Raw genomic sequence first — 72,089 nt, 5'->3', positions numbered from 1 at the left:
TGGGGGGGGCAGATCTGACTACAGAGCGAGTTGCACTCACACGGAAACCGTGGAGACAGCAGTAAACGGCGCTGCAAGGCCCCAAAAACCTCCTCTATGTTATCCTATGTAGTGTTTTTCCACAATTTAGCTGGATATGGGTGGAAAGCCACTAATAGGAAATTTTTGAAAAAATGTGCAGCAGGCTGCACTATTAGCAAAAAAGGACAATGTATTTTATGGTATGAGGCAGTAACGCACCCTGAGCTGAATACAACCGGCAGTGGCTGCACACAGACTACAGGGCGAGCTGCACTCACACGAAGACCGTGCAGACAGCCGTAAACGGTGCTGCAAGGCCCAAAAAACCTCCTCTATGTTATCATATGTAGTGTTTTTCCACAATTTAGCTCGATACGGGTGGAAAGCCACTAATAGGAAATATTTGAAAAAAACGTGCAGCAGGCTGCACTAATAGCAAAAAAGGACAATGGATAGAACAGAATGAGGCAGTGTGAACCACCCTGAGCTGAATACAACTGGCTGTGGCTGCACACAGACTACAGAGTGAGCTGCACTCACACATACACACACAGAGACCTGCAAGGCAAAAGCAAGGTTCTCATGCAGCGGTTGCTAAATTAGCCTGGGAAAAGCACAATGATGCAAATCGCTATCTCAACTGGCCCTCAGTCAGAACATAGCGTCCTGTCCCTAACTGAATTCACAGCAGAGTGAGCCCAAAATGGCGACAGCATTTTTTATAGTGCATCATGACATCATTTCAGCAGCCAATCACAGCCTTGCCAGTAGTTACATGCCCACCATGCTGAACAGGATGTGCCCACACTTGTAATCATTCTTCATTGGCTGAATTCATGCAGTTTGAATTCTGGGAACTTCCGATTCCGGTATCCAATAGGCGGTAAATATCGGAACTCGGTATCGGAATTCTGATACCGCAAATTTCAGCTGATACCCGATACTTGCGGTATCGGAATGCTCAACACTAACTGTGACATTGCCTCTGTCTCCAGGAGAGATAATGGACAGACTCAACTCCGGGGAGGGTCAGCACCAGGCAATAGGTCAATAGGACAGTCATAGGGGCGGTTAGGCAGAAGGGTCTCAGCAGCTCTTTAGGAAAACATGTCCACATAGGGCCAATATTGCTTGGGGAGAGAGGCTATATCTGCGGGTACCTCAGTAGTAGCAACCTGAACACATTCCCTTTGACATCTACCACCACAAGATTCACCCCATCCCAAAATTCTGCCTGTGGACCACTCAATATGAGGAGAGTTGTACCGTAGCCAAGGTATCCCTAACAGGACCTCATCAATTCCCTAACCAAGGGATGGTCTGGTGTGTTGTCTGTGAGGGCAGTGTCGACCCATTTACCACTCGTACGGTTACTGGTTGAACTAACATTACTAGGGGAATTGCGTGACATTGGGCGAAGGCAGAAGATATAAAATTGCCCTCCACCCAAGAATCCACGCAGAGGTCTACCGAGTTGGTAAATGAGCCTATAGTAATTGTCCCCTTAAAGGACAATGTGGAGGCAAACGTCAACGTGTCTAGTGTACCTCCACCTACTACCACTAAACGCTGATGTTTCCTCTACCGCTCGTGAAAACAGAAATCAATATAAGTGGACACAGCTATTACCTCTTCCAGTGTGGCGGGTATCTCCCTAGTGTCCAGAGCATCCTTCATGTGGTCAGCCAGCCCCCTCCAAAATATCGGAATAAGGACTTTATCCGTCCACTCCAGCTCAGATGCTAGGTTGCGAAAGTGGACGGCAAAATGGGTGACCAAGGACGAGCCCTGAGTCAATGCCAACAGTTGGAGCGCCGTATCATGGGCGACTCGAGGTCCTAAAAATACCTGTTTCAGAGTGCTCAGGAACAATGGAGCACTCTGCACCACATGATTGCCACGCTCCCACAGTGGCGTAGCCCACTCCAGTGCCCTGTCTGACAGGAGAGAAACAATAAATCCCACCTTAGCCCGCTCTGTCAGGAAACGTGTGACAAGAAGCTCGAGATGTATAGAGCACTGGTTCACGAAACCCCTACAAGATTTACTATCACTAGAAAATTTTTCTGGCAGCGGGAGGCGAGATAGAGTTAGAGCAGGGGTGGCAGTGGACAAGGTTGCCGCAGCCACGCTAGCTGCCTGAACAGCAACTGCGGTTACATCCACAGCTGAGGTGGTGGGCTCGAGAGCCGCCGCTAGTGTAATGCTAGCAGAACGCACCAAATAATTAGAAAGATAGACTAAGGTGCGTTCGCAGCCTGGGGTCCAACGTGCAGAGATGGAACCTGCTGCTAAGTAATGATGGACTACATGGGGGTACAATATGGATTCACACATGGGTTAACTTCACCCAGTATGAAGAAAGCGAACCCTGTTGCATCACAGGGCCGTGGTACTGCACAAAGAGCGCAAGCAAGGAGTCACAGAACTCTACCCCTAGACTCGTGTTTAGAGTACAACTAGACCTCTTGCACTCGACACTGCAACTGGGGTGTCAGCACAACCGAAAGAATAATTTAGATGCACGGGAGTGCATGCGGTGCCGCTCTGGCGGACACCACTAACCACCCAGACTTGGGTAAGGAAAGCGCTGTGAAAGCGCACGGCACTGCACTGGCAGTCACAGCAATTTGACACTGTTTTGTGTGTCACGTGCTGATAGCTAAGTCGGGCGCTAGATAGCAAGAATCCACCTTACGTGGGCATTCATACACAAGGGAGGGGATAATTAATGAGTAACTTTCACACATCAACACACACGTTTACAAGTGTACACTAGCGCATGGCCGAGCGGCTATGCAAACCTTTTATAGCGGCATTGCTACAAGACCTTCCGGTTGGACCAATAGGAGCCGCAACAGGATCTGAGCATGTGACCCCCGACCTCCACTGAGAGGTCGTCCCGTAGGCATGCTCAGTAAGGGAAAAGCAGGATTAGTCCCAGAAAGAACTGATAGCTGCTGAATAGGGTTGAGCGAAACGGGTCGGTCATTTTCATAAGTCGCCGACTTTTGGCAAAGTTGGGTTTCATGAAACCCGACCCGATCCCTGTGTGGGGTCAGCCATGCAGTACGCGACTTTCGCGCCAAAGTCACGTTTCAATGACGCGAAAAGCGCCATTTCTTAGCCAATGAAGGTGGACGCAGAGTGTGGGCAGCGTGATGACATAGGTCTCAGTCCCCACCATCTTAGAGAAGGGCATTGCAGTGATTGGCTTGCTTTCTGCGGCGTCACAGGGGCTATAAAGGGGCGTTCCCGCCGACCACCATCTTACTACTGCTGATCTGAGCATAGGTAGAGGTTGCTGCCGCTTCGTCAGAAGCAGGGATAGCGTTAGGCAGGGTCCATTAACCCCCAAACCACTTGTGCTGTAGCGATTTTCACTGTCCAACACCACCTTTTGTTTGCAGGGACAGTGGAGGCTACATTTTTTTTCCTTAGCGCTGTAGCTCATTGGGCTGCCCTAGAAGGCTCCCAGATAGCTGCATTGCTGTTTGTACACTGCTGTGCAAACCAACTGCTTTTTTCAATGCACAAGTCCTGTTGCTCCTTCCTTTCTGCACAGCTTCCTTGTTTGTTTGTCCACACTGTTGACTTTTTTTGTGCAGCAGTCCACTACTTGTTATTGCTGCCTGCCATACATTGCTGAGATTACTGCAGGGAGATAGTAATTGTAGGACAGTCCCTTTTTTTTTTTTGTTTCGTTATATCTCTTCAAGCCACTTTCTGCCACAGAAAATATACTCTAATACAGTGGCCCAGATTTATTCACTAGTCTCCCTGAAGGAGAAAAAAAAAAGGTGCAGATTACAATTGGCAAATCTGTATCAGTGGCAGTCCTGTGTGTGGCATCTGTGTCTCATTTTCTGGCACAGATAACATACAGTCTAACAGTGGGCCTGATTTCTTGCCAATTCTCCCATAAATAAAAAAAAATAGTGGGAGATTAAGATTGGCAATTTTGCCTCAGTGCCAGTGCTGTGTGTGGCATCTATCTCAAATTGTGTCACATTAAACCTATTGTGTAATATTGGGTCAGAATTCTTTTAAATTCTCCCTGAAAAAAAAATAGTGGGAGATTAAGATTGGCATTTCTGCTTCAGTGCCACTCCTGTGTGTGCCACCTGTCTCAAATTGTGTGCCACATTAAACCTAGTGTGTAACACTGGGTCAGATTTCTTTTAAATTCTCCCTGAAAAAAAAATAGTGGGAGATTAAGATTGGCATTTCTGCTTCAGTGCCACTCCTGTGTGTGCCACCTGTCTCAAATTGTGTACCACATTAAACCTAGTGTGTAATACTGGGTCAGATTTCTATTAAATTCTCCCTGAAAAAAAAAATAGTGGGAGATTAAGATTGGCATTTCTGCTTCAGAGCCACTCCTGTGTGTGCCACCTGTCTCAAATTGTGTGCCACATTAAACCTAGTGTGTAATACTCGGCCAGATTTCTTTTAAATTCTCCCTGAAAAAAAAAATAGTGGGAGATTAAGATTGGCATTTCTGCTTCAGTGCCACTCCTGTGTGTGCCACCTGTCTCAAATTTTGTGCCACAGAAAATATACTGTATGACAGTGGGCCACATTTCTTCAATATTCTCCCAGAAAAAATAAAAAGGGGGAGATTTGAATTGTTAGTGTCTGCATCAGCGTCATTCCTGTTAGTGGCATATCTGTCTGCCACTGAAGCTGTGTACTGTTATACATTGGGCCTGATTTTCCGTGTAGTCTGACCCACCTATAAAGGGATATATAAATCCAACAGAAGTTTGAGTTCACCTTGTAACTGGTTTTACAGTAACAAATACCGTTAGTTTGGTTACGTTTTTCAAACAATGAGGAAGTCTGGTGGAAGAGGTCGTGGCCGTGGGCGGTCATTGCTGTTATGAACAGGTAATTCAGAACCACAATGGACCTTGAAGTTCAGAGCACAAAAAGTGACCTGACAATTACCAAAAACATAGGACAAGCTCTGAGACGTGGAAACTCTGCTGACCGCAATCCCTAATCCTATCACACCACACTAGAGGTAGCCGTGGATTGCGCCTAACGCTCCTTATGCAACTCGGCACAGCCTGAGAAACTAACTAGCCCTGAAGATAGAAAAATAAGCCTACCTTGCCTCAGAGAAATTCCCCAAAGGAAAAGGCAGCCCCCCCACATATAATGACTGTGAGTAAAGATGAAAGTACAAACACAGAGATGAAATAGATTTAGCAAAGTGAGGCCCGACTTACTGAATAGACCGAGGATAGGAAAGATAACTTTGCGGTCAACACAAAAACCTACAAACAGCCACGCAGAGGGGCAAAAAGACCCTCCATACCGACTAACGGTACGGAGGTGCTCCCTCTGCGTCTCAGAGCCTCCAGCAAGCAAGAAAAACCAATTAAGCAAGCTGGACAGAAAAATATAGCAAACAAAAGTAACACAAGCAGAACTTAGCTTATGCAGGAAGACAGGCCACAGGAACGATCCGGGAGGAAGCAAGACCAATACTAGAACATTGACTGGAGGCCAGGATCAAAGCACCAGGTGGAGTTAAATAGAGCAGCACCTAACGACTTTACCTCATCACCTGAGGAAGGAAACTCAGAAGCCGCAGTACCACTCTCATCCACCAAAGGAAGCCCACAGACAGAACCAGCCGAAGTACCACTCACGACCACAGGAGGGAGCTTGGCCACAGAATTCACAACACATTGCCAGCTGGTAATGATGGTAGTGATGGTGGAGCATCAGGTGGTCGTGGGAAAAGCAATATAGCACCTAAGTCTCGAGTTGTTGAGCCAGGTTCGTCGTCTGGCTACATAAGGCCTCGAACGCTCCCTTTTCTGGGAGTAGGAAAACCGCTTTTAAAGCAGGAGCAGCAAGAACAAGTTTTGGCTTTCCTTGCGGACTCAGCCTCTAGCTCTTTCGCCTCCTCTTCTGAAACTGCTAAATGTAAAAGCAGTGCGTCGTTAGTGGATGTTCACGGTCAGGGACAAGTCGCTTCCTTGTCTTCTTCACCAAGAACAACAGAGAAGGATGCATCAGGCGACACAACGGGTTACTCCATGGAGCTCTTTACACATACCGTTCCTGGGTTAGAAAGTGAAACAGTTAACAGGCCATGCCCATTACAAGTTGAATCGGACATGGAGTGCACAGATACACAGCCACAGCCAGATTACTATGTAGTTCCTTTGACTCAGACCACAACATTGCCCTCGCAGTGTACTGATCCAGAATCAGACCCTGATGAGACTATGGTGCCCCGTCACGAACGCTATACCACCGGCTTACACGGTGACACAGAAGAAGTTGCACACGAGACAGAAGAGGAGGTCATAGATGACCCAGTTGTTGACCCCGATTGGCAGCCATTGGGGGAACAGGGTGCAGGCGGCAGTAACTCTGAAGCGGAGGAGGAGGAGCCGCAGCAGGCATCAACATCGCAACAGGTTCCTTCTGCCAGGAACGTATCTGGCCAAAAACGCGTGGCAAAACCAGTTGTAGAACAGCATGGACATCCGGTTAAAGAAGCTCAGTCTGCAATGCCCGAAAAGGTATCCGATAGTAGAAAGAGTGCAGTCTGGCATTTTTTTAAACAACATCCAAATGATCAGTGCAAAGTCATCTGTCAAAAATGTTCAACTACCTTAAGCAGAGGTCAGAATCTTAAAAGTCTAAATACAAGTTGCATGCGTAGACATTTAACCACCATGCATTTGCAAGCCTGGACTCACTACCAAACGTCCCTTAAGGTTGTAGCACCCTCGGCCAATGAAGCTAGTCAGCAACGCTACATCCCTTCCCTTACTGTAAGCCCACCATTTCCCGCACCACCTGCAGCAAATGTGCAGATTTCGTCGCCAGGCCAAAGCAGTCAGGGAATCACCAGTTTCGTAGTAGGAAACACTGCATGTAGGGCACCAGCAAGAATACCATCTCCAACCCTCTCTCAGTCTGCCATGTCCACCCGCACCCCCGCTATTTCCACGATCTGCAGCTCTCCAGTCCAGCTCACCCTACATGAGACTCTCGTTAGGAAAAGGAAGTACTCATCCTTGCATCCGTGTACACAAGGTTTGAACGCCCACATTGCTAGACTAATCTCATTAGAGATGATGCCCTACGGTTAGTTGAAAGCGAAGCTTTCAAAGCCCTGATGGACTACGCCGAACCATGCTACGAGCTACCCAGTCGACACTTCTTTTCGAGAAAAGCCATCCCAACCCTCCACCAGCATGTAAAAGACCGCATCGTCCATGCACTCAGGCAATCTGTGAGTTCAAAGATGCACCTGACAACAGATGCATGGACCAGTAGGCATGGCCAGGGACGTTACGTGTCCATCACGGCTCACTGGGTTAATGTGGTGGATGCAGGGTCCACAGGGGACAGCAATATTGGGACAGTTCTGCCTAGCCCACGGTCTAGGAAACAGTTGGCTGTAGGCGTTTGCCCCCCTCCTCCTCGTCCTCCTGCAGAAGCAAGAGCTCGTCCACAGACCGCAGTCGCACGAGCACTCCATCCGCAGCTGCCACTGTTGCACACGAGGTGTCCCATTATGGGACACCTAGTGGCAAGCGTCAGCCGGCTGTATTGGCAATGAAGTGTTTGGGTGACAACAGACACACCGCGGAAGTTCTGTCCAAGTTCTTGCAGAAAGAAACTCAGTCATGGCTGGGCACTGTACATCTTGAGGCAGGCAAGGTAGTGAGTGATAACGGAAGGAATTTTATGGCTGCCATAGCCCTTTCACAACTGAAACACATTCCTTGCCTGGCTCACACCTCAAACCTGGTGGTGCAGTGTTTCCTGAAACGTTATCTGGGGTTACCCGACCTGCTCCTCCAAGTGCGCAGACTTTGCTCGCATATCCGCCGTTCGCCCGTGCACTCCAGCCGTATGCAGAACCATCAGCGGTCTTTGAACCTTCCCCAGCATCACCTAATCATTGACGTTGCAACAAGGTGGAACTCCACACTGCACATGCTTCAGAGACTGTGCGAACAGAGGCGTGCTGTTATGTATTTGTGGGAGGATACACATACACGGGCAGGCAGTTGGATGGCAGACATGGAGTTGTCAGGTGTGCAGTGGTCGAAGGTACAAGACCTGTGTCAAGTCCTTCAGTGTTTTGAGGAATGCACACGGCTGGTTAGTGCAGACAATGCCATAAGAAGCTTGAGCATCCCCCTAATGCGTCTGCTGATGCAAAGTTTGACGCACATAAAGGAGCAGGCGTCTGCAGCCGAGGAAGAGGAAGCCTTGATGACAGTCAGTCATTGTCTGTTCAGGGCAGTCTACAGGACGAGGTAGCGGGCGAAGAGGAGGAGGACGAGGAGGATGATGGGGATGAGTATTTTTTGAATGAGGAAGCTTCGCCGGGGCCAATAGAAACTGGTGGCATTGCAAGGCCGGGTTCAGGTTTTTGAGGGAGACAAGTGACGTAGATTTGCCTGAAACTGCCCCTCAACCCAGCACAACCGCAGATTTGACAACTGGAACTTTGGCCCACATGGCGGATTATGCCTTATGTATACTCAAAACGGACCTACGCATTATTAAAATGATGACCGATGACGATTACTGGTTGGCCTGCCTCCTTGATCCTCGCTATAAAGTCAAATTGCAAAATATCATGCCACATGAGAACCTCAAACAAATATTAGCAACCAAACAAGCAACTCTTGTAGACCGTTTGATTCAGGCATTCCCAGCACACAGCGCCGGTGATGGTTCTCACACGAGCTGCAGGGGGCAACAGGGCAGAGGTGTTAGAGATGCACAAATCAGAAGTGGCGTTGGACAGAGGGGTTTTCTGACCAGGTTGTGGAGTGATATCGCAATGACCGCAGACAGGACAGGTACTGCAGCATCAATTCAAAGTGACAGGAGACAACATTTGTCCAGTATGGTTACTAACTATTTTTCATCCCTTATCGACGTTCTCCCTGAACCGTCATTCCCATTTGATTACTGGGCATCCAAAATAGACACCTGGCCTGAATTGGCAGAACATGCATTGCAGGAGCTTGCTTGCCCAGCAGCTAGTGTGCTATCAGAAAGAGTATTCAGTGCTGCTGGTTCAATATTGACCGAAAAAAGGACTCGTCTGGCTACCCAAAATGTTGATGATCTAACCTTCATTAAAATGAACCACTCATGGATTTCGAATTATTTTGCCCCACCTTTCCCGGCTGACACCTAGCTTTCCTATAAAAAGGTCTTGTTTGTGGACTCGTCTTACAAATTTGCAGCAGCTGTTTGTCTAGCATACAACATGTTTACACTTCCCTAAATGGGCTAACTCCCCTCACGGGGCCGTGGTCGTGCCACTTGGCTCAAGCACCCGTGAGAGTGCCGTTTGTCTGAAGAGGTGGGTGTGCCCGCTTTTGGTCATCGGCACTGCAACTGGGTCCCTCATAGTACAATAAAGTGTCTCTGGCAGTGGTGGTGCGCACCCAACATCAGACACACCATTGTAACATGAGGGGCCCTGGGACTGTACCGCCAGCCACAAGAAAGTCCCCCCCAGCTCAAACAGTGCTCTACCACTTACAAAATTATCTCTCACAGCTCCACCAATGTTTAGTCTATGCGCTGACATCCTTCAATGCCTGGCACTGACAATACCAATTTGTTGACATGTATGATGCTAGTTAAAATAGTCAGGGTCAGTGTCCTATATTGACACCAGTAAATACTTAGCGCCAAATTACTATGTTTGAAACTCAGCAGAGGAGCCCACCCCTGTACCTAAGTATGCCACCCTTTTGTTTTTTGGTTTTGTTGTTTTGCGAGATATTAGCATCTATTTCTTTTTTATGAGTACTGTGTCAGACACTCCTTCCAATCGTCCTCCGCTGACCACACCAATGCTGCCTGTGTACCTCTGCAAGATAATTCAAACTGCTTTGAGCCTAATTTTTTTTAATTTTAGGCCTACTAAGTCTGCCTGCGGTCCCTCCTTCCAATTGTCCTCCGCTGAACACAACAATGCTGCCTGTGTACCCCTGCAAGATAATTGAAACTGCCTTGAGCCTAATTTTTTTTTTATTTTAGGCCTACTAAGTCTGTCTACGGTCCCTCCTTCCAATTGTCCTCCGCTGAACACACCAATGCTGCCTGTGTACCCCTGCAAGATAATTGAAACTGCTTTGAGGCTAATTTTTTTATTTTAGGCCTACTAAGTCTGTCTGCGGTCCCTCCTTCCATGTGTCCTCCGCTGAGCACACCAATGCCGACCATGTACCCATGTAACTTTTTGTCAGCCTGCAGTGAGCCTACTTTGTGGTGTAAGGCCTACTAGCAGTGTCTGTCTGCGCCACTTAATACACCTGTCCTCCTCTTAAAAAAATGGCTGATTTTCAGCTTGTCAGAATTATAAAACTGCATTGGGGCCACAAGTTTCGTTGTGGTCTACATACTGAGTCTTCCGCTCCAAGGTGTTCTCTCTGTTGCCTCTCCTTCGCTTCTATCTTGAAGCTCTTGTTAAGTAGTTGTTGAAACAACACTGCATTAGGCCTACAAGTTGGGTCTGGGTTGTAGAGACGATGTCTGCCGCTCCAAGGTGTTCTCCAGGTTGCCTCTCCATAGCTTCAATCTTCATGCTCTTGTTAAGTAGTTGTTGAAACAACACTGCATTAGGCCTACAAGTTGGGTCTGGGTTGTAGAGACGGTGTCTCCCGCTCTAAGGTGTTCTCCAGGTTGCCTCTCCATAGCTTCAATCTTCATGCTCTTGTTAAGTAGTTGTTGAAACAACACTGCATTAGGCCTACAAGTTGGGTCTGGGTTGTAGAGACGGTGTCTCCCGCTGCAAGGTGTTCTCCAGGTTGCCTCTCCATAGCTTCAATCTTCATGCTCTTGTTAAGTAGTTGTTGAAACAACACTGCATTAGGCCTACAAGTTGGGTCTGGGTTGTAGAGACGGTGTCTCCCGCTCCAAGGTGTTCTCCGGTTGCCTCTCCATAGCTTCAATCTTCATGCTCTTGTTAAGTAGTTGTTGAAACAACACTGCATTAGGCCTACAAGTTGGGTCTGGCTTGTAGAGACGTTGTCTCCCGCTCCAAGGTGTTCTCCTGGTTGCCACATAATCGAAGCTGCATAGAGCCTATTTTGGTATTTTAGGCCTACTATGTCTTTCTGCGGTCCCTCCTTCCAATTGTCCTCCACTGAGCACACGAATGAAGACCGTGTACCCATGTAACCTTTTTTAAACCTGCGTCGAGCCAACTTTGTGGTGTAAGGCCTACTTGCAGTGTCTGGCTGCGCCACTCAATACAGCTGTCCTCTTTAAAAAAAATGACCTGCAATTATCAGGTTTTCAGCCTATCGGAATTTTAAAACTGCAGTGGGGCTACTAGTTTGGTTGGGGCCAACTAACAGTGTCTGCCGCTCCAAGGTGTTCTTCTGGTTTCCTGTCCTGAAATTCCATTTTCAGGCTCTTGTTAAGTAGTTGTTAATGTTAGACTGCATTTGGCCTACTAGTTGGGTTGGGGACTACTATCGGTGTCTGCCACTCCTCGATGTTCTCCTCCACTGAACAAACCAGTGCCGCCTGTTTACTTCGGTTACCAATTTTGAACTGCATTTAGCCTACTTACTGATTTGGGCCTACTCACTGTGTCAGCCTCTCATTACAGTTGTACTCCACTGAACAAAGCAATGCCCCCTGGTTAGTCCTGTTACCAATTTTGAACTGCATTTAGCCCACTTTATTCTTTGGGCCTATATCTGTGTTTCCTCCTCATCCTGCCCATTGCCCAGCCAGTGATAGATGAGTCTGCTGGTACATTGACCCATAACGCAACATTCCCCGTGCACGCTACACAGCAAGATTGTGACCCTGCTGAAAGTCAGGTTCCCCTTCCCGCATACCATACCACCTTACACGGGGACAAAGAGGAAGGTGCAGATGAAAGTGCAGGTTCCTTCATCAGGTGGGGGGAGGAAAACTCGTTGGTGACGTCACTGGCACAGAACCCCTCATAGTACGCAAAAGTGTCGCTGCCGGTGGGAGGCGCCACCGCCGTGCAAACACACAGCCGTACTTTGAGGGGCCCTGTGCCAGTGCCAATGCCAACGAGTGGGCCCCCCTGCTTGCTCAGGATCACAGCACTTGCAAAGTTGAAATACTTACCTCTCCCTGCTCCACTGCCGTGACGTGGTCCAGATTTCCTGGGCCCACTAAATACTTGAACCAGCCCTACCCCCCACAACTTTAGCCAAATGACCCCCAACTTCCAATGCCTTACTATTATTATAAGGTAAATTAAGATTGACAAGCTTCAGTAACAAGAATGTATGTTTTTGCCATTAAAATGGGCACTGTACATGTTTTCCTGGCCTCCACTCACTGCCGACTATGCTCCCCCATTGACTTGCATTGGGTTTCGTGTTTCGGTCGATCCCCGACTTTTTGCGATAATCGGCCGATTCCACTCGACTCGACTTTTGAGATAGTCGGGTTTTGCGAAACCCGACTCGACCATAAAAAACTAAAAGTCGCTCAACCCTACTGCTGAATATTGCTGTGCAGATGCGGAAACTCGACACCTAACAGCGCTGCTCAAAATTTGGTGTGCATCTTATAATCGAGAGAGTCTTATAATCTGAAAAATATGGTGTTTCATTTGTTTATACGATAAGACACTATTTGCGCTTTCTGACGTTCCAGTGTTATTATTTGATTAAGTACAATATGTCATGAAAAACCAATCTCAGAATCAGGTGGATCCACTGAAGCATTCCAAAGTTAACACATAATGTGACACTGGTCAGAATTGTAAAATTTGGCCTCGTCATGAAGATGAAAATAAGCTCAGAGATGGAGGGGTTAACATAGCTGTATGACAATTTTTCTTTTGCAGAATGAGTTGTCATTAGATTACCATTATAATTTTTTTGTGGGGTGCAATATCTAAATGTATGCAGTTTTGCCATGGGGGATTGAGTTTAGTTTTTACAGCTTTCGCTATGTGGTGATAATGACAATTTAGCTATTTTGCAGTTCAGTAACATTAGATCAATTTGCAAAGGTTTTTTTTTGCCTTATTGCTTATAAAAGTAAACTTTAAATAATTAATTTGGGTTTGTGTTCCCTTATTCTGAGACCAGTAACTTTTCTATCTACTAAATTAAGTTATGTGAGCAGCACTCTTTCTCTGTGTGCTAAGCTGTAGGTTTTTTGAACAAATTTTAAGGTCCATAAGACTTTCAGATCACTTTTTATCCCTTTCATGGAAGTCAGTCACAAAATAATTTTTCATGCCATAATTAAAAATGTTGGTAGTTTATGGATATGGCGATAACAAATGTTATTATTTATACTAAAAATGTGTGCTATTATGAGGGCTCAGATTGTTTTGCGCATGTGTGCTCAAGTTCACAGCGCATGTCATGACATCATGACCTTTATCAAGCTTGAGCAAGATTTCAGCACGAGGGATGGGGATCTGAAGATGCGACAAAGACTGGATGGGTGACTAAGAAGAGGAAGGACCAGAGAGGTGAGTGGTGAGGGGAATAGATGATTTATTTACATTTTTTAACACACTGTATTTTGTTTATTATGCTCTAACATCTGAAGAAACCCCAAGTTATAATAAAAAAACATGACATTTACAGATATCTTCTCTGTTAATCCATTTTTTCATAAAAATCCATGAAAACAGGGGATTTTGAATTTTGTCTTATCTGCTCATCCTGGCCATGTCCAGTGTAAGATCCATTGTAATAGCCACACATAAACACAGCCTATACTAATGGAAGCCCAACACTGTAAATGGTAATACACACAACATTCATCCTTAGATGTTTAGTGTCTAGCAAATTACTGTAGCTGACCCAAAATCTGACCCTAAAGCACTCTTAGTTTTCCACATTACCATAGTTGATAATACAGAAAATTGTAAAAAAATCTTTTAACTCAATTTGTCCTTTAGACTGTACACAAGTAACCACTTTTATGAAAACATAGCAAGTCACGATAATGCCAAATGTATTACTAACCATGCATTGTATTAAGGTACATCCTTGAAATTATACGTTGTCCAAAGGAACTATAATTTCTGTCATAATGTGACAATTGTGAAATTATATAAGAGGTATTCAATATGTTTATTTTTTATATGAAGTTGTGTCAGGTTTTCTGTGATTCTGTGGGTTAGAGTTAAAAGAAAACACAGTCAACTTGGAAAACTGCCAGCTGAATATATTACATGCAACCAGGGCCGCCATCAGGGCATTACAGCCGTGACTGGCGTATGGGGCCCGGTGAGCAGAGGGGGCCCGCATCGGGCCCCGTCTCATCTGCTCACCGGGCCCCCCCTGCAGGCGCTGCGGCACGCTATTGACGTGCAGGCCCGTGCCCGCACGTCAATAGTTAACAGCCGCCTGCCAGTCTGAGGCTGGCAGCTGAATAGGGCCGCACTGCGCACTCGCCGGCGTCTGACGTCATTGCCAGCCGCCGGGCCCGGCGAGTGCGTCTGCGTGGAGCCTGGAGGGAGCTTCGCCCGGAGGGAGCTTCACCCGGCGCAGGAGAATGGCCAGGTAAGCACTTGTTTTTTTTTTCTTTAAGAGCGGCGATCCGGGGGGGCAGAATGCTGGACACACTTGGGGCAGAATGCAGGACACACTTGGGGCAGAATGCTGGACACACTTGGGGCAGAAATGCTGGACACACAGGGGCAGAATGCAGGACAATCTTGGGGCAGAATGCTGCACACACAGGGGCAGAATGCAGAACACACTTGGGACAGAATGCAGGACACACTTGGGGCAGAATGCAGGACACACTTGGGGCAGAATCCTGGACACAGTGGGGCAGAAATGCTGGACACACAGGGGCAGAATGCAGGACAATCTTGGGGCAGAATGCTGCACACACAGGGGCAGAATGCAGGACACACTTGGGGCAGAATGCAGAACACACTTGGGGCAGAATGCAGGACACACTTGGGGCAGAATGCAGGACACACTTGGGGCAGAATGCAGGACACAGTGGGCAGAAATGCTGGACACACAGGGGCAGAATGCAGGACACACAGGGGCAGAATGCAGGACACACTTGGGGCAGAATGCTGGACACAGTAGGGCAGAATGCAGAACACACTTGGGACAGAATGCAGGACACACTTGGGGCAGAATGCAGGACACACTTGGGGCAGAATCCTGGACACAGTGGGGCAGAAATGCTGGACACACAGGGGCAGAATGCAGGACAATCTTGGGGCAGAATGCTGCACACACAGGGGCAGGATGCAGGACACACTTGGGGCAGAATGCAGAACACACTTGGGGCAGAATGCAGGACACACTTGGGGCAGAATGCAGGACACACTTAGGGCAGAATGCAGGACACACTTGGGGCAGAATGCAGGACACAGTGGGCAGAAATGCTGGACACACAGGGGCAGAATGCAGGACACACAGGGGCAGAATGCAGGACACACTTGGGGCAGAATGCTGGACACAGTAGGGCAGAAATGCTGGACACACAGGGGCAGAATGCAGGACACACAGGGGCAGAATGCTGGACACACTTGGGGCAGAATGCAGGACACACAGGGGCAGAATGCTGGACACACTTGGGGCAGAAAGCAGGACACACTTGGGGCAGAATGCAGGACACACTTAGGGCAGAATGCTGGTCACAGTGGGGCAGAAATGCTGGACACACAGGGGCAGAATGCAGGACAATCTTGGGGCAGAATGCTGCACACACAGGGGCAGAATGCAGAACACACTTGGGGCAGAATGCAGAACACACTTGGGGCAGAATGCAGGACACACTTGGGGCAGAATGCTGGACACACTTAGGGCAGAATGCTGGACATGGTGGGGCAGAAATGCTGGACACACAGGGGCAGAATGCAGGACACACAGGGGCAGAATGCAGGACACACTTGGGGCAGAAATGCTGGACTCACTTGGGGCAGAAATGCTGGACACACTTGGGCAGAATGCAGGACAATCTTGGGGCAGAATGCTGCACACACAGGGGCAGAATGCAGGACACACTTGGGGCAGAATGCAGAACACACTTGGGGCAGAATGCAGGACACACTTGGGGCAGAATGCAGGACACACTTGGGGCAGAATGCAGGACACAGTGGGCAGAAATGCTGGACACACAGGGGCAGAATGCAGGACACACAGGGGCAGAATGCAGGACACACTTGGGGCAGAATGCTGGACACAGTAGGGCAGAATGCAGAACACACTTGGGACAGAATGCAGGACACACTTGGGGCAGAATGCAGGACACACTTGGGGCAGAATCCTGGACACAGTGGGGCAGAAATGCTGGACACACAGGGGCAGAATGCAGGACAATCTTGGGGCAGAATGCTGCACACACAGGGGCAGAATGCAGGACACACTTGGGGCAGAATGCAGAACACACTTGGGGCAGAATGCAGGACACACTTGGGGCAGAATGCAGGACACACTTGGGGCAGAATGCAGGACACACTTGGGGCAGAATGCAGGACACAGTGGGCAGAAATGCTGGACACACAGGGGCAGAATGCAGGACACACAGGGGCAGAATGCAGGACACACTTGGGGCAGAATGCTGGACACAGTAGGGCAGAAATGCTGGACACACAGGGGCAGAATGCAGGACACACAGGGGCAGAATGCTGGACACACTTGGGGCAGAATGCAGGACACACAGGGGCAGAATGCTGGACACACTTGGGGCAGAAAGCAGGACACACTTGGGGCAGAATGCAGGACACACTTAGGGCAGAATGCTGGTCACAGTGGGGCAGAAATGCTGGACACACAGGGGCAGAATGCAGGACAATCTTGGGGCAGAATGCTGCACACACAGGGGCAGAATGCAGAACACACTTGGGGCAGAATGCAGAACACACTTGGGGCAGAATGCAGGACACACTTGGGGCAGAATGCTGGACACACTTAGGGCAGAATGCTGGACATGGTGGGGCAGAAATGCTGGACACACAGGGGCAGAATGCAGGACACACAGGGGCAGAATGCAGGACACACTTGGGGCAGAAATGCTGGACTCACTTGGGGCAGAAATGCTGGACACACTTGGGCAGAATGCAGGACACACTTGGGGCAGAATGCAGGACACACAGGGGCAGAATGTTGGAGACACTTGGGGCAGAATGCTGGACACACTTGGGGCAGAAATGCTGGACACACTTGGGGCAGAATGCTGGACACACTTGGGGGAATGCAGGACACACTTGGGCAGAAATACTGGACACACTTGGGGCAGAAATACTGGACACACTTGGGGCAGAAATGCTGGACACACTTGGGGCAGAAATGCTGGACACACTTGGGGCAGAAATGCTGGACACACTTGGGGCAGAATGCAGGACACACTTGGGGCAGAATGCAGGACACACTTGGGGCAGAATCCTGGACACAGTGGGGCAGAAATGCTGGACACACAGGGGCAGAATGCAGGACAATCTTGGGGCAGAATGCAGGACACACTTGGGGCAGAATGCAGGACACACTTGGGGCAGAATGCAGGACACACTTGGGGCAGAATGCAGGACACACTTGGGGCAGAATGCAGGACACACTTGGGGCAGAATGCTGGACACAGTGGGCAGAAATGCTGGACACACAGGGGCAGAATGCAGGACACACTTGGGGCAGAATGCAGGACACACTTGGGGCAGAAATGCTGGACTCACTTGGGGCAGAAATGCTGGACACACCTGGGCAGAATGCAGGACACACTTGGGCAGAATGCAGGACACACAGGGGCAGAATGTTGGAGACACTTGGGGCAGAATGCTGGACACACTTGGGGCAGAAATGCTGGACACACTTGGGGCAGAATGCTGGACACACTTGGGGGAATAGGAACATCTTTTACTAGCACTTGCGGATTACTGCAACATTTTTTCAAACTGAGTGTTTTTGGTTTTACTATTCTCTTTTGTGTCTTCAGGTTTCTTGGTGGTGTGTGAACATGATCATACAGACTTGTTCACTGTGCAAGTAGCCCATGTGTTCCTGTTTCCATAATTGTTCTCTTGTGTCTACAAGACTGGGGAGTTCCACCACTCCTCTTGGGCTATCTGCACAAAAGCTGTTCTACCCTGTATGCACACATGGATTTTTCCTCTCTGAACCCTGTTCACACAGGTTATATACAGATGATCAGGTTTTTAAATACATCAGATAGGGATTGCTATACATTAGTTAGGACTGCTCTGATATGGGTATACCGTGAAGATTGGTAGAGCAGCTTAGTATACATTTTTTGCAAAAAACGTATCAACCAAATACCCTGTTTTTTACATCTTTTACTAGCACTTGCGGATTACTGCAACATTTTTTCAAACTGAGTGTTTTTGGTTTTACTATTCTCTTTTGTGTCTTCAGGTTTCTTGGTGGTGTGTGAACATGATCATACAGACTTGTTCACTGTGCAAGTAGCCCATGTGTTCCTGTTTCCATAATTGTTCTCTTGTGTCTACAAGACTGGGGAGTTCCACCACTCCTCTTGGGCTATGTGCACAAAAGCTGTTCTACCCTGTATGCACACATGGATTTTTCCTCTCTGAACCCTGTTCACACAGGTTATATACAGATGATCAGGTTTTTAAATACATCAGATAGGGATTGCATACATTAGTTAGGACTGCTCTGATAAGGGTATACCGTGAAGATTGGTAGAGCAGCTTAGTATACATTTTTTGCAAAAAACGTATCAACCAAATACCCTGTTTTTTACATCTTTTACTAGCACTTGCGGATTACTGCAACATTTTTTCAAACTGAGTGTTTTTGGTTTTACTATTCTCTTTTGTGTCTTCACACTTGGGGGAATGCAGGACACACTTGGGCAGAAATACTGGACACTAGGGTTGAGCGAAACGGGTCGAACATTTTCAAAAGTCGCCGACTTTTGACAAAGTCGGGTTTCATGAAACCCGATCCGACCCCTGTGTGGGGTGGGCCATGCGGTACGCGACTTTCGCGCCAAAGTCGCATTTCAATTACGCGAAAAGCGCCATTTCTCAGCCAATGAAGGTAAACGCAGAGTGTGGGCAGCGTGATGACATAGGTCCTGGTCCCCACCATCTTAGAGAAGGGCATTGCAGTGATTGGCTTGCTGTCCGCGGCGTCACAGGGGCTATAAAGGGGCGTTCCCGCCGACCGCCATGTTACTGCTGCTGATCTGAGCCTAGGGAGAGGTTGCTGCCGCTTCGTCAGAAGCAGGGATAGCGTTAGGCAGGGTCCATTAACCACCAAACCGCTTGTGCTGTAGCGATTTCCACTGCCCAACACCACCTTCGGTGTGCAGGGACAGTGGAAGCTACATTTTTTTTTTTCCCCTCAGCGCTGTAGCTCATTGGGCTGCCCTAGAAGGCTCGCCGGTAAGCTGCATTGCTGTGTGTACGCCGCTGTGCAAACCAACTGCTTTTTTCAAAGCACAAATCCTCTTGTTCCTTCCTTTCTGAACAGCTATCTTGTTTGTTTGTCCACACTTTTTATTTAATTTGTGCATCAGTCCACTCCTTATTGCTGCCTGCCATACCTGGCTGAGATTACTGCAGGGAGATAGTAATTGAAGGACAGTTCCTTTTTTTTTTTTTTTTTGTGGGAGATTAAGATTGGCATTTCTGCTAGAGTGCCATCCCTGTGTGTGCCATCTCTCACTCAGTGGGCCATAGAAAGCCTATTTATTTTTTTGCTTGATTTGGGTTCTAAAATCTACCTGAAAAAATCACTACATCAATCAGTGGGAGAAAAATATTGGCCTCAGGGCTTGTGTGCCACTCCTTACTCCTGTGTGTGCCATCTCTCAGTGGGCCATAGAAAGCCTATTTATATTTTTGCTTGATTTGGGTTCCAAAATCTACCTGAAAAAAATCAATAAATCAATCAGTGGGAGATTAATATTGGCCTTTGGGCTTGTGTGCCAGTCCTAAGCGTGCCATCTCTCTCTCTCAGATAGTGGGCCATAGAAAGCCTATTTATTATTTTTTTTATTGGGTTTATAAATTTTCCCTGGAAAAAAAAAAAAAGTGGGAGATTAATATTGGCCTCTGGGCTTGTGTACCAGTCCTGAGCGTGCCATCTCTCTCACAAATAGTGGGCCATAGAAAGCCTATTTATTTTTTTGGTTGATTTGGGTTCTAAATTCTACCTGAAAAAATCAATAAATCAATCAGTGGGAGATAAATATTGGCCTCTGGGCTTGTGTGCCACTCCTGACTCCTGTGTGCGTCCTCTCTCACTCAGTGGGCCCTAGAAAGCCTATTTTTTGTTTTATTTGTTTTCTAAATTCTCCCTGAAAAAATCATTTTATTTTATTTGGTTTCTAAATTATTCCTGAAAAAAATCATTTTTTTTGTATTTTTTTTTCTAAAGTCTCCCTGAAAAAAAAAAAAAAAAAAAAAAAATCAGTGGGAGATTAATATTGCCCATTCTGCTTGTGTGCCAGTCTTGACTCCTGGGTGTGCCATCTCTCTCTCTCCAATTGTGGGCCATAGAAAGCCTATTAATTTTTTTGCTTGATTTGGGTTCCAAAATCTACCTGAAAAAATCACTAAATCAATCAGTAGGAGATAAATATTGGCCTCTGGGCTTGTGTGCCACTCCTGACTCCTGTGTGTGTCCTCTCTCACTCAGTGGGCCCTAGAAAGCCTATTTTTTGTTTTATTTGTTTTCTAAATTCTCCCTGAAAAAATCATTTTATTTTATTTGGTTTCTAAATTATTCCTGAAAAAAATCATTTTTTTTGTATTTTTTTTTTCTAAAGTCTCCCTGAAAAAAAAAAAAAAAATCAAATCAGTGGGAGATTAATATTGCCCTTTCTGCTTGTGTGCCAGTCTTGACTCCTGGGTGTGCCATCTCTCTCTCTCCAATTGTGGGCCATAGAAAGCCTATTAATTTTTTTGCTTGATTTGGGTTCCAAAATCTTCCTGAAAAAATCACTAAATCAATCAGTGGGAGATAAATATTGGCCTCTGGGCTTGTGTGCCACTCCTGACTCCTGTGTGCGTCCTCTCTCACTCAGTGGGCCCTAGAAAGCCTATTTTTTGTTTTATTTGGTTTCTAAATTCTCCCTGAAAAAATCATTTCATTTTATTTGGTTTATAAATTCTTCCTTAAAAAATCATTTTTTTTTTTCTAAAGTCTCCTTTTTAAAAAAAAAAACACAAATCAGTGGGAGATTAATATTTACATTTGCGCTTCAGTGACAGTCCTGCGTGTGTGGCATCTCTCTCATTTGTTGCCACCAACAACAGAGTGTGTAACATTGTGCCTGATTTTCGTTGTGGTCTCACCCACCTGTAAAGGGGTAGCTAAATCATACTGAAGTTATAGCTCACCGTGTAAGTTGTGTGACTGCAACAAATACCGTTAGTTTGGTAACGTTTTTAAAACAATGAGGAAGTCTGGTGGAAGAGGTCGTGGCCGGGGGCGTTCATTGTCAGCTGGTAATGAGGGTAGTGGTAGTGGTGGAGCATCAGGTGGTCGTGGGAAAAAAAATATTGCACCTAAGTCTGGAGCTGTGGAGCCAGGTTCGTCGTCTGGCTACACAAGGCCTCGAACGCTCCCTTTTCTGGGAGTAGGAAAACCGCTTTTAAAGCCGGAGCAGCAAGAGCAAGTTTTGGCTTATCTTGCTGACTCAGCCTCTAGCTCTTTTGCCTCCTCTCGTGAAACTGGTAAAAGTAAAAGCAGCGCGTCGTTAGTGGATGTTCACGGTCAGGGACAAGTGGCTTCCTTGTCCTCTTCAGCAAAAACAACAACAGAGAAGAATGCAGCAGGCGACACAACGGGTTACTCCATGGAGCTCTTTACACATACCGTCCCTGGCTTAGAAAGTGAAGCAGTTAACAGTCCATGCCCATTACAAGTTGAATCTGACATGGAGTGCACTGATGCACAGCCACAGCCAGACTACTATGCTGGTCCTTTGACTCAGACCACAACATTGCCCTCGCAGGGTGCTGATCAAGAATCAGACCCTGATGAGACTATGTTGCCCCATCACGAACGCTATACCACCGACCGACAAGGTGACACAGACGAAGTTGCACACGAGCTACAAGAAGAGGTAATAGATGACCCAGTTCTTGACCCCGATTGGCAGCCATTGGGGGAACAGGGTGCAGGCGGCAGCAGTTCTGAAGCGGAGGAGGAGGGGCCGCAGCAGGCATCAACATCGCAACAGGTTCCATCTGCCGGGCCCGTATCTTGCCCAAAACGCATGGCAAAGTCAAAACCTGTTGGAGGACAGCGTGGCCATCCGGTTAAAGCTCAGTCTGCAATGCCTGAAAAGGTATCCGATGCTAGAAAGAGTGCAGTCTGGCATTTTTTTAAACAACATCCAATTGATCAGCGCAAAGTCATCTGTCAAAAATGTTCAACTACCTTAAGCAGAGGGCAGAATCTGAAAAGTCTCAATACAAGTTGCATGCATAGACATTTAACCACCATGCATTTGCAAGCTTGGACTAACTACCAAACGTCCCTTAAGGTTGTAGCACCCTCGGCCAATGAAGCTAGTCATCAACGCAACATCCCTTCCGGCAGTGTAGTGCCACCATTTTCTGCACCACCTGCAGTATCTGTGCAGGTTTCTTTGCCAGGCCAAAGAAGTCAGGGTCAGGGAATCACCAGTTTCGTAGTAGGAAACACTGCATCTAGGGCACTGGCGGCAACAATACCATCTCCCACCGTCTCTCAGTCTGCCATGTCCACCGGCACCCCCGCTAGTTCCACGATCTCCAGCTCTCCAGTCCAGCTCACCCTACATGAGACTATGGTTAGAAAAAGGAAGTACTTAGCCTCGCATCCGCGTACACAGGGTTTGAACGCCCACATAGCTAGACTAATCTAGTTAGAGATGATGCCCTACCGGTTAGTTGAAAGCGAAGCTTTCAAAGCCCTGATGGACTACGCTGTACCACGCTACGAGCTACCCAGTCGACACTTTTTTTCCAGAAAAGCCATCCCAGCCCTCCACCAGCATGTTAAAGAGCGCATCGTCCATGCACTCAGGCAATCTGTGAGCACAAAGGTGCACCTGACAACAGATGCATGGACCAGTAGGCATGGCCAGGGACGTTATGTGTCCATCACGGCACACTGGGTAAATGTGGTGGATGCAGGGTCCACAGGAGACAGCAAGTTTGGGACAGTTCTGCCTAGCCCACGGTCTAGGAAACAGTTGGCTGTAGCCATTCGCACCCCCTCCTCCTCCTCCTCGTCCTCCTGCAGAAGCGAGACCTCATCCACAGACCGCACAACCACTCCATCCGCAGCTGCCACTGTTGCACACCAGGTCTCCCATTATGGGGCAGCTACTGGCAAACGTCAGCAGGCTGTATTGGCTATGAAGTGTTTGGGCGACAACAGACACACCGCTGAAGTTCTGTCCGAGTTCTTGCAGAAAGAAACGCAGTCGTGGCTGGGCACTGTAGATCTTGAGGCAGGCAAGGTAGTGAGTGATAACGGAAGGAATTTCATGGCTGCCATCTCCATTTCCCAACTGAAACACATTCCTTGCCTGGCTCACACCTTAAACCTGGTGGTGCAGTGCTTCCTGAAAAGTTATCCGGGGTTATCCGACCTGCTCCTCAAAGTGCGTGGACTTTGCTCACATATCCGCCGTTCGCCTGTACACTCCAGCCGTATGCAGACCTATCAGCGTTCTTTGAACCTTCCCCAGCATCGCCTAATCATAGACGTTGCAACAAGGTGGAACTCAACACTGCACATGCTTCAGAGACTGTGTGAACAGAGGCGGGCTGTTATGTTTTTGTGGGAGGATACACATACACGGGCAGGCAGTAGGATGGCAGACATGGAGTTGTCAGGTGTGCAGTGGTCGAAGATTCAAGACATGTGTCAAGTCCTTCAGTGTTTTGAGGAATGCACACGGCTGATTAGTGCAGACAACGCCATAATAAGCATGAGCATCCCCCTAATGCGTCTGCTGATGCAAAGTTTGACGCACATAAAGGATCAGGCGTCTGCAGCTGAGGAAGAGGAAAGCCTTGATGACAGTCAGCCATTGTCTGGCCAGGGCAGTGTACAGGACGAGGTAGCGGGCGAAGAGGAGGACGAGGACGAGGAGGATGATGGGGATGATTATATTTTTAATGAGGAAGCTTTTCCGGGGCCAGTGGAAATTGTTGGCGCGGCAAGGCCGGGTTCTGGTTTTTGGAGGGACACAAGTGACGTGGATTTGCCTGAAACTGCCCCTCAACCAAGCACAACCACAGATTTGAGAACTGGAACTTTGGCCCACATGGCGGATTATGCCTTACGTATCCTCAAAAGGGACACACGCATAACAAAAATGATGAACAATGACGATTACTGGTTGGCCTGCCTCCTTGATCCTCGCTATAAAGGCAAATTGCAAAATATAATGCCACATGAGAACTTGGAACTAATATTAGCAACCAAACAATCAACTCTTGTTGACCGTTTGCTTCTGGCATTCCCTGCACACAGCGCCCGTGATCGTTCTAACACGAGCTGCAGGGGCCAGCAGACCAGATGTGTTAGAGGGGCAGAAATCAGAAGTGGCGTTGGCCAGAGGGGTTTTCTGACCAGGTTGTGGAGTGATTTTGCTATGACCGCAGACAGGACAGGTACTGCAGCATCAATTCAAAGTGACAGGAGACAACATTTGTCCAGTATGGTTACTAACTATTTTTCATCCCTTATCGACGTTCTCCCTCAACCGTCATTCCCATTTGATTACTGGGCATCAAAATTAGACACCTGGCCAGAATTGGCAGAATATGCATTGCAGGAGCTTGCTTGCCCGGCAGCTAGTGTCCTATCAGAAAGAGTATTCAGTGCTGCAGGTTCAATACTAACAGAAAAAAGGACTCGTCTGGCTACCCAAAATGTAGATGATCTAACCTTCATTAAAATGAACCACAACTGGATTTCAAAATCTTTTGCCCCACCTTGCCCGGCTGACACCTAGCTTTCCTATGTAAAGGTCTTGCCTGTGGACTATGCTGAATGACTTTTCCCATCTCGTAATTTGCAGCACCTGATTCTCCAGCATCCGACATGTTAACACCTCCCTAAATGGTCAAAGTCCCCACACGGGGCCGTGGTATTGCCACTTGGCGCCAGCACCCGTGAGAGTACTGTTTGTCTGAAGAGGTGGGTGTGCCCGCTTTTGGTCGACGGCACTGCCACTAGGTCCCTCATAGTACAATAAAGTGTCTGGCGGTGGTGGTGCGCACCCAACGTCAGACACACCGTTGTAATATGAGGGGCCCTGGGCCTGTACCGCCGGCCACAAGTCAGTCCCCCCCCCAGGTCAAACAGTGCTCTACCACTTGCAAAATTTTCTCTCACAGCTCCACCAATGTTTAGTCTATGTGCTGACATTCTTCAATGCCTGGCACTGTCAATACCATTGTATTGACATTTTTCTTATGTTAGGCCTTCGAAGCCTGTCTGCGGTCACTCCTTCCACTAGGCCTCCACTGACCTGTCTACTGCTGCCCGGGTTCCCCTGGAACCAATTTTAAATTGCCTACAGCCAGCCCAATTTATTATGTTAGGGCTTCGAAGCCTGTCTGCGGTCCCTCCTTCCACTAGGCCTCCACTGACCTGTCTACTGCTGCCCGGGTTCCCCTGGAACCAATTTTAAATTGCCTACAGCCAGCCCAATTTATTATGTTAGGGCTTCGAAGCCTGTCTGCGGTCCCTCCTTCCACTAGACCTCCACTGACCTGTCTACTGCCGCCCGTGTTCCCCTGGAACCAATTGTAAATTGCCTACAGCCAGGCCAATTTATTATGTTAGGGCTTCAAAGCCTGTCTGCGGTCCCTCCTTCCACTAGGCCTCCACTGACCTGTCTACTGCTGCCCGTGTTCCCCTGGAACCAATTGTAAATTGCCTACATCCCAATTTTTGTTATGTTAGGCCTTCGAAGCCTGTCTGCGGCCCGTTTTTCCACTACTACTACACTGACCAGACCACTGCTGCCCGTGTTCCCCTAGAACCAATTGTAAATTGCCTACAGCCAGGCCAATTTATTATGTTAGGGCTTCGAAGCCTGTCTGCGGTCCCTCCTTCCACTAGGCCTCCACTGACCTGTCTACTGCTGCCCGGGTTCCCCTGGAACCAATTTTAAATTGCCTACAGCCAGGCCAATTTATTATGTTAGGGCTTCGAAGCCTGTCTGCGGTCCCTCCTTCCACTAGGCCTCCACTGACCTGTCTACTGCTGCCCGGGTTCCCCTGGAACCAATTTTAAATTGCCTACAGCCAGCCCAATTTATTATGTTAGGGCTTCGAAGCCTGTCTGCGGTCCCTCCTTCCACTAGGCCTCCACTGACCTGTCTACTGCTGCCCGGGTTCCCCTGGAACCAATTTTAAATTGCCTACAGCCAGCCCAATTTATTATGTTAGGGCTTCGAAGCCTGTCTGCGGTCCCTCCTTCCACTAGGCCTCCACTGACCTGTCTACTGCTGCCCGTGTACCCCTTGAACCAACATCAGAAAATATAAAAATAAGTATTTTGCTTATAAAAAAGAAAATACTGGAGAGATATCAAATGCAGACATTTTAACATTAAAAACAAACACATACAACAAAAATCTGGTACAGTACTAAAAATGGCCACCAGCTACAATAACTTTCTCCTGCAAGTAGTTAACTGAAAGTTTTTTTCAAATTAAAACACAGATATGGCATCCACCGAGTGTTGTCCTGTCGCGTCTTCTTTATATTATTGCCAAGAAGATGCAAAACAATGAAAATAATAAAATCATTATTTACCAAAAAAATAGAGTAAGTCAAAACCACATTGCAAATAAACATTCATTACAAATAAAGAAGCAGGGCGCGTCCGAGGGTGAGTATATACCTAATAAGAATATAATCACCCTCGGACGCGCCCTGCTTCTTTCCGACAGCCTTCCTTCCTAAGAATCAGCCCTTCCGTGGTGTAGAGAGAGGGTGTGTTACACTCCAAGGTGTTCCCCAGGTTGCCTTTCCTGAGCTTCGATCTTCATGCTCTCGTTTAGTAGTTGTCGGAAAGTAGGCTGCATTAGGCCGACAAAATGGGTATGGGGTGGAGAGAGATGGTGTGTTACACTCCAAGGTGTTCTCCAGGTTTCCTCGCCATTGCTTCGATCTTCCGACTCTCGTTTAGTAGTTGTAGAAAACTACAATGCATTAGGCCTACAAAATGGGTATCGGGTGGAGAGAGATGTTGTGTTACACTCCAAGGTGTTCCCCAAATTGCCTTGCCATTGCTTCGGTTTTCCGACTCTCGTTTAGTAGCTGTAGAAAACTACACTGCATTAGGCCTACAAAATGGGTATGGGGTGGAGAGAGATGGTGTGTTACACTCCAAGGTGTTCCCCAGGTTGCCTTGCCATTGCTTCGGTCTTCCGACTCTCGTTTAGTAGTTGTAGAAAACTACACAGCATTAGGCCTACAAAATGGGTATGGGGTGGAGAGAGATGGTGTGTTCCACTCCAAGGTGTTCTCCAGGTTGCCTTTCCTGAGCTTCTATCTTCAGGCTCTCGTTAAATTGTGGTTAAATGGAACAACTGCATTTGGCGTACTAGTTGGTTTGGGGCCTACTAACAGTGTCTGCCGCTCCTTGCTGTTCTCCTGGTTTCCTGTCCTGAAATTCCGTTTTCAGGCGCTCGTTAAGTAGTTGTTAATGTTAGACTGCATTTGGCCTACTAGTTGGGTTGGGGCCTACTATCGGTGTCTGCCACTCCTTGCTGTTCTCCTCCACTGAACAAAGCTGTGCCGCCTGTTTACTACGGTTGCCAATTTTGAACTGCATTTCGACTACTTACTGATTTGGGCCTACTCTCTGTGTCAGCCTCTCATTCCAGTTGTCCTCCACTGCAATGCCCCCTGGTTATTCCTGTGTTACCAATTTTGAACTGCATTTAGCCCACTTTATTATTTGGGCCTATATCTGTGTTTCCTCCTCATCCTGCCCATTGCCCAGCCAGTGATAGATGAGTCTGCTGGTACATTGACCCATAACGCAACATTCCCCGTGCACGCTACACAACAACATTGTGACCCTGCTGAAAGTCAGGTTGCTCTTCCCGCATACCATACCACCTTACACGGGGACAAAGAGGAAGGTGCAGATGAAAGTGCAGGTTCCTTCATCAGGTGGGGGGAGGAATACTAGTTGGCGACGTCACTGGCACAGGGCCTCTCATAGTACGCAAAAGTGTTGCTGCCGGTGGGAGGCGCCCCCGCCGTGCAAACACACCGCTGTACTTTGAGGGGCCCTGTGCCAGTGCCAATGCCAACGAGTGGGCCCCCCCTGCTTGCTCAGGTTCACAGCACTTGCAAAGTTGAAATACTTACCTCTCCCTGCTCCACTGCCGTGACGTGGTCCAGATTTCCTGGGCCCACTAATTACTTGAACCAGCCCTACCCACCACAACTTTAGCCAAATGACCCCCAATTTCAAATGCCTTCCAATTATTATAAGGTAAATTACGCTTGACAAGCTTCATTAAGAAGAATGGATGGTTTTAACATTAAAATGGGCACTCTAGGTGTTTTCCTGGCCCCCACTCACTGCCGACTATGCTGCCCCATTGACTTGCATTGGGTTTCGTGTTTCGGTCGATCCCGACTTTACGTCATAATCGGCCGATTTCACTCGACCCGACTTTTGAGATAGTCGGGTTTCGCGAAACCCGGCTCGACTCTAAAAAGGTCAAGGTCGCTCAACTCTACTGGACACACTTGGGGCAGAAATGCTGGACACACTTGGGGCAGAAATGCTGGACACACTTGGGGCAGAAATGCTGGACACACTTGGGGCAGAATGCAGGACACACTTGGGGCAGAAATGCTGGACACACTTGGGGCAGAAATACTGGACACACTGGGGCAAAATGCAGGACACACTTGGGGCAGAATGCAGGACACACTTGGGGCAGAATGCTGGACATACAGGGGCAGAAATGCTGGACACACTTGGGGCAGAAATGCTGGACACACTTGGGGCAGAAATGCTGGAGACACAGGGGCAGAAATGCTGGACACACTTGGGGCAGAAATGCTGGACACACTTGGGGCAGAAATGCTGGACACACTTGGGGCAGAAATGCTGGAGACACTGGGGCAGAATGCTGGAGACACTGGGGCAGAATGCTGGAGACACTGGGGCAGAATGCTGGAGACACTGGGGCGCAATGCAGAACACACTTGGGGCAGAATGCAGAACACACTTGGGGCAGAATGCAGGACACACTTGGGGCAGAATGCTGGACACACTTGGGGCAGAATGCTGGACACGGTGGGGCAGAAATACTGGACACACAGGGGCAGAATGCAGGACACACAGGGGCAGAATGCAGGACACACCTGGGGCAGAAATGCTGGACTCACTTGGGGCAGAAATGCTGGACACACTTGGGCAGAATGCAGGACACACTTGGGCAGAATGCAGGACACACAGGGGCAGAATGTTGGAGACACTTGGGGCAGAATGGTGGACACACTTGGGGCAGAAATGCTGGACACACTTGGGGCAGAATGCTGGACACACTTGGGGGAATGCAGGACACACTTGGGCAGAAATACTGGACACACTTGGGGCAGAAATACTGGACACACTTGGGGCAGAAATGCTGGACACACTTGGGGCAGAAATGCTGGACACACTTGGGGCAGAAATGCTGGACACACTTGGGGCAGAATGCAGGACACACTTGGGGCAGAATGCAGGACACACTTGGGGCAGAATCCTGGACACAGTGGGGCAGAAATGCTGGACACACAGGGGCAGAATGCAGGACAATCTTGGGGCAGAATGCTGCACACACAGGGGCAGAATGCTGCACACACAAGGGCAGAATGCAGGACACACTTGGGGCAGAATGCAGGACACACTTGGGGCAGAATGCAGGACACACTTGGGGCAGAATGCAGGACACACTTGGGGCAGAATGCTGGACACAGTGGGCAGAAATGCTGGACACACAGGGGCAGAATGCAGGACACACTTGGGGCAGAATGCAGGACACACTTAGGGCAGAATGCTGGACACGGTGGGGCAGAAATGCTGGACACACAGGGGCAGAATGCAGGACACACAGGGGCAGAATGCAGGACACACTTGGGGCAGAAATGCTGGACTCACTTGGGGCAGAAATGCTGGACACACTTGGGCAGAATGCAGGACACACTTGGGCAGAATGCAGGACACACAGGGGCAGAATGTTGGAGACACTTGGGGCAGAATGCTGGACACACTTGGGGCAGGAATGCTGGACACACTTGGGGGAATGCAGGACACACTTGGGGGAATGCAGGACACACTTGGGCAGAAATACTGGACACACTTGGGGCAGAAATGCTGGACACACTTGGGGCAGAAATTCTGGACACACTTGGGGCAGAAATGCTGGACACACTTGGGGCAGAAATGCTGGACACACTTGGGGCAGAATGCAGGACACACTTGGGGCAGAAATGCTGGACACACTGGGGCAGAATGCAGGACACACTTGGGGCAGAATGCAGGACACACTTGGGGCAGAATGCTGGACATACAGGGGCAGAAATGCTGGACACTCTTGGGGCAGAAATGCTGGACACACTTGGGGCAGAAATGCTGGAGACACGGGCAGAAATGCTGGACACACTTGGGGCAGAAATGCTGGACACACTTGGGGCAGAAATGCTGGACACACTTGGGGCAGAAATGCTGGAGACACTGGGGCAGAATGCTGGAGACACTGGGGCAGAATGCTGGAGACACTGGGGCAGAATGCTGGAGACACTGGGGGCAGAAATGCTGGAGACACTGGGGCAGAATGCTGGAGACACTGGGGGCAGAAATGCTGGAGACAGTGACAGGGGCAGAATGCTGGAGACAGTGACAGGGGCAGAATGCTGGAGACAGTGACAGGGGCAGAATGCTGGAGACAGTGACAGGGGCAGAATGCTGGAGACAGTGACAGGGGCAGTATGCTGGAGACAGTGACAGGGGCAGTATGCTGGACACAGTGACAGGGGCAGAATGCTGGACACAGTGACAGGGGCAGAATGCTGGACACGGGCAGAATGCTGGACATTGGGGCAGAATGCTGGACACGGGCAGAATGCTGGACATTGGGGCAGAATGCTGGAAATTGGGGCAGAATGCGAGACAGATGGGGGAGGATTGGAGACAGATGGGGCAGAATGGAGACACAGGGGGCATGATTGGAGACAAGTGGCAGGATTGCAGAAATGGGGGCATGGTTGTAGACAGATGGGGCAGAATGGAGACACAGGGGGCATGATTGGAGACAAGTGGCAGGATTGCAGATATAGGGGCATGGTTGGAGACATAGGGGGCAGAATGGAGACATGGGGCATGATTGGAGACACTGGGGGAAGAATTGGAGACAGATCGTGCAGGATCATGGGGCAGGATGGATACGATGGAGACAGATGGGGCAGTATGGAGAGATCACATGGGGCGATCATATGGGGCAGGATGGGGAGATCATATGGGGCAGAATGGATACTCATGAGGGCAGGATGGGAGAACATATGGCTGACGCCAGGAATGAGACACACGGTGGCCAGGATGGGGAATATTATTACCATAGGGGCTAATTTAGGGATATTATTACTGCAGTGATGTATTTATTTTATTTTTTGAGGATACTGTTTTAAATGAGAGGGCGGTCCTGTTACTGTGTAGAGTGACACTATGTCGCCTCTTTTTCTTCATGTGATGTAATGTAGAAGTTGGGAAAAATTAAGTAATGTATTCTACAAGCGGAGCTCGAGATAACTGTGTTATTTCCTGTAGAGAGAAGTCCTGGCTGGATGAAATGATGGCGGTCTGTGCTGGATGAAAGATGAAGGACTTCACCTAGAGACGTCACTGGTGAGTCAGTGTGTTACCTATACACTGACACTATACACTGTATACTGTATACAGAGCTCCTGTATATAATTTCACTAGTGATCCCTGTATTATCTGTACACAGACACTGCATACTAAGTACAGATCTCCTGTGTATAATGGCACTTATGGTGATAGTATGGTGCTTTTTTTTTTAATTACTGATCAGAATTGTAGTATTCAGTCACTATGTGGTGGTAATATGTGGTCTGGACATGATGTTGCGGTATTTGTTCCTTGTATGTGATTTTATTCGATCCCTGTGGTGGTAATATGCGGTCTGGTCATAGTGTAGTGGTATTTGTTCTTTGTATGTGATATTATTCGATCACTGTGGTGATAATATGTCATCTGGTCATAGTGCTGTGGTATTTGTTCCTTGTATGTAGTATTATTGGTCATTTTAAAAATTGAAAAATAAATAAAAATATACCTAAATTGTATTGCATATTTTAACAAATATTTAGTAGGTTACAGCAGAGTAGGGCCCGGCCAAAAGTGTCTACCGTGTTATGGTGGCGGCTTAAAAAAATCTTTTGGCCAAAACAAAAGCTGCCGGCTATATGTGTGATCTGGTGATGGGAACTGTTAATGTGTGATAGGTGAGAAGTGGAGTTTTTCCAAGAGAGAGCGGTGGGACTGTGGACAGTTCGAGGGGTGGAGCGTGGAGGCGGGGCTGGGGTGGAGCCTGGGCGGAGTCTCAAGGGGGCCCCAAAAATTTTGCCAGTATGGGGCCCTGAAATTTCTAGTGGCAGCCCTGCATGCAACCACTCAACTTCGTTCAAAACTATTTCAAAACTATTCAACCATCCACTTACTCTTGTTTTATTTTCTGCAGACAAAATAACATGGTCAAGCCATGTCAGTTCCACAAAAACTACTCTAATTTGATATATTTTTTACGTTCATAATGAAAATGTAAAGTAAGTACTTTAAAATACTCATCAAGTTACATCTAGACAAGTTTTATACATTTAAGCAGCTATTTATAAGCGTTTTGCATCGGAGAGGTTTTCAGAAAATATAAATGTATAAATGTTTAATTATTAAAAATAAACCAACTTGACAGTCTGGTTTCTTGTTAATTTTCTTACATTCTTTTTCCATGCAATGGTTAGAAACTAGCGATGAGCAAATATTTCAATATTCGGTTTGGATTACAATTGCCGATGTATTGGTCAAATATTCTTCGAAGATAAGCGTGAGGAAAAAAAGGGCATACACAACACCTTTAAAACTGCCAAAACACATCAAATTTGGGCAGACACCAGGGAAATTTTAATATGGCACGGCAGCAATCAGCCATGCATGAGGTATCAGGGTCTGAGCCAGCATTTATAGCTTTGAATTGACTTTCAAATTAAGACAAGGTGGGTGAGGCATCAGTGTAGGACTGCTGTGCTGGGAGACCTGATAACACTTGCAACAGCACAACCTGCTTTGATACTAAGCCACATTCAGGTGGCACAAATATTAGTTTTGTAGACTACTATTGTCACAAAAATGTAAGAAAAGTATCACCCGTATTTGATTGAAAGGAAGTGGAGGCCTGTCGGTTTTGGAAGCCTGCTTCTAGATGCAACACACATGAAGGAGACCTAATCAGTAATCTTGACATTTCCCAAAATTTGTGGCAGACACCAAAAGTGGCCTCAATTGCAATAGAGTAGAACTAGTATAATGGGGACCGATGTTTCTTCCACTACACAGTAAAGGAAAATTGGCGCGCACTTGGTAATTAGAAAGGCGAGGTGCCAGTGTAATGGACTATTCAAGTCATGAAATATCAGAATTAATAGAATACACTGCACTCTCTGATAATCTATGTTGCAATGATAATGAAAATGTATTTGTTAGGGCTAGCGGAACGCACCAAATAATAAGACAGATAGAGTATGGTGCGTTCGCAGCCCGGGGTCCACCGTGCAGAGATGGAACCTGCTGCCAAGTAATGACGGACTATATGGCGGTACAAAGTGAATACACACATGGGCTAACCTCACCCTGTGTGAAGGAAGTGAACCCTGTTACGTCACAGGGCCGTGGTACCGCACCAAGAGCGCAAGCAACGAGTCTCAGGACTCAATCCCAAGACACAGGATTTGAGTACATAGACCTCATGCGCTCGACACCGCTACTGAGGTGTCAGAGTGACAGCAATAGAAGCACGAGAGTGCATGCAGTGCCGCACTGGCGAACGCCACTAACCACCCAGGCTTGGGTCAGGAAAGCACTGTGAAAGCACAAGGCGCCGCACTGGCGGTCACTAGAGTTGAGCGAAACGGGTCGTTCATTTTCAAAAGTCGCCGACTTTTGGCAAAGTCGGGTTTTATGAAACCCGATCCGACCCCTGTGCGTGGTCGGCCATGCGGTACGCGACTTTCGCGCCAAAGTCGCGTTTCAATTACGCGAAAAGCGCCATATCTCAGCCAATGAAGGTGAACGCAGAGTGTGGGCAGTGTGATGACATAGGTCCTGGTCCCCACCATCTTAGAGAAGGGCATTGCAGTGATTGGCTTGCTGTCTGCTGCGTCACGGGGCTATAAAGGGGCGTTCCCACCGACCGCCATCTTACTGCTGCTGATCTGAGCTTAGGGAGAGGTTGCTGCCGCTTCGTCAGAAGCAGGGATAGTGTTAGGCAGGGTCCATTAACCACCAAACCGCTTGTGCTGTAGCGATTTCCACTGTCCAACACCACCTTCGGTGTGCAGGGACAGTGGAAGCTACATTTTTTTTTTTTTCTCAGCGCTGTAGCTCATTGGGCTGCCCTAGAAGGCTCCCTGATAGCTGCATTGCTGTGTGTACGCCGCTGTGCAAACCAACTGCTTTTTTCAAAGCACAAATCCTGTTGTTCTGCACAGCTATCTTGTTTGTTTGTCCACACTTTTTATTTCATTTGTGCATCAGTCCACTCCTTATTGCTGCCTGCCATACCTGGCTGAGATTACTGCAGGGAGATAGTAATTGTAGGACAGTCCCTGTTTTTTTTTTTTTTTTTTGTGGGAGATTAAGATTGGCATTTCTGCTAGAGTGCAATCCCTGGGTTCTAAAATCAACCTGAAAAAATCACTACATCAATCAGTGGGAGAAAAATATTGGCCTCAGGGCTTGTGTGCCACTCCTGACTCCTGTGTGTGCCATCTCTCACTCAGTGGGCCATAGAAAGCCTATTTATTTTTTTGCTTGATTTGGGTTCTAAAATCTACCTGAAAAAATCACTACATCAATCAGTGGGAGATAAATATTGGCCTCAGGGCTTGTGTGCCACTCCTGACTCCTGTGTGTGCCATCTCTCACTCAGTGGGCCATAGAAAGCCTATTTATTTTTTTGCTTGATTTGGGTTCTAAAATCTACCTGAAAAAATCACTACATCAATCAGTGGGAGATTAATATTGCCCTTTCTGCTTGTGTGCCAGTCTTGACTCCTGGGTGTGGCATCTCTCTCTCTCTCTCAAATTGTGGGCCATAGAAAGCCTATTTATTTTTTTGCTTGATTTGGGTTCCAAAATCTACCTGAAAAAATCACTACATCAATCAGTGGGAGAAAAATATTGGCCTCTGGGCTTGTGTGCCACTCCTGACTCCTGTGTGCCATCTCTCACTCAGTGGGGCATAGAAAGCCTTTATTTTTTTTTTTATTTGGTTTCTAAATTGTCCTTGAAAAAATCATTTTATTTTATTTGGTTTCTAAATTCTTCCTGAAAAAATCATTTCATTTTATTTTGTTTCTAAAGTCTCCCTGAAAAAAAAAAAAAATAAATAAAACAGTGGGAGATTAATATTGCCCTTTCTGCTTGTGTGCCAGTCTTGACTTCTGTGTGTGCCATCTCTCACTCAGTGGGGCATAGAAAGTCTTTTTTTTTTTCTTTTTTTTTTCTTTTGTTTCTAAAGTCTCCCTGAAAAAAAAAAAAAATAAAACAGTGGGAGATTAATATTGACATTTGTGCTTGAGTGACAGTCCTGCGTGTGTGGCATCTCTGTGATTTGGTGCCACAGAAAACAGAGTATGCAACATTGTGCCTGATTTTCCTTGTGGTCTCACCAACCTGTAAAGGGATATTGAAATCATACTGAAGTTATAGGTCACCGTGTAAGTTGTTTGACAGCAACAAATAAAGTTACTTTGGTTAAGTTTTTAAAACAATGAGGAAGTCTGGTGCAAGAGGTCGTGGCCGTGGGCGTTCATTGTCAGCTGGTAATGATGGTAGTGGTAGTGGAGCATCAGGTGGTCGTGGGAAAAAAAATATTCCACCTAAGTCTGGAGCTGTGGAGCCAGGTTCGTCGTCTGGCTACACAAGGCCTCGAACGCTCTCTTTTCTGGGAGTAGGAAAGCCGCTTTTAAAGCCGGAGCAGCAACAGCAAGTTTTGGCTTACCTTGCAGACTCAGCCTCTAGCTCTTTTGCCTCCTCTTCTGAAACTGGTAAATGTAAAAGCAGCGCGTCGCTTGTGGATGTTCACGGTCAGGGACAAGTCGCTTCCTTGTCCTCTTCAGCAAAAACAACAACAAGAGAGAAGGATGCAGCAGGCGACACAACGGGTTACTCCATGGAGCTCTTTACACATACCGTCCCTGGCTTAGAAAGTGAAACACTTAACAGGCCATGCCCATTACAAGTAGATTCTGACATGGAGTGCACTGATGCACAGCCACAGCCTGACTACTATGCTGGTCCTTTGACTCAGACCACAACATTGCCCTCTCAGGGTACTGATCCACAATCAGACCCTGATGAGACTATGTTGCCCCGTCACGAACGCTATACCACCGACCGACACGGTGACACAGACGAAGTTGCACACGAGCTAGAAGAGGAGGTAATAGATGACCCAGTTGTTGACCCCGATTGGCAGCCATTGGGGGAACAGGGTGCAGGCGGCAGTAGTTCAGAAGCGGAGGTGGAGGAGGGGCCGCAGCAGGCATCAACATCGCAACAGGTTCCATCTGTCGGGCCCATATCTGGCCCAAAACGCGTGTCAAAGCCAAAACCTGTTGGAGGACAGCGTGGCCATCCGGTTAAAGCTCAGTCTGCAATCCCTGAAAAGGGATCCGATGCTAGGAAGAGTGCAGTCTGGCATTTTTTTTAAACAACATCCAATTGATCAGCGCAAAGTCATCTGTCAAAAATGTTCAACTAGCTTAAGCAGAGGTCAGAATCTGAAAAGTCTCAATACAAGTTGCATGCATAGACATTTAACCACCATGCATTTTCAAGCCTGGACTAACTACCAAACGTCCCTTAAGGTTGTAGCACCCTCGGCCAATGAAGCTAGTCAGCAACGCAACATCCCTTCCGTCACTGTAAGGCCACCATTTTCCGCACCACCGGCAGTATCTGTGCAGGTTTCTTTGCCAGCCAAAAGCAGTCAGGGTCAGGGAATCACCAGTTTTGTAGGAGGAAATATTGCATCTAGGGCACCGGCGGAAACAATACCGTCTCCAACCGTCTCTCAGTCTGCCATGTCCACCGGCACACCAGCAAGTTCCACGATCTCCAGCTCTCCAGTCCAGCTCACCCTACATGAGACTCTGGTTAGAAAAAGGAAGTACTTATCCTCGCATCCGCGTACACAGGGTTTTAACGCCCACATAGCTAGACTAATCTCGTTAGAGATGATGGCCTACCGGTTAGTTGAAAGTGAAGCTTTCAAAGCCCTGATGGAGTACGCTGAACCACGCTATGAGCTACCCAGTCGACACTTTTTCCAGAAAAGCCATCCCAGCCCTGCACCAGCATGTTAAACAGCGCATCGTCCATGCACTCAGGCAATCTGTGAGTACAAAGGTGTACCTGACTACAGATGCATGGACCAGTAGGCATGGCCAGGGACGTTACGTGTCCATCACGGCACACTGGGTGAATGTGGTGGATGCAGGGTCCACAGGGGACATCAATTTCGGGACAGTTGTGCCTAGCCCACGGTCTAGGAAACAGTTGGCTGTAGGCGTTCGCACCCCCTCCTCCTCCTCGTCCTCCTGCAGAAGCGAAAGCTCTTCCACAGACCGCAGTCGGCCAACCACTCCATCGGCAGCTGACACTGTTGCACACCAGTTGTCCCATTATGGGCCAGCTACTGGCAAGCGTCAGCAGGCTGTATTGGCTATGAAGTGTTTGGGCGACAACAGACACACCACGGAAGTTCTGTCCGAGTTCTTGCAACAAGAAACGCAGTCGTGGCTGGGCACAGTAGATCTTGAGGCAGGCAAGGTAGTGAGTGATAACGGAAGGAATTTCATGGCTGCCATCTCCATTTCCCAACTGAAACACATTCCTTGCCTGGCTCACACCTTAAACCTGGTGGTGCAGTGCTTATTGAAAACTTATCCTGGGTTCTCCGACCTGCTCCTCAAAGTGCGTGGACTTTGCTCACATATCCGACGTTCGCCTGTACACTCCAGCCGTATGCAGACCTATCAGCGGTCTTTGAACCTTCCCCAGCTTTGCCTAATTATAGACGTTGCAACAAGGTGGAACTCCACACTGCACATGCTTCAGAGACTGTGCCAACAGAGGCGGGCTGTTATGTTTTTGTGGGAGGATACACATACACGGGCAGGCAGTAGGATGGCAGACATGGAGTTGTCAGGTGTGCAGTGGTCGAAGATACAAGACATGTGTCAAGTCCTTCAGTGTTTTGAGGAATGCATACGGCTGGTTAGTGCAGACAACGCCATAATAAGCATGAGCATCCCCCTAATGTGTCTGCTGATGCAAAGTTTGACGCACATAAAGGATCAGGCGTCTGCACCAGAGGAAGAGGAAAGCCTTGATGACAGTCAGCCATTGTCTGGTCAGGGCAGTGTACAGGATGAGGTAGCGGGCGAAGAGGAGGTGGAGGACGAGGAGGATGATGGGGATGAGTATATTTTTAATGAGGAAGCTTTCCCGGGGGCACTGGAAATTGGTTGCGTGGCAAGGCCGGGTTCTGGTTTTTTGAGGGACACAAGTGACGTAGATTTGCCTGAAACTGCCCCTCAACCAATCACAACCGCAGATTTGAGAACTGGAACTTTGGCCCACATGGCGGATTATGCCTTACGAATCCTCAAAAGGGACACACGCATTACTAAAATGATGAACGATGATTATTACTGGTTGGCCTGCCTCCTTGATCCTCGCTATAAAGGCAAATTGCAAAATATTATGCCACATGAGAACTTGGAACTAATATTAGCAACCAAACAATCAACTCTTGTTGACCGTTTGCTTCAGGCATTCCCAGCACACAGCGCCCGTGATCGTTCTCACACGAGCTCCAGGGGGCAGCAGACCAGGAGTGTTAGGGGTGCACACATCAGAAGTGGCGTTGGACAGAGGGGTTTTCTGACCAGGTTGTGGAGTGATTTTGCTATGACCGCAGACAGGACAGGTACTGCTGCATCAATTGAAAGTGACAGGAGACAACATTTGTCCAGTATGGTTACTAACTATTTTTCATCCCTTATCGATGTTCTCCCTCAACCGTCATTCCCATTTGATTACTGGGCATCAAAATTAGACACCTGGCCAGAATTGGCAGAATATGCATTGCAGGAGCTTGCTTGCCTGGCAGCTAGTGTCCTATCAGAAAGAGTATTCAGTGCTGCAGGTTCAATATTAACAGAAAAAAGGACTCGTCTGGCTACCCAAAATGTTGATGATCTAACATTCATTAAAATGAACCACAACTGGATTTCGAATTCTTTTGCCCCACCTTGCCCGGCAGACACCTAGCTTTCCTACGAAAAGCTCTTGCCTGTGGACTACTGTGAATTACTTTTCGAATGTCTAATTTGCTGCAGCTGATTGTCCAGCATACGACAAGTTTACACCTCCCTAAATGGCCAAACTCCCCACACGGGGCCGTGGTATCGCGACTTGGCGCAAGCACCCGTGAGAGTGCTGTTTGTCTGAAGAGGTGGGTGTGCCCGCTTTTGGTCGACGGCACTGCCACTGGGTCCCTCATAGTACAATAAAGTGTCTCTCGTGGTGGTGGTGCGCACCCAACGTCAGACACACTGTTGTAACATGAGGGGCCCTGGGCCTGTATCGCCGGCCACAAGAGAGTTCACCCACCCCCAGGTCAAACATTGCTCTACCACTTCCACAGTTATCTCTCACACTTCCACCAATGTTTAGTCTATGCGCTGACATCCTTCCATTCCTGCCACTGACAATACCATTGTGTTGACATGTATGATGGTACTTAACATAGTCAGGGGCAGTGTCCTCTATTTACCACAGTAAATACTTTGCGCTAAATTAGTAGGTCTGAAACTACGCAGAGGACCCCACCCCTGAACCTAATGATTGCACCCTTTAGTGTTTTCATTTTGTTTTAATGCGAGACATTCACATTTATTTATTGTTTTGGACTACTAACTGGCAGACACTCATTACAATCGGCCTCCGCTGACCAGACCACTGCTGCCCGTCTACCCCTGGAACCAATTTTAAATTGCCTACAGCCAGCCCATATTATTATGTTAGGCCTTCGAAGCCTGTCTGCGGCCCGTTCTTTCAACTACTACTACACTGACCTGTCTACTGCTGCCCGTGTACTCCTGGAACCAATTATAAAGTGCCTACAGCCTGTCCAATTTTTTTAAGTTAGGCCTTCGAAGCCTGTCTGCGGTCCCTCCTTCCACTAGGACTCCACTGAACATTCTACTGCTGCCCGTGTACCCCTGGAACCAATTTTAAATTGCCTACAGCCCAATTTTTTTATGTTAGGCCTTTGAAGCCTGTCTGCGGTCCCTCCTTCCACTAGGCCTCCACTGACCATTCTACTGCTGCCCGTGTACCCCTGGAACCAATTTTAAATTGCCAACAGCCAGCCCAATTTTTTTTATGTTAGGCCTTCGAAGCCTGTCTGCGGTCCCTCCTTCCACTAGGCCTCCACTGACCATTCTACTGCTGCCCGTGTACCCCTGGAACCAATTTTAAATTGCCTACAGCCCTATTTTGTTATGTTAGGCCTTCGAAGCCTGTCTGCGGTCCCTCCTTCCACAAGGCCTCCACTGACCATTCTACTGCTGCCCGTGTACCCCTGGAACCAATTTTAAATTGCCAACAGCCCTATTTTGTTATGTTAGGCCTTCGAAGCCTCTCTGCGGTCCCTTCTTTCTACTACTACCACACTGACCAGACCATTGCTGCCTGTGCACCCCTGGAACCAATTTTAAATTGCCAACAGCCCTATTTTGTTATGTTAGGCCTTCGAAGCCTGTCTGCGGTCCCTTCTTTCTACTACTCCTACACTGACCAGACCACTGCTGCCCGTGTACCCCTGGAACCTATTTTTTATTGCATAGAGCATCCTTTTTTTAATAGTAGGCGTACAAAGTCTGTCTGTGGTCCACTATTGAAATTGTCCTCCACTGCCCAGAGCAATGCTGCCTGTGTACCCCTGTAACCTTTTTTAAGCTGCAGTGTGCCACAATTTTTGGTTTAAGGCCTACTACCTGTGTCTGTCTGCGCCACTCAATTCAGCTGTGTTCCTTTGAAAAAAGCTGAGCGTCAATAGTCTTGTTTTCAGCCTCTAGGAATTTTAAAACTGCATTGGGGGTACAACTTTGGTAGGGCCTACTAACGGTGTCTGCCACCCCAAGGTGTGCCCCAGGTTTCGTCCACATTGCTTCGGTCTTCCGACTCTCGTTTAGTAGTTGTAGAAAACTACACTGCATTAGGCCTACAAATTGGGTATGGGGTGTAGAGACGGTGTGTTCCACTCCAAGGTGTTCTCCAGGTTGCCTTTCCTGAGCTTCTATCTCCAGGCTCTCGTTTAGTAGTTGTTGGAAACTACACTGCATTAGGCCTACAAAATGGGTATGGGGTGTAGAGAGATGGTGTGTTCCACTCCAAGGTGTTCCCCAGGTTTCCTCTCCATTGCTTCGATCTTCTGGCTCTCGTTTACTAGTTGTTGGAAACTACACTGCATTAGGCCTACAAATTGGGTATGGGGTGTAGAGAGATGGTGTGTTCCACTCCAAGGTGTTCCCCAGGTTTCGTCCACATTGCTTCGGTCTTCCGACTCTCGTTTAGTAGTTGTAGAAAACTACACTGCATTAGGCCTACAAATTGGGTATGGGGTGTAGAGAGATGGTGTGTTCCACTCCAAGGTGTTCTCCAGGTTGCCTTTCCTGAGATTCTATCTTTAGGCTCTCGTTTAGTAGTTGTTGGAAACTACACTGTATTAGGCCTACAAAAAGGGGTATGGGGTGTAGAGAGATGATGTGTTCCACTCCAAGGTGTTCCCCAGGTTTCCTCGCCATTGCTTCGATCTTAATGCTCTCGTTTAGTAGTTGTTGGAAACTACGCTGCATTAGGCCTACAAATTGGGTATGGGGTGTAGAGAGATGGTGTGTTCCACTCCAAGGTGTTCCCCAGGTTTCCTCGCCATTGCTTCGATCTTAATGCTCTCGTTTAGTAGTTGTTGGAAACTACGCTGCATTAGGCCTACAAATTGGGTATGGGGTGTAGAGAGATGGTGTGTTCCACTCCAAGGTGTTCCCCAGGTTTCCTCGCCATTGCTTCGATCTTAATGCTCTCGTTTAGTAGTTGTTGGAAACTACACTGCATTAGGCCTACAAATTGGGTATGGGGTGTAGAGAGATGGTGTGTTCCACTCCAAGGTGTTCCCCAGGTTTCCTCGCCATTGCTTCGATCTTAATGCTCTCGTTTAATAGTTGATGGAAACTACACTGCATTAGGCCAACAAATTGGGTATGGGGTGTAGAGACGGTGTGTTCCACTCCAAGGTGTTCTCCAGGTTGCCTTTCCTGAGTTTCTATCTTCAGGCTCTCGTTTAGTAGTTGTTGGAAACTACACTGCATTAGGCCTACAAAATGGGTATGGGGTGTAGAGAGATGGTGTGTTCCACTCCAAGGTGTTCCCCAGGTTTCCTCGCCATTGCTTCGATCTTAATGCTCTCGTTTAGTAGTTGTTGGAAACTACACTGCATTAGGCCTACAAATTGGGTATGGGGTGTAGAGACGGTGTGTTCCACTCCAAGGTGTTCTCAAGGTTGCCTTTCCTGAGCTTCTATCTTCAGGCTCTCGTTTAGTAGTTGTTGGAATCTACGCAGCATTAGGCCTACAAATTGGGTATGGGGTGTAGAGAGATGGTGTGTTACACTCCAAGGTGTTCCCCAGGTTTCCTCTCCATTGCTTCGATCTTCCGACTCTCGTTTAGTAGTTGTAGAAAACTACACTGCATTAGGCCTACAAATTGGGTATGGGGTGTAGAGAGATGGTGTGTTCCACTCCAAGGTGTTCTCCAGGTTGCCTTTCCTGAGCTTCTATCTTCAGGCTCTCGTTTAGTAGTTGTTGGAAACTACACTGCATTAGGCCTACAAATTGGGTATGGGGTGTAGAGAGATGGTGTGTTCCACTCCAAGGTGTTCCCCAGGTTTCCTCGCCATTGCTTCGATCTTAATGCTCTCGTTTAGTAGTTGGTGGAAACTACACTGCATTAGGCCTACAAATTGTGTATGGGGTGTAGAGACGGTGTGTTCCACTCCAAGGTGTTCTCCAGGTTGCCTTTCCTGAGCTTCTATCTTCAGGCTCTTGTTAAATTGTGGTTAAATGGAACAACTGCATTTGGCGTACTAGTTGGTTTGGGGCCTACTAACAGTGTCTGCAGCTCCTTGCTGTTCTCCTGGTTTCCTGTCCTGAAATTCCATTTTCAGGCTCTCGTTAAGTAGTTGTTAATGTTAGACTGCATTTGGCCTACTAGTTGGGTTGGGGCCTACTATCGGTGTCTGCCACTCCTTGCTGTTCTCCTCCACTGAACAAAGCTGTGCCGCCTGTTACATAGTTACATAGTTACATAGTTATTAAGGTTGAAGGAAGACTATATGTCCATCTAGTTCAACCCATAGCCTAACCTAACATGCCCTAACATGTTGATCCAGAGGAAGGCAAAAAAACCCCATGTGCAAAGAGTAAGCTCCACATTGGGGAAAAAAATTCCTTCCCGACTCCACATACGGCAATCAGACTAGTTCCTTGGATCAACGCCCTATCAAGGAATCTAGTGTATATACCCTGTAACATTATACTTTTCCAGAAAGGTATCCAGTCCCCTCTTAAATTTAAGTAATGAATCACTCATTACAACATCACACGGCAGAGAGTTCCATAGTCTCACTGCTCTTACAGTAAAGAATCCGTGTCTGTTATTATGCTTAAACCTTTTTTCCTCCAACCGCAGAGGATGCCCCCTTGTCCCTGTTTCAGGTCTATGATTAAAAAGATCATCAGAAAGGTCTTTGTACTGTCCCCTCATATATTTATACATTAAAATGAGATCACCCCTTAGTCTTCGTTTTTCCAAACTAAATAGCCCCAAGTGTAATAACCTATCTTGGTATTGCAGACCCCCCAGTCCTCTAATAACCTTGGTCGCTCTTCTCTGCACCCGCTCCAGTTCAGCTATGTCTTTCTTATACACCGGAGACCAGAACTGTGCACAGTATTCTAAGTGTGGTCGAACTAGTGACTTGTATAGAGGTAAAATTATATTCTCCTCATGAGCATCTATGCCTCTTTTAATGCATCCCATTATTTTATTTGCCTTTGTAGCAGCTGCCTGACACTGGCCACTGAATTTAAGTTTGTCATCCACCCATACACCCAGGTCTTTTTCATTGACGGTTTTGCCCAGAGTTTTAGAATTAAGCACATAATTATACATCTTATTACTTCTACCCAAGTGCATGACCTTACATTTATCCCCATTAAAGCTCATTTGCCATTTATCAGCCCAAGCTTCTAGTTTACATAAATGATCCTGTAATACAAAAATTGTCCTCCTCTGTATTGATTACCCTGCAGAGTTTAGTGTCATCTGCAAATATTGAAATTCTACTCTGAATGCCCCCTACAAGGTCATTAATAAATATGTTAAAAAGAAGAGGGCCCAATACTGACCCCTGTGGTACCCCACTGCTAACCGCTACCCAGTCCGAGTGTGCTCCATTAATAACCACCCTTTGTTTCCTATCCCTGAGCCAGCTCTCAACCCACTTGCACATATTTTCCCCTATCCCCATTATTCTCATTTTATGTATCAACCTTTTGTGTGGCACCGTATCAAAAGCTTTTGAAAAGTCCATATACACTACATCCACTGGGTTCCCTTGGTCCAATCCGGAACTTACCTCTTCATAGAAACTGATCAAATTAGTCTGACATGAACGGTCCCTAGTAAACCCGTGCTGATACTGGGTCATGAGGTTATTCCTCTTCAGATACTCCAGTATAGCGTCCCTTAGAATGCCCTCCAGGATTTTACCCACAGTAGAGGTTAAGCTTACTGGCCTATAGTTTCCGAGTTCAGTTTTTGTTCCCTTTTTGAATATTGGCACCACATTTGCTATACGCCAGTCCTGTGGCACAGACCCTGTTATTATGGAGTCTTTAAAGAGTAAAAATAATGGTCTATCAATGACTGTACTTAATTCCTGCAGTACTCGAGGGTGTATCCCATCCGGGCCCGGAGATTTGTCAATTTTAGTGATTTTTAGACGCCGCCGCACTTCCTGCTGGGTTAAGCAGGTGACATTTAATTGGGAATTTTTATCACTAGACATTTTGTCTGCCATGGGATTTTCTTGTGTAAATACTGATGAAAAAAAGTCATTTAGCATATTGGCTTTTTCCTCATCCTCATCCACCATCTCACCCAGACTATTTTTAAGGGGGCCAACACTATCATTTTTTAGTTTCTTACTATTTATGTAGTTAAAGAATATTTTAGGATTATTTTTACTCTCTCTGGCAATGAGTCTCTCTGTCTCAATCTTTGCTGCCTTGATTTGCTTTTTACAGAATTTATTAAATTTTCTGTATTTATTTAATGCCTCCTCACTACCTACTTCCTTTAATTCTCTAAATGCTTTCTTTTTGTCCCTTATTGCGCCCCTTACAGCTCTATTTAGCCATATTGGTTTCCTCCTATTTCTAATATGTTTATTCCCATACGGTATATACTGTGCACAGGTCCTATCCAGGATGCTAATAAATGTATCCCATTTTCTCTGTGTATTTTTGTGTCTCAGGATATCGTCCCAGTTAATTGCACCAAGATCCTCTCTCATCCGTTGGAAATTTGCCCTCCTGAAGTTTAGTGTCCTTGTAACCCCTCTACTACACATCTTTTTAAAGGATACATGAAAACTTATTATTTTGTGATCGCTATTTCCCAAGTAACCGCCAACCCTTATATTTGATATGCGGTCTGGCCTGTTGGTTGATATTAGGTCTAGCAGTGCCCCCCTTCTTGTTGGGTCCTGAACCAGTTGCGAAAGGTAATTGTCTCTCATAATTGTCAAAAACCGATTACCTTTGCTGGAACTGCAGGTTTCTGTTCCCCAATCTATTTCAGGGTAGTTGAAGTCCCCCATAATAATGACTTCTCCTTGAGTCGCAGCTTCATATATTTGCTTTACGAGGATATTCTCCATTGCTTCCATTATTTTTGGAGATTTATAACAAACCCCTATCAGTAACATAGTAACATAGTTAGTAAGGCCGAAAAAAGACATTTGTCCATCCAGTTCAGCCTATATTCCATCATAATAAATACCCAGATCTACGTCCTTCTACAGAACCTAATAATTGTATGATACAATATTGTTCTGCTCCAGGAAGACATCCAGGCCTCTCTTGAACCCCTCGACTGAGTTCGCCATCACCACCTCCTCAGGCAAGCAATTCCAGATTCTCACTGCCCTAACAGTAAAGAATCCTCTTCTATGTTGGTGGAAAAACCTTCTCTCCTCCAGACGCAAAGAATGCCCCCTTGTGCCCGTCACCTTCCTTGGTATAAACAGATCCTCAGCGAGATATTTGTATTGTCCCCTTATATACTTATACATGGTTATTAGATCGCCCCTCAGTCGTCTTTTTTCTAGACTAAATAATCCTAATTTCACTAATCTATCTGGGTATTGTAGTTCTCCCATCCCCTTTATTAATTTTGTTGCCCTCCTTTGTACTCTCTCTAGTTCCATTATATCCTTCCTGAGCACCGGTGCCCAAAACTGGACACAGTACTCCATGTGCGGTCTAACTAGGGATTTGTACAGAGGCAGTATAATGCTCTCATCATGTGTATCCAGACCTCTTTTAATGCACCCCATGATCCTGTTTGCCTTGGCAGCTGCTGCCTGGCACTGGCTGCTCCAGGTAAGTTTATTATTAACTAGGATCCCCAAGTCCTTCTCCCTGTCAGATTTACCCAGTGGTTTCCCGTTCAGTGTGTAATGGTGATATTGATTCCCTCTTCGCATGTGTATAACCTTACATTTATCATTGTTAAACCTCATCTGCCACCTTTCAGCCCAAGTTTCCAACTTATCCAGATCCATCTGTAGCAGAATACTATCTTCTCTTGTATTAACTGCTTTACATAGTTTTGTATCATCTGCAAATATCGATATTTTACTGTGTAAACCTTCTACCAGATCATTAATGAATATGTTGAAGAGAACAGGTCCCAATACTGACCCCTGCGGTACCCCACTGGTCACAGCGACCCAGTTAGAGACTATACCATTTATAACCACCCTCTGCTTTCTATCACTAAGCCAGTTACTAACCCATTTACACACATTTTCCCCCAGACCAAGCATTCTCATTTTGTGTACCAACCTCTTGTGCGGCACGGTATCAAACGCTTTGGAAAAATCGAGATATACCACGTCCAATGACTCACCGTGGTCCAGTCTATAGCTTACCTCTTCATAAAAACTGATTAGATTGGTTTGACAGGAGCGATTTCTCATAAACCCATGCTGATATGGAGTTAAACAGTTATTCTCATTGAGATAATCCAGAATAACATCCCTCAGAAACCCTTCAAATATTTTACCAACAATAGAGGTTAGACTTACTGGCCTATAATTTCCAGGTTCACTTTTATAGCCCTTTTTGAATATTGGCACCACATTTGCTATGCGCCAGTCCTGCGGAACAGACCCTGTCGCTATAGAGTCACTAAAAATAAGAAATAATGGTTTATCTATTACATTACTTAGTTCTCTTAGTACTCGTGGGTGTATGCCATCCGGACCCGGAGATTTATCTATTTTAATCTTATTTAGCCGGTTTCGCACCGGCTAAATTTCGCAGTAATTTATTATTTTTTCCCCCTCCCCTTATCTCCACCCACAGGGATTCTACATTTTCATTAAATTCACCTATATTATCGCGCATGATGGGTTTTAAGGATGATTTTACATATAGACACACCCCTCCCCCTCGCTTATCTGTACGGTCATTTCTGAACAGGCTATAGCCCTGCAAGTTAACAGCCCAGTCATGGCTCTCATCCAGCCACGTTTCAGATATCCCCACCATGTCATAATTATGCTCCAACAACATTAGTTCTAATTCGTCCATTTTGTTGGCGAGGCTTCTGGCATTAGTATACATGCACTTTATGTTCCTCTCTGTACTTCTATTTCTTAAATTATTAACTGTTCTGACCCCACCCCCCATGCCACCGCCACCCCCAACTTCCTTATTTGTGCCCAGGACTCTGTCTGCACTATCTTCCCCTCCTATAAAATGAATACCCTCCCCCCCAATTCCTAGTTTAAACACTCCTCCAACCTTCTAGCCATTCTCTCCCCCAGCACAGCTGCACCCTCCCCATTGAGGTGCAGCCCGTCCCTAGCGTAGAGCCTGTAGCCAACTGAGAAGTCGGCCCAGTTCTGCAGGAACCCAAACCCCTCTTTCCTACACCAATTCTTGAGCCCCTTATTAACCTCCCTAATCTCCTGTTGCCTCTCTGGCGTGGCACGTGGTACCGGCAGTATTTCGGAAAATACCACGTTGGAGGTCCTTGCTTTCAGCTTGCAGCCTAATTCCCTGAAATCATCTTTAAGGACCTTCCACCTACCTCTAACTTTGTCATTAGTGCCAATGTGCACCATGACCGCTGGGTCCTCACCAGCCCCTCCCAATAATCTGTCCACCCGATCAGCGATGTGTCGGACTCGAGCGCCAGGTAGGCAGCACACCGTTCGACGATCCCTGTCTTTGTGACAGATTGCCCTATCTGTTCCCCTAATAATTGAGTCGCCCACTACCAGCACCTGTCTGGCCTGCCCTGCTCTCCTATTTCCCTCCTTACTGGAGCAGTCACTCCTCCGGCTTTCAGAGGACATGCCTGGCTGCAGCAGTGCTACCCCTGTACTGGCACCCCCCTCATCTGCCAACTTAGCAAACTTATTGGGGTGTTCCAGATCAGGACTAGCCTCCCTGGCACTCTTCCCTCAACCCCGCTTCCTAACTGTCACCCAGCTTGCTACTTCATTGTCCTGCAGCTCCATCCCACCATCCCCCCCCTCATCTGTCCCATTGAGCGTCTGCTCCGTGAGCAGAAGACTCCTCTCCATGTTGTCTATGGATCTCAGTGTTGCCAGCTGCACATTTAGAGTCAGAATCTGGGTTTCCAAATGCACAACGTGCTCACATCTCGCACAGCAGTATGCACCCTCGATCGGCTGCTCAAGGACTGCATACATGTGGCAAGATGTGCACTGGATGGCATTAACAATCGTGGAGCACATTTCCTAATGGGGATTGCACCAGACAGAACAGTTCAATAAAAAAAAATATAAATAAATACAAAGTATTAATAAAAATCAGACAGCAATTCAGTAATTCCTCCCCTGAAAACTCCCTGACTCCAAAGTCACTGAATCACAAGTCACACTTACCGCCGTCCACACTTACACTCAGGCCACACTCAGCTCGCTCACACTCGCTCTGCTGAAGATTTATAGAGATTTTTTTTTTTTTTCCTAGTTCCCCTCAACAGCAATCAACCTTGCTGTTCAAATGCACTTCCAAAAAGGACTTGAGCCCCAAACAGCTGCCCCTTATAAACCCTTAACTATGAGCCCCCACCCTAAGTTAACCCTTATGAATATAGCTACCCCCAATTCAGCAACTCACACCAATTCACACAGGTATTTGTTAAAGGCTTTCCAAATACCTCTTCACTGAATCACAAGTCACACTTACCGCCGTCCACACTTACGCTCTGGTCACACTCAGCTCGCTCACACTCGCTCTGCTGAAGATTTATAGAGATTTTTTTTTTTTCCTAGTTCCCCTCAACAGCAATCAACCTTGCTGTTCAAATGCACTTCCAAAAAGGACTTGAGCCCCAAACAGCTGCCCCTTATAAACCCTTAACTATGAGCCCCCACCCTAAGTTAACCCTTATGAATATAGCTACCCCCAATTCAGCAACTCACACCAATTCACACAGGTATTTGTTAAAGGCTTTCCAAATGCCTCTTCACTGAATCACAAGTCACACTTACCGCCGTCCACACTTACGCTCTGGTCACACTCAGCTCGCTCACACTCGCTCTGCTGAAGATTTATAGAGATTTTTTTTTTTTCCTAGTTCCCCTCAACAGCAATCAACCTTGCTGTTCAAATGCACTTCCAAAAAGGACTTGAGCCCCAAACAGCTGCCCCTTATAAACCCTTAACTATGAGCCCCCACCCTAAGTTAACCCTTATGAATATAGCTACCCCCAATTCAGCAACTCACACCAATTCACACAGGTATTTGTTAAAGGCTTTCCAAATACCTCTTCACTGAATCACAAGTCACACTTACAGCCGTCCACACTTACGCTCCGGTCACACTCAGCTCGCTCACACTCGCTCTGCTGAAGATTTATAGAGATTTTTTTTTTTTTTTTTTTTCCTAGTTCCCCTCAACAGCAATCAACCTTGCTGTTCAAATGCACTTCCAAAAAGGACTTGAGCCCCAAACAGCTGCCCCTTATAAACCCTTAACTATGAGCCCCCACCCTAAGTTAACCCTTATGAATATAGCTACCCCCAATTCAGCAACTCACACCAATTCACACAGGTATTTGTTAAAGGCTTTCCAAATACCTCTTCACTGAATCACAAGTCACACTTACCGCCGTCCACACTTACGCTCTGGTCACACTCAGCTCGCTCACACTCGCTCTGCTGAAGATTTATAGAGATTTTTTTTTTTTCCTAGTTCCCCTCAACAGCAATCAACCTTGCTGTTCAAATGCACTTCCAAAAAGGACTTGAGCCCCAAACAGCTGCCCCTTATAAACCCTTAACTATGAGCCCCCACCCTAAGTTAACCCTTATGAATATAGCTACCCCCAATTCAGCAACTCACACCAATTCACACAGGTATTTGTTAAAGGCTTTCCAAATACCTCTTCACTGAATCACAAGTCACACTTACCGCCGTCCACACTTACGCTCTGGTCACACTCAGCTCGCTCACACTCGCTCTGCTGAAGATTTATAGAGATTTTTTTTTTTTTTCCTAGTTCCCCTCAACAGCAACCAACCTTGCTGTTCAAATGCACTTCCTTACTACGGTTGCCAATTTTGAACTGCATTTCGACTACTTACTGATTTGGGCCTACTCTCTGTGTCAGCCTCTCATTCCAGTTGTCCTCCACTGCAATGCCCCCTGGTTAGTCCTGTGTTACCAATTTTGAACTGCATTTAGCCCACTTTATTCTTTGGGCCTATATCTGTGTTTCCTCCTCATCCTGCCCATTGCCCAGCCAGTGATAGATGAGTCTGCTGGTACATTGACCCATAACGCAAAATTCCCCGTGCACGCTACACAGCAAGATTGTGACCCTGCTGAAAGTCAGGTTCCTCTTCCCGCATACCATACCACCTTACACCGGGACAAAGAGGAAGGTGCAGATGAAAGTGCAGGTTCCTTCATCAGGTGAGGGGAGGAATACTAGTTGGCGACGTCACTGGCACAGGGCCTCTCATAGTACGCAAAAGTGTTGCTGCTGGTGGGAGGCGCCCCCGCCGTGCAAACACACCGCTGTACTTTGAGGGGCCCTGTGCCAGTGCCAATGCCAACGAATGGGCCCCCCCTGCTTGCTCAGGATCTCAGCACTTGCAAAGTTGAAATACCTACCTCTCCCTGCTCCACTGCCGTGACGTGTTCCAGATTTCCTGGGCCCACTAATTACTTGAACCAGCCCTACCCCCCACAACTTTAGCCAAATGACCCCCAATTTCAAATGCCTTCCAATTATTATAAGGTAAATTACGATTGACAAGCTCCTGTAACAAGAATGGATGTTTTTGCCATTAAAATGGGCAGTGTAGGTGTTTTCCTGGCCTCCACTCACTGCCAACTATGCTCCTGCATTGACTTGCATTGGGTTTCGTGTTTCGGGCGATACCCGACTTTTCGCGATAATCGGCCGATTCCACTCGACTCGACTTCTAAGATAGTCGGGTTTCGCGAAACACGGCTCGACTCTAAAAAGGTCAAGGTCGCTCAACCCTAGCGGTCACAGCAATATGACGCTGTATTGTGTGTTTACGTGCTGATGGCTAAGTCGGGCGCTAGATAGCAAACATACACCTTCCGCGAACAGTCATCCAATAGGGAGGGTTATTTAAAGAGCGACTTTCACTCACAACACACACACATTTACAAATGTACACTAGCGCATGGCCGTGCGGTCATGCGCAGCTTATATAGTTGCAGCACGTTCAGGACCTTCCAATAAAGGACCAATGGGAAGCTGCTACCAAAGTTTTGCCCTTTCAGGACCTTCCTGGAGGACCAATGGGATGTGCTGCAGTACCTGAGCATGTGACCCTCGATCTCCAATGGGAGATCTTGCCCTGGGCATGCTCAGAAAGAGAAAAGCAGGACTTAGCCCCAAAAGCATCTGCTCGCCGCTGCCCAACACTGACTTCAATGGCAGAAGCAGGAAAAGCAGCAGTAACTCTTTGAACAGAGTGAGACTGAGCAAGACGCTGGGACCGACGTCTCTGCTGAGCAGACTCCACTGCGGCTGGATAAGAATGGGAGACCGCAGCGGAGATGGCTCGAGATTCGCCTTTTGCAGAAGCGGGAACTCGACACCTAACATTACCCCCCCTCCTAGGACCCTCCCCTCCTTGGGCCTCGCTACGCTTGAAGGCAGCAATGAGCTGTGGGGCCCGAATGTTTTCAGCAGGCTCCCAGGACCTGTCCTCTGGGCCATAACCCTTCCAATCCACCAGATAGAACTTTTTGCCACGTACCACCTTGCACCCCAAAATAGCGTTCACCTCGTAATCGTCCGTAGACGAACCCGATGTCCTGGCAGATGACTCGGTAAACCGGGACATGTATACATGTTTCAAGAGGGACACATGAAAGGTGTCGGTGATACCCAAGCGTGGAGGAAGGGCCAGACGGTAGACCACAGGGTTAACCTGTTCAAGGACCTTGAAGGGACCCAAGTAGCGAGGTGCAAACTTAGTGGACTCAACACGCAGCCTGATGTTACGGGCGGAGAGCCACACTAAGTCGCCAGGAGCAAAGGTCGGAGCGGGACGCCGATGAGCATCGGCGGAGGACCTCATTCTCTCCTTGGAGGCCCGAATGGCATCCTGAGTGCGGTCCCAAATGTCCCGTGCCTCCACAGCCCAGTCTGCCACCCTGGAGTCAACAGAAGACACAGGCATGGGCACAGGGACACGCGGATGCTGGCCGCAATTTAGGAGGAATGGAGTCTGACCGGTGGAGTCGGCTACGGCGTTGTTAAGCGCAAACTCTGCCCACGGTAGCAAGGATGCCCAGTCATCCAGCCTGGCAGAAACAAAATGTCGTAAATATGTGACCAAGGTCTGGTTGGCCCTCTCTACCAACCCATTCGTCTCGGGATGATATGCCGAAGAGAGATTCAACTCAATACTGAGTAGACGACAAAGCTCTCTCCAGAATCAAGACGCAAACTGGGGACCCCAGTCACTAACAATTTTGTCTGGCATACAGTGTAGGCGAAAGATATGTTTGATGAACAAGACAGCCAACGCCCGTGCAGAAGGTAGCTGTGGAAGAGGCACCAAGTGCACCATTTTGGAAAAATGGTCGGTGATCACCCAGATAATGGTGCAGTTACGAGACTTGGGTAAGCCCACCACAAAGTCCATCCCGACCATCTCCCAGGGCCTGTCCGCCACCGGCAGAGGGTAAAGCAAACCAGCTGGCCGTTGCCGAGGGGACTTGTTCTTGGCACAAGAGACACACGCCCGAACATATTCTGCGACATCACGAGCCATATGCGGCCACCAGTATGTCCTCGCCAGTAACTCAGATGTCCTTTTGGAACCAAAATGTCCACCCACCCTAGACGAGTGTGCCCAAGAGAGAACCTCCGGTCGCAAACTGGATGGTACAAAAGTCTTTCCCGGAGGCACAGACTCTAGCGAAACCGGGGCCACAGTTCTCAAGCTCTCGGTGGGGACAATAAGCCGAGGCTCCTCTTCCTCCTCCGCAGATGACACAATGGAGCGAGAGAGAGCGTCGGCCCGAATGTTCTTCTCCCCAGAAAGAAAATGGAGGGTGAAATGAAACCGGGAGAAGAATAAGGACCATCTGGCCTGGCGAGAATTCAACCGCTGGGCTGTCTGCAGGTACACCAAATTTTTATGGTCTGTGAAGACTTGGAAGGGAAAACGTGCTCCCTCCAAGAGATGTCTCCACTCCGAGAAAGCCAACTTCATGGCTAGCAACTCCCTGTCCCTGATGAAATAATTCCTCTCTGCTGGTGAGAAGGTCTTAGAAAAGAAGAAGCAAGGATGCTTCCGACCTTGAGCATCCTTTTGGAAGAGGACTGCTCCAGCACCAACAGAAGAGGCATCCCCCTCCATGATAAATGGCTTATCAACATCGGGGCGATGTAGGATGGGAGCGCTAGCGAAGTGTGACTTTATAGAGTTAAAGGCCTTGGAGACCTCCTCAGACCACAATTTGGGATTTGCCCCCTTCTTGGTGAGAGCAACCAAGGGAGCTACCAAAGTTGAGAAGTGCGGAATGAACTGGCGATAATAATTAATGAACCCCATAAAGCGCTGCACCGCTTTAAGAGAATGGGGTTCCTGCCAGTCCATCACAGCCTGTAGTTTGGCAGGATCCATAGCCAATCCCTGGGCAGAGATGATGTAGCCTAGGAAAGGTAAGGACTCCTGCTCGAACATACACTTCTCCAACTTGGCATAGAGGGAGTTTGCCCGTAGGAGGTCGAAGACTTTGCAAACATCTCTCCGGTGGGAGTCAATATCTGGAGAGTAGATGAGAATATCATCCAGATAGACTACGACCGAGGTGGAAAGCATATCCCGGAAGATGTCGTTCACAAAGTCTTGGAAAACGGCTGGGGCATTACAGAGCCCGAAGGGCATCACCAGATATTCATAGTGCCCATCCCTGGTGTTAAAAGCCGTCTTCCATTCGTCCCCCTCACGGATGCGAATCAGTTTGTAAGCACCCCGCAGATCTAATTTAGTAAATACCCTTGCTCCCTGAAGCCTATCGAAGAGCTCAGATATCAAGGGCAAAGGATACTTGTTCTTAACGGTGATGGCGTTAAGACCCCTGTAGTCTATGCATGGACGCAATTCCCCATTCTTCTTCTGCACGAAGAAGAACCCTGCCCCAGCAGGTGACACTGACTTCCTAATGAATCCTCTTGCCAGATTTTCCTGGATGTACTGTGACTTTGCCTCCGTCTCCGGGAGAGATAACGGATAGACTCGACGCCGGGGAGGCTCAGCACCAGGCAAGAGATCAGTAGGACAGTCATAGGGGCGATGGGGCGGAAGGATCTCCGCCGCCTTTTTGGAGAACACGTCTGCATAAGACCAATACTGCTTGGGGAGAGAGGATAGATCTGCGGGTACCTCTGTAGTAGCAACCTGAACGCACTCCCTCTGACACCTACCCCCACAAGATTCGCCCCATCCCAGAATTCTGCCTGAGGACCACTCGATATGAGGAGAGTGGTACCGTAGCCAAGGTATTCCCAACAGGACCTCATCAATTCCCTCAGGAATGACGAGCAGAGATATAATCTCCTGATGAGATGGCGACATGGACAGAGTAAAAGGGATGGTCTGGTGTGTTATCTGTGAGGGCAGTGTCGACCCATTCACCACTCGTACCGTTACTGGTTGAGCTAGCATAACCAGGGGTATTGCGTGACGTTGGGCGAAGGCAGAAGACATAAAATTGCCCTCCGCCCCAGAATCCACGCAGAGCTCTACCGAGTGGGAGAATGAGCCTATAATAATTGTCCCCTTAAAGGACAATTTAGAGGCAAACGTCGCCGTGTCTAGTGTACCTCCACCTACTACCACTAGACGCTGACGTTTCCTCGACCGCTGAGGACATCTGGTGGCTAGATGTCCTGACTGCTGGCAAACATGACAGACCTTGAGTGCACAAGCGGTCCGGGACTTAGATCCCGCTTGTGACACTTCCATGGCCTCATGTGACTCAGGAACCAGGACCGGAGATTCCAGAGGTTTGGCGAAGGTAGGAGCCAGCCGAAACCTCTGCCTACACTGGGCTCGCTCTAACCTCCGCTCGTTAAAACGGAGGTCAATTCGAGTGGAGACAGTTATTAACTCCTCCAGTGTGGCAGGAATCTCCCTAGTGGCCAGAGCGTCCTTAACGTGATCAGCCAGGCCCCTCCAAAATATGGGGATAAGGGCTTTATCCGACCAGTCCAGCTCAGAAGCTAAAGTGCGAAATTGGACGGCAAAATGACTGACCAAGGACTCACCCTGAGTTAATGCCAGCAGTTGGAGCGCAGTATCATGGGTGACTTGAGGTCCTAAAAAGACCTGTTTCAGAGTGCTCAGGAACAGCGGAGCACTCTGCACCACATGATCGCCACGCTCCCACAGCGGCGTAGCCCATTCCAACGCCCTGTCTGACAAGAGAGACACTATAAATCCCACCTTAGCCCGCTCTGTGGGAAAACGTGCAGCCAGGAGCTCGAGGTGAATAGAGCACTGACTCACGAATCCCCTACAAAATTTGCTATCACCAGAAAACTTTTCTGGCAGGGGGAGGCGAGATAATGTCGGAACAGGGGTGGCAATGGACAAGGTTGCTGCAGCCACGCTAGCAGCCTGTACAGCAACTGCGGTAACATCCACAGCTGAGGTTGAGCTCTCGAGAGCCACCAACCTACCCTCCAGCTGCTGGATATACAGCAAGGATTGCTGTTTGTCCGTCATTACTAGCCAGACCCTGGCGCTAGTGTAATGTTAGGGCTAGCGGAACGCACCAAATAATAAGACAGATAGAGTATGGTGCGTTCGCAGCCCGGGGTCCACCGTGCAGAGATGGAACCTGCTGCCAAGTAATGACGGACTATATGGCAGTACAAAGTGAATACACACATGGGCTAACCTCACCCTGTGTGAAGGAAGCGAACCCTGTTACGTCACAGGGCCGTGGTACCGCACCAAGAGCGCAAGCAACGAGTCTCAGGACTCAATCCCAAGAAACAGGATTTGAGTACATAGACCTCATGCGCTCGACACCGCTACTGAGGTGTCAGAGTGACAGCAATAGAAGCACGAGAGTGCATGCAGTGCCGCACTGGCGAACGCCACTAACCACCCAGGCTTGGGTCAGGAAAGCGCTGTGAAAGCACAAGGCGCCGCACTGGCGGTCACAGCAATAAGACGCTGTATTGTGTGTTTGCCTGCTGATGGCTAAGTCGGGCGCTAGATAGCAAACATACACCTTCCGCGAACAGTCATCCAATAGGGAGGGTTATTTAAAGAGTGACTTTCACTCAACACACACACATTTACAAATGTACACTAGCGCATGGCCGTGTGGTCATGCGCAGCTTATATAGTTGCAGCACGTTCAGGACCTTCCAATAAAGGACCAATGGGAAGCTGCTACCAAAGTTTTGCCCTTTCAGGACCTTCCTGGAGGACCAATGGGATGTGCTGCAGTACCTGAGCATGTGACCCTCGATCTCCAAATGGGAGATGGGAGATCTTGCCCTGGGCATGCTCAGAAAGAGAAAAGCAGGACTTAGCCCCAAAAGCATCTGCTCGCCGCTGCCCAACACTGACTTCAATGGCAGAAGCAGGAAAAGCAGCAGTAACTCTTTGTACAGAGTGAGACTGAGCAAGACGCTGGGACCGATGTCTCTGCTCAGCAGACTCCACTGCTGCTGGATAAGAATGGGAGACCGCAGCGGAGATGGCTCGAGATTCCCCTTGTGCAGAAGCGGGAACTCGACACCTAACAGTATTTATAGGACAGAAGCTAAACTGATGTTTCTTCTCCTCCCGAGTCTTAATCATTTAGTCACTTTACATAGGGTAAATAGGATTTACAGGGAGTTCCCTTGAGGTTTGTGAGTGCACTGTTGCACAGCACTGTTGTGGTGTATCTATGTGTGCAAGGTCCCAGCAATACAGGGCCTGTCTTGCTGGCTGCATAAGCGGCGCTCTCCTCTTTGTGCCCTGACAAGACAGTACAGTCTACGTGAGCCTCAAATATCTGAGTCTCATCAGGATCACCTTTTCTCTTGGGGTTAATGACTGGTGATGAGGGTCAGGATGCTACTCGGACCCTACTTCATCCTACCCCAGATCCAAGCTAAAAAAAAATTGTGAATGGGTACAGATGATTTCCTCCTCTTGACTCAAATTGGGGTGTCACCTTTGTGGACTGCACTGTGTATGATGTTGAGGTGGAGAAAGAAGAGGAGGGGTCACTTAAAGCTGTGCTTGCCATACACTCAAGCATATGCTCTTTCTAGACCTCATCAACAAGGCATACCGTTGTGAGGCTGCCAAAGAAATGTAGTGGAGTAGCCCATCTAGTAACAGAAGTTGTCAGCTGTTTTTGGATAGGATGTAATGGTGTTGGTTCACTAATGCTTTCACTAACATTACCACCTAGCCCACATACATCTTGAACACCAAGCCTATTCTCTCTTCCACAACAACCTCGCTTTTTCCCAGTCATGTTGCTCACATAGTGTGGTAGGAGCACACTTTTAGAAGCAAAAAAATTAGATTTTTTACTCTTCACTAGCTCTGCACACAGCTGAATTTCAGCGGCACTAAATGACATCATGAAACATAGCGTGCTAAATCAGTCTAGCAACTGAAAGAAATAGTTTTTTTACTTTTGCAACAGCTCTGTACACAGCTGAATTTCAGTGGCAATAAATAACAAGGTGAAATATGGAGTGCTGAATCACGTTAGTAACAGAAGAAATATTTTTTTTTAGTTTGGATGAAACCTGTATTACATAGAAGGTTAGTTTCAAACAATTTCAAAGTGAGATCTCTCCTAACGGTATCACATTAGTAACCAAATACATTTTCTTTTAGTATGGATGAGGCCTATATAACTTAGGAGATATGATCCAAACAATTTCAAAGTGAAATCTCCCCTACTGCATCACGTTAGTAACAGAATAAATAATTGTTTCAGTTTGGATGGGGCCTGTATGTCAAAGAATATATGCTCCAAATAATTTCAAAGTGAAATTCCCCTACTGTATCACATTAGTAACAGAGGAAAGTATTTTTTTTATTGTGGGTGAGACCTCCATAGCATAGAAGGTATGCTACAAACAATTTGAAACTGAGAACTCCCCTACTGTATCACGTTAAAAACAGAAGAAAGTATTTTTTTAGGGTGGATGACGCCTATATAACATGGAAGATAGGCTCCAGACATTTTCAGTGTAAGATCTCCCCTACTGTATCAATTTAGTAACAGAAGAAATATTTGTTTCAGTGTGGATGAGAACTGTATAACAAAGAACATATGCTCCAATCAATTTAAAAAAGAGATCTCCACTACTGTATCACATTAGTAACAGAAGCAAATATTTTTTAGTGTGGATGAGGCCTGTATAACAGAAGATATGCTACAAACAATTTCAAACTGAGATTTGCCCTACTGTATCACGTTAGAAACAGAAGAAAGTGTTTTTTAGGGTTGATGAGGCGTGTGTAACCTAGAAGATATGCTCCAAACAATGTTAAAGTGTGATCTCCAATGCTGCATTACGTTAGTAACAGAAAAAAGAATTGTTTCAGTGTGGATGAGGCCTGTATAACAAAGAATATATGCTCCAAACAATTTCAAACTGAGATCTCCCATACTGTATGATGTTAGTAGCTGAAGATTTTTCTGTGTATGTGGATGAGGCTTGTATTACAAAGAAGGTATTCTCCAAACAATTCAAAATTGAGATCTCCCCTAAAATTTATGACGATAGTCACAGAAGAAAGAATTGTTTCAGTGTGGATGAAGCATCTATAACAAATAATATATGTTTCAAACAATTTGAAAGTGAGTTCTCCCCTACATTATCAAGTTAGTAACAGAATGAAGAATTGTTTCAGTGTGGATGAGCCCTGTTTAGCAAAGTGTATACCCTCCAAACATTTCCAAAGTGAGATCTCACCTACTGTATCATGTTAGAAACAATGACAGTATTTATTTTTTAAGGTGGATGAGGCATATATAACATAGAAGATAGGCTCCAGACACTTTCAGAGTGAGATCTCCCCTACTGTATCAATTTAGTAACAGAAGAAATAATTGCTTCAGTGTGAATGAGAATTGAATAACAAAGAACATATGCTCCAATCAATTTCAAACTGAGATCTCCCCTACTGTATCACGTTTGTAACAGAAGAAATTTTTTTAGTGCGGATGAGACCTATGTAACATAGAAAATATGCTCCAAACAATGTTAAAGTTAGATCTCCCCTGCTGCATTACGTTAGTAACAGAAAAAAAATTGTTTCAGTGTGGATGAGGTCTGTATAACAAAGAATATATGCTCCAAACAATTATAAAGTGAGATCTTCTACTGTATCACATTAGTAACAAAAGAATGAATTGTTCTAGTGTGGATGAGGCCTCTATAACAGAGAATACATGCTCCAAACAATTATAAAGTGAGATCTCTACTACTGTATCACATCAGTAACAGAAGACAGAATTGTTTCAGTGTGGTTGAAGCCTCTATAACAAAGAATACATGATCGAAACAATTTCAAAGTGAGATATCCCTTACTGCATCACATTAGTAACAGATGAAAGAATTGTTTCAGTGTGGATGAGACCTGTATAACAAAGGATATATGCTCCAAACAATTATAAAGTGAGATCTCTATTAGTGTGTCACATTAGTAGCACAAGAAAGAATTGTTTTAGTGTGGATGAGGCCTCTATAACAAAGAATATATGCTCCAAATAATTTCAAAGTGAAATTCCCCTACTGTTTCACGTTTGTGACAAAAGAAAGAATTGCTGCAGTTTGGATGAGGCCTGTGTGACAAAGAATATATGCTTCAAACAATTTCAAAGTGGGATCTCCTCTACTGTATCACATTAGCAACAAAGGAAAGTATTTGTTTAGTGTGGATGAGACCTCTATAGTAACATAGTAACATAGTAACATAGTTAGTAAGGCCAAAAAAAGACATTTGTCCATCCAGTTCAGCCTATATTCCATCATAATAAATCCCAAGATCTACGTCTTTCTACAGAACCTAATAATTGTATGATACAATATTGTTCTGCTCCAGGAAGACATCCAGGCCTCTCTTGAACCCCTCGACTGAGTTCGCCATCACCACCTCCTCAGGCAAGCAATTCCAGATTTTCACTGCCCTAACAGTAAAGAATCCTCTTCTATGTTGGTGGAAAAACCTTCTCTCCTCCAGACGCAAAGAATGCCCCCTTGTGCCCATCACCTTCCTTGGTATAAACAGATCCTCAGCGAGATATTTGTATTGTCCCCTTATATACTTATACATGGTTATTAGATCGCCCCTCATAACATAGAAGATATACTACAAACAATTTGAAATTGAGATCTCCCCTACTGTATCACATTCAAAACAGAAGAAAGCATTTTTTAGGGTGGATGAGGCCTGTGTGACATAAAAGATAGGCTTCAGACACTTTCAGAGATCTCCCCTACTGTATCAATTAAGTAAAAGCAGAAATAATTGTTTCAATGTGGATGAGAAAAGTATAACAAAGAACATATTCTCTAAATAATTTCAAACTGAGAAAGAAACAAACAAACGAAAATATTTTTAATGTGGATGAGGCCTGTATGACAGAAAATATGCTACAAACAATTTCAAACTGAGATTTTCCCTACTGTATCACGTTAGAAATTGAAGACAATATTTGTTTAGGGTGGATGAGGCCTGTGTAACATAGAAGATATGCTCCAAACAATGCTAAAGTGAGATCTCTACTACTGTACCACATTAGTAACAGAAGAATAATTATTTCAGTATGGATGAGGCCTCTATAACAAATAATATATGCTCCAAATAATTTAAAAGTGATATAACTCTTACTGCATAATGTTGGTAACAGATGAAAAAAGTGTTGCAGGATGGATGAGGCCTGTATAACAAAGAACATATGTTCCAAACAATTATAAAGTGAGATCTCTACAACTGTATCACATTAGTAACAGAAGAAAGAATTGTTTCATTGTGGATGAGGCCTCTGTAACAAAGATTATATGCTCCAAATAATTTAAAAGTGATATAACTCTTACTGCATAATGTTGGTAACAGATGAAAGAATTGTTGCAAGATGGATGAGGCCTGTATAACAAAGAATATATGCGCCAAGCAATTATAGAGTGAGATCTCCCCTACTGTATCACACTAGTAACAAAATAAAGAATTTTTCAGTGTGGGTAAGGCCTGTATAACAAAAAAGATATGCTCCAAACAATTTCAAACTGAGATCTCCCATACTGTATGATGTTAGTAGCAAAAGATTTTTGTGTATGTGGATGGGGCCTTTATTACAAAGAAGGTATTCTACAAACAATTCAAAACTGAGATCTCCCGTACTTTATGATGTTAGTCACAGAAGAAAGAATTGTTTCAGTGTGGATGAGGCCTCTATAACAATGAATATATGCTCCAAACAATGTTAAAGTGAGATCTCCCCTACTGTATCATGCTAGTAACATAATGAAGAATTGGTTCAGTATGGATGAAGCCTGTATAACAAAATATATGCTACAAACACTTTCAAAGTGAGATATCCCTTACTGTATCACGCTAGTAAGAGAAGAAAATATTTTTTATGTGTGGATGAGGCCTGTATACAATAGAATATATGCTCCAAACAATTTCAAGCTCAGCCCTAGCCTGCTATTTCACGTTTGTTGTAGAATTTTTTTCTCTTACTCTGCAACAGCTCTCCACACAGATTAATATCAGCAACACTAAATAACAAGTTGAGATATAGAATGCTGCATCAGCAACTGAAACAAAACATTTTTTACTCTGCAACAGCTCTGCACACAGATTAATTTTGCTACAACTATATGACAAGGTGGTTTATGGCATTCCGCATTACATTTAGCAACAGAAAAAAATAGGTTTTCTGTACTCTGCAACACCTCTGCACAAAGATGAATTTCACTGCCACTAAATGACAAGATGAGATGTTGTGTGCTGAATCATGTTAGCAAGTGAAAACATAGTTTTTTCCCTGCAATAGATCCTCACACAGATTAAGTTCAGCAGCACTAAATGACAAGATAACAAATGCTTTGCTGAATCATGTTAGCAACAGAATAACATATATTTTTTAATCTGAAGCAGCTCTGCACACAGATGAATTTCACTACCACAAGTTGAGAAGGTGGGGTATGGCGTGCTGCATAACATTTGTAACTGAGAAAAATGTAATTTTTTCCTCTGCAACAGCTCTGCACACAGATACATTTCACCCCCACAAAATGAGGTGAGATATGTCATGCTGTATCACATTTGTAACAGATTTTTTTTTTACTTCGCAGCAGCTATGCACACAGATTAAGTTTTGAAGCATTAAAAGACAAGGTGACATATGCTTTGCTGAATCACGTTTATTAGCTGAAAAAATTGATTTTGAATGGGCTATTCGTGCATGGAGCAAGTGCACAACACACTTTTATGACATTTGCCTTGCTCTCTTTGCCTGTGGAACTCATTAATGCCATAAGAAAAAAAATCTGTGGAAGGTCGATTTCACAGCCACCCAGGACACTAGCTTTCTAAGCTATCTGATTTGGAAACAACTGCCTGGCTAAGTAGCTAAAATAAATCAGCAGCCAGGACCAGCATCAGGAGCAGCCTCTCTGCTCTTTTATACTGACAAAATGGTGCTAAAACAATATATCCACTTTTTATATAGAGAGGAACATGTGATTTCAGCAGGCAATGGCACAAGCCATTGTATCTTGACATTGTGCATGTTTCCTGCACCCTGATTAGCTAGCCACATTGTGCATACATAAAGTTAGAATTTACCAGCGCGCTGCTCCTCTGAGCTCTCCCCACCTCCTCTCCTCATCAAAAACATGCCCCCCACTCATCATACACCACCACTACACTAGCCAAAGAACTAAAAATACTTTAGTGGCAATGCAATTATTTTCCTGCACTTCCACCAAATGTTACTGGCTTTAACCGATTTTATGAAAATTTGCTTTTGTTTCCGATCACGAATCTGAGTGTGCGACATTTGTGCCAAATTTACGTTTGACGATCATTTTCCAAACTTATTCATTCATATCTGTTAGAAATGTCCTAAATTTAAATGGACACAGTCATTATATTCATTTTGTACAAAAATTTGACAGCCTGAATTCAGAGCTTGAATGAGTAATTGCAACATCAGTGTCTGATTAAACTGACCTGTGATGCGTGTTTCAAATCCGCAACATGTCAATTTTTCTGAAAGATATGGTGTATTTTATGTGCAGATTATTTTCATAAAATTGCAGAAGATGTGGAAAATCTGCAGGTAAAAAAATATAAAAACTTTTTTAGTAATTTGCACATGACTGTATCCATAAAGTTTTGTTAAAACCAAACAGGAACAATACAAAAGCAGCTTTATGTAAATCATGACATATCAACAAAACAAAAATTTCAGCATCAAAAAGCAATAAAAATTCTAACTAAAAATGTAATGAAAAAAACATACATAACCAAATTTACATAATAAGTGCAGAAATGTTTCAGTAAATCTGCAACATCAAAAACCTCATCAAAAGCTCATGCATGCATAGTCTTTAACTCACAAGTGGTCAAATTTGATTTGTGACACCTTTATCTGTGGCAAATTTAATGTTCAATATCATGCTCTGAGGTGTCATTAGATAAATGTAGGATACAAAAACAAAAATAAATTCTCATTTCAGTGCACATCTCTCTGGACACTCCACTGAACAATGTAGCCAGTCTTCTTTCTTCACATCTCCATCCCTCTTCAATATGGATCAGAATTTCTTGCCCAGTCACTGTGCATTGTAAGGGCATAATGCACATAGTGACATCACAACATAATGTTACGATGCACCGTTACCCCCAATGCCTGATCGCGGCCAGAGAGATGAATGGTGAAGTGAATTTTATTGGGTTTTAGCGTTTGCTGGCCATAAATGGATTACCAAATTGGCGGACGTATTTTTTTTTTTTTAAATTGCAAATGAAATTGCATATGAAATTCATGAGCAATTACAAATTATGGAAAATTCGAATTGAAGGCTACTTGAAGGGCACTGACAAATGGGTCTTCCATTTACTAGACCCTATGTCATGTGGAGAGTAACCTGCATCAGTGGCATGTGTCCCACCTTTTGAAATGATGCAAAGATAGGGGAAAAGAAAAGTAAATTAGAAAATAGGAGACAGAAAAAAAAAGACAGAAGAGCTGATTAGTAGACCACCTGTGGCAGGAAAGGTACAGGCAGAGCTGAGGGAAGGTGAATCTTAAACAAAATGTAACCATTTGATTCATCTCAAATTTATTTGCTCAACTCCAAAAGGTTCACTTATTATTATTATACATTTTTATAGTGCCATTTATTCCATGGCACTTTACATGGGGCAAATATAGGCAAGTACAATAAACGTGAGCAAAAACAAGACCCACAGGTACATAAGGAGGGAGGACCCTGCCCACGAGGGCTCACAGTCTACAGGGGATGGGTGAGGATACACTAGGAGAGGGTAGAGCTGGTCATGCGATGGTTCAGTAAACTGGGGATAACTGCAGGTTGTAGGCTTGTCGGAAGAGGTGGGTCTTCAGGTTTCTTTTGAAGGTTTCCGTGGTAGGCGAAAGCCTGTTGTGTCAGTTCACTTAGTTTTTCTTGCAACTGTTTTATAAATGAATCAGTGATTAATTTTGAAGCAATTAAAAATATTTTCTTTCCTCTTTGCCATTTGGAATAGATGGGTCAAAAAATATTTTTTCTTTAAAAAAATATTAATTTTTAAGATAAATAAATAAGAGAGCAAAAATGTTGTTATTTTTTCTTATAATTTTAAACTTGTCTACTTTTGGGAAAAGAAAACAGTAAAACTGGGTTATTCTTACATCATGCTTTATGATGAAAAGCAACATTTTCCCCTTTTAAAGACTTTTCTACATCAGGTTACATTATATTAAGCAAAATGACAAAACATACAACTCAAAATGGCATCCTGCAGCGAAAATCTGTAAAATGTCACTGACTCTAATCCACATACATTTTTCCGTGTTAAGCTCTAGCCTTATGTTTCAAGTGTCAAAGGAATAGAAAGTGTTTAGGAAAAGTGAGTGGTCCATAAAATAAAGGTCTGCCAAAGAACCATGCAAAATGAGACAAGACCAGGGTCTTTGGGATTTTAAGGTTGAGGTCATATAATTCTCTAGTGATGACTCTTTTAGCTTACTGAGAGGGTGAAATGTTGATTAGAAATGTGTTTTGACAGCATACTTGCTAGAAATAAAAAAAAACACCATAAAAGAAACAATATATATATATAATCAACCAGAAATACAACAAGCTGGTTATGACCAAGATGATGGATGGCATAAAATGTTGTTGACAGTGCTATAGAGATCATGTCTTTTGCAGGCAAGATATACTATTCTTAATGATGTTCATATCAAACTAAAACTCAGACATTTAAAATACTCTTTTGACCAAGTGAATATTCCTGCTCCCAAAGGTTTATATTTTATGTTTATAAATTCTGCAATGATTTATGACTATACCAACATATAATGAGCATTGGGGCATAACTGAGGTCATTATGATGCTTACTCGACCTGTAATGACAGAACTGACATGTCTGTGACATAGTAATGCAATCTAGGGAATAAACTGTTTACATATTTTATGATGTAGCAATGTAACGCAATATTTATACTTGGGCTTCCTAGCAACATGACCGATTCCCTTTTATAAATGGAGTATAAAATGTTTATTTACTCCAAGTTTTATCAGTCATCCTTGTTCCATTACAATTAAATAGTCATCACTGTGCATAAAAGGTCAATACAAAAAAGGCAAGATTTATTGTTTCTAAAACGTCGTATACACCTAAGTGTATACAGGTACGCGCTGGGTGATAGCAATAAAAACGCTACTAGGTGACCTTTGTAACACAATGAGCTGATACAACAACAGTAATATGCTGTAAGGACAAACCAGATAAATATCACTGTGACGTGAATAACAGTCCGCTGGAAGGATAAAGTGCAAAAGATATCTAGGCGTCTTCCTACCTCCAGTGATAGGTCCTTGATAAACAGAAGGGCTGATGTTGTGAATTCTGTGGCTGAGTTCACTTCTGTGGTCACAAGTGGTATTGCAGTCTCTGGGCTTCCTCCCTCAGGTGTTTTGGTGAGCTCGTTGGCTGCCTTGCTATTTAGCTCCACCTGAGTCTGTCTTCCTTGCTCCTTGTCAATGTTCCAGTGTTGGATCTGAGCTACTGCATCTTTCCTTGGGCCTGCTGCTCTGCTAGATAAGTGCTTCTAGTTTGTTTTCTGTTTTTTCTGTCCAGCTTGCTATTAACTTTTGCTGGAAGCTCTGAGAAGCAAAGGGGTGCACCGCCGTGCTGTTAGTTCGGCACGGTGGGTCTTTTTGCCCCTTTGCGTGGTTTTCGTTTTAGGGTTTTTTGTAGACTGCATAGTTCTCTTTGCTATCCTCGCTCTGTCTAGAATATCGGGCCTCACTTTGCTGAATCTATTTCATTCCTACGTTTGTCTTTTCATCTTGCTAACAGTCATTATATGTGGGGGGCTGCCTATTCCTTTGGGGTATTTCTCTGAGGTAAGTCAGGCTTGTATTTCTATCTTCAGGCTAGTCAGCTCCTCAGGCAGTGCCGAGTTGCATAGGTAGTGATAGGCGCAATCCACTGCTGCTTATAGTTGTGTGAGGATAGATCAGGTACTGCAGTCTACAGAGATTCCACGTCTCAGAGCTCGTCCTATTGTTTTTGGTTATTGCCAGATCTCTGTATGTGCGCTGATTACTGCACGTTGTGTTGCCTGATTGCCAGCCATAACAGTACAAGGAGCCACCAACGATTCCCAATAGAGGGAAAAAAGAAATCCTGACATCATTTTTTTTTCTTAGCTCTGTCTTCAGTCTTTTTTTTCCCCTAGACATTAGAGTGCTTCAGGACACAGCTGTGGACATGGATATTCAGGCTCTGTGCTCCTCAATGGATAATCTCGTTGTAAATGTACAAAAGATTCAAGATACTATTGATCAGAAATCGATGCTAGAACCAAGAATTCCGATTCCTGATTTGTTTTTTGGTGACAGAACTAAGTTCCTGAGCTTCAGAAATAATTGTAAGCTATTTCTGGCCTTGAAACCTCATTCTTCTGGTAATCCTATTCAACAGGTTTTGATTATTATTTCTTTTTTGCGCGGCGACCCACAGGACTGGGCGTTTTCTCTTGCACCAGGAGATTCTGCATTGAGTAATGTTGATGCATTTTTCCAGGTGCTGGGATTGCTTTACGATGAGCCTAATTCAGTGGATCAGGCTGAGAAAAATCTGCTGGCTTTATGCCAGGGTCAGGATGATGTAGAAGTATATTGTCAGAAATTTAGGAAGTGGTCAGTACTCACTCTGTGGAATGAATCTGCACTAGCGGCTTTGTTCAGAAAGGGTCTCTCTGAAGCTCTTAAGGATGTAATGGTGGGATTTCCTATGCCTGCTGGTTTGAATGAGTCTATGTCCTTGGCCATTCAGATCGGTCGTCGCTTGCGCGAGCGTAAATCTGTGCACCATCTGGCGGTATTGTCTGAGAGTAAACCTGAGCCTATGCAGTGCGACAGGACTATGACTAAAGTAGAACGGCAAGAACACAGACGTCTGAACAGACTGTGTTTCTATTGTGGTGATTCTACTCATGCTATTTCTAATTGTCCTAAACGCACTAGGCGGTTCGATAGCTCTGCCGTTATTGGTACTGTACAGTCCAAATTCCTTTTGTCCATTACCTTAATGTGCTCTTTGTCATCGTATTCTGTCATGGCGTTTGTGGATTCAGGCGCTGCCCTGAATCTGATGGATTTGGATTATGCTAAACGTTGTGGATTTTTCTTGGAGCCTTTGCGGTGTCCTATTCCGTTGAGAGGAATTGATGCTACACCTTTGGCCAAGAATGAGCCTCAGTACTGGGCCCAGCTGACCATGTGCATGGCTCCTGCACATCAGGAAGTTATTCGCTTTCTGGTACTGCATAATTTGCATGATGTGGTCGTGTTGGGGTTGCCATGGCTACAAACCCATAATCCAGTATTGGATTAGAACTCTATGTCGGTAACCAGCTGGGGTTGTCAGGGAGTACATGGTGATGTTCCATTTTTGTCTATTTCGTCATCCATTCCTTCTGACATCCCAGAGTTCTTGTCGGACTTTCAGGATGTATTTGAAGAGTCGAAGTCTGATGCCCTACCTCCGCATAGGAATTGTGATTGTGCTATCGATTTGATTCCTGGTAGTAAATTCCCTAAGGGTCGTTTATTTAATTTGTCCGTACCTGAACACACCGCTATGCGCAGTTATGTGAAGGAGTCCCTGGAGAAGGGACATATTCGCCCATCGTCGTCACCATTGGGAGCAGGGTTCTTTTTTGTAGCCAAGAAGGATGGTTCGCTAAGACCGTGTATTGATTACCGCCTTCTTAATAAGATCACTGTTAAGTTTCAGTATCCCTTGCCATTGATTTCTGACTTGTTTGCTCGGATTAAGGGGGCTAGTTGGTTTACTAAGATTGATCTTCGTGGTGCGTATAATCTGGTGAGAATCAGGCAGGGAGATGAATGGAAAACGGCATTTAATACGCCCGAGGGTCATTTTGAGTATCTGGTGATGCTGTTCGGACTTGCCAATGCTCCATCTGTTTTTCAGTCTTTTATGCATGACATTTTCCGTGAGTATCTGGATAAATTCTTGATTGTTTACTTGGATGACATTTTGATCTTCTCAGATGATTGGGAGTCTCATGTGAAGCAAGTCAGAATGGTTTTCCAGGTACTGCGTGCTAATTCCTTGTTCGTGAAGGGATCAAAGTGTCTCTTCGGTGTGCAGAAAGTTTCATTTTTGGGGTTCATCTTTTCCCCTTCTACTATCGAGATGGATCCGGTTAAGGTTCAGGCCATCCAGGATTGGACTCAGCCGACATCTCTAAAAAGTCTGCAGAAATTCCTGGGCTTTGCTAATTTTTATCGTCGCTTCATCTGTAATTTTTCTAGCATTGCCAGACCATTGACCGATTTGACCAAGAAGGGTGCTGATTTGGTTAATTGGTCTTCTGCTGCCGTGGAAGCTTTTCAGGACTTGAAGCGTCGTTTTTGCTGTGCCCCTGTGTTGTGTCAACCTGATGTTTCTCTTCCGTTCCAGGTCGAGGTTGATGCTTCTGAGATTGGTGCAGGGGCGGTTTTGTCACAGAGAGGTTCTGGTTGCTCAGTGTTCAAACCATGTGCTTTCTTTTCCAGGAAATTTTCTGCTGCTGAGCGTAATTATGATGTGGGCAACCGAGAGTTGCTGGCCATGAAGTGGGCATTCGAGGAGTGGCGTCATTGGCTTGAGGGTGCTAAGCATCGCGTGGTGGTTTTGACTGATCATAAGAACCTTACTTATCTTGAGTCTGCCAAGCGCTTGAATCCTAGACAGGCCCGTTGGTCGTTATTTTTTGCTCGTTTTGATTTTGTGATTTCATACCTTCCGGGCTCTTAAAATGTGAAGGCGGATGCTCTGTCTAGGAGTTTTGTGCCCGACTCTCCGGGGTTATCTGAGCCGGCGAGTATCCTCAAGGAAGGAGTCATTGTGTCTGCCATCTCCCCTGATTTGCGGAGAGTGTTGCAGAAATTTCAGGCTAATAAACCTGATCGTTGTCCGGCCGAGAAACTGTTCGTCCCTGATAGGTGGACTAGTAAAGTTATCTCTGAACTTCATTGTTCGGTGCTGGCCGGTCATCCAGGAATCTTTGGTACCAGGGAGTTGGTTGCTAGATCCTTCTGGTGGCCGTCTCTGTCACGGGATGTGCGTGCTTTTGTGCAGTCCTGTGGAATTTGTGCTAGGGCTAAGCCCTGCTGTTCACGTGCCAGTGGGTTGCTTTTGCCCTTGCCGGTCCCGAAGAGGCCTTGGACACATATTTCGATGGATTTCATTTCTGACCTTCCCGTTTCTCAAAAAATGTCGGTCATTTGGGTGGTCTGTGATCGCTTTTCTAAAATGGTCCATCTGGTGCCCTTGGTTAAATTGCCTTCCTCCTCTGATTTGGTGCCTTTGTTCTTCCAGCATGTGGTTCGTTTACATGGCATTCCTGAGAATATTGTTTCTGACAGAGGTTCCCAGTTTGTCTCGAGGTTCTGGCGAGCCTTTTGTGGTAGGATGGGCATTGACCTATCTTTCTCCTCGGCCTTCCATCCTCAGACTAATGGCCAGACCGAACGAACCAATCAGACCTTGGAAACATATCTGAGATGTTTTGTTTCCGCTGACCAGGATGATTGGGTGTCATTTTTGCCGTTGGCTGAGTTCGCCCTTAATAATCGGGCCAGCTCGGCTACCTTGGTCTCTCCATTTTTCTGCAATTCTGGGTTCCATCCTCGTTTCTCTTCAGGACAGGTTGAGTCTTCGGACTGTCCTGGTGTGGATTCTGTGGTGGACAGGTTGCAGCAGATCTGGACTCAGGTAGTGGACAATTTGACCTTGTCCCAGGAGAAGGCTCAGCTTTTCGCTAATCGCAGACGCCGTGTGGGACCCCGACTTCGTGTTGGGGATCTGGTTTGGTTATCTTCTCGTCATATTCCTATGAAGGTTTCCTCTCCTAAATTTAAACCTCGTTTTATTGGTCCGTATAGGATTTCTGAGATTCTCAATCCGGTGTCTTTTCGTCTGACCCTCCCAGACTCCTTTTCCATACATAATGTATTCCATAGGTCGTTGTTGAGGAGATACGTGGCACCTATGGTTCCATCTGTGGAGCCTCCTGCCCCTGTTTTGGTGGAGGGGGAATTGGAGTATATTG

The sequence above is a fragment of the Ranitomeya imitator genome, chromosome 5 (genome assembly GCF_032444005.1).
Source record: "Ranitomeya imitator isolate aRanImi1 chromosome 5, aRanImi1.pri, whole genome shotgun sequence".
In the NCBI taxonomy this organism is placed as follows: Eukaryota; Metazoa; Chordata; class Amphibia; order Anura; family Dendrobatidae; genus Ranitomeya; species Ranitomeya imitator.
The sequence above is the reverse complement of the archived record's forward strand: the minus strand, read 5'-3'. Positions refer to the sequence as shown.